This window comes from Ambystoma mexicanum, chromosome 4p (genome assembly GCF_040938575.1).
Source record: "Ambystoma mexicanum isolate Mex_15411 chromosome 4p, UKY_AmexF1_1, whole genome shotgun sequence".
NCBI classification, from domain to species: domain Eukaryota; kingdom Metazoa; phylum Chordata; class Amphibia; order Caudata; family Ambystomatidae; genus Ambystoma; species Ambystoma mexicanum.
In genome coordinates this window covers 27,422,814-27,494,560 of record NC_090927.1, presented here as the reverse complement: position 1 = coordinate 27,494,560, position 71,747 = coordinate 27,422,814, and positions in this window count along the sequence as shown.

Here is a 71,747-nt window from a genome sequence, read left to right as displayed (position 1 = left end):
ACTGTGATTTCTTGTAATGTTTTAGTACTTACTTACCCCTAGATTTATCTGGGCCTACCTGTATTTAAATAAATCCTTTATTTTTACAATACATAGTGTTTCAGTGTTTCTTTGGATCATTTGTATTACAATTTCACTTGTACTGTGTCTACTGCCCTCTATCCCTCCTAAAATAAGCCTGGCTGCTCTGTCTACGCTACCCTGAACTCAGGTGGTACAGCCTTATACTAAGAGTGGAGTCTTGTACAGCCTCAGTTGAATGGTTTTACTAAGCCCTTAGTTGGACTTCTGAAAAACTGTCCTAACACTGTTGGCATGCGCTGGGATAAAGGTGGATTGCATTACATTGATTATTGATATACTTTGTGTCCAAAGGAACCCATCCAGTAGGTTTGGTTTAGCCAAGTGTAGTATAGTAAGATGTGCTGTTCGTGAGGTAGAAGTAAGAATGATTCTAGAAGGAGAATGTGGAATGGATGCGAGGACACTAGAGCCGCCGGTTGAATAGAGTGAAGCATCCTATCTCTCTGAAAGAATCACCATTAACACATCCACCAGACCCACTAGGTCACACTTGACGAACCAGACCTATGTACCCACATTCAAAAGAAGCAAAGCCGGAGGGTCTAGCTTTCAACACTTAGCACCCAAAAACTGGAACGCACTCCCCACCGCGCTAAGGAACGAAAACTCATACCATGCCTTCCGCAGAGTACTCAAAACCACCCTGTTTAACTAACCCCACCCCTTCTTACCTATCCTACTGTATTCTCACAACTGTATGTAAATAAGCACAACTGTATGCAAATATGCAAAATGCTCTGCACTGTATCTGCATATACACCATGTATGCCTGTAACAAGTAAGATTGCTTTCAGCGCCACGATGCCCCCGGGGAGATGTGCACTATACAAATCCAAATAAATAAATAAATAAATCCTCCTTCAGAGCTCCTTTCATATCCCCTTTACATTTATCTTAATAAGTTTCTTCTTGAGAATTTGTTAGTCTAGATAAGCAGTCTGCAGCATAATTCCTTACACCAGGAATGTATTTTACTACTACATCAAATTCCTGCATTCTTTTGACCCATCTCCTTATTCTCACTGATATCTTATCTAATCCTTTACTCATGGACAATTCCACAAGGGGTTTGTGATCAGTGTGTATCTCAAACTGAGTTCCCCACACACAACTCCTGAATTTGTTAACTGCCCATACAAAAGCTAAGGCTTCTTTTTCAATAGTTGCATAGGTTTTTTCTGCTCCCTTTAATAATCGCGAAACAAATGCAATTATTTTCTCTTCTCCATCATGCACTTGCGCTAACACTGCTCCCAGTCCTACGTTACTAGCATCCGTTGTAATCATTGTACGTTGTCCTCGTACATAGTTTTTTAGAGCTGGTGCAGTTGTCAAAGCCTTCTTTATGTAGTTAAATTCTTTCTCACAATCTTCACTCCATTCATATTTCACATTCATTTTGGTGAGATCTCTTAGTACAGCTGTGTGATCGGCAAATTTTCTTATATACTTTGAATAGTATTCAGCCATTCGTAAAAATGTTCTCAGTTGTTCTTTATTGCTGGCGTTTGCCATTTTATCAATTGCTGATATTAAATCAGGTTTAGGTTCAATCCCTTCTTCTGATATTACATGACCTAAATATTCAATCTCCTTCTTATGAATCTTTGACCTTTCCGTACTTAATGTCATGCCCATTTTATGCAATTTCCTCAATTCTTTTTCTAGTCTATTATCATGTTCTGATTGATCATTGGCATATATAAGAATGTCATCTTGAAAGAAGACTATACCTTCATCACCATCAAATATGTGATGCATAGTCCTTTGAAACACAGAGGCTGCTGATATGAGACCAAATGGCATTCTCTGATATTGATATAGACCTTCAGGCATTATAAATGCTGTTAAATGTCTTGAGTCTTTATGTAACTGAATTTGATGGTATGCGGAAGTGAGGTCTAACGTTGAAAACACTTTGGCTGATCCCATAGTTGATAATAGTTCCTGAATATTAGGTAATGGGTGTCTTTCAGGAATGATGTATTTCTTCAATTCTCTAAGATCAATGCACACTCGGACTTTTCCTGAGCTTTTCCTTACTACTACTAGTGGTAACACCCATTCTGCAGCATCAATCTTTTCAATTATCCCTTGCTCCTCTAGTTTCTTCAATTCCTTCTTCACTTCTTCTCTCATGGCTAAAGGAACATTGCTCAGCTTCTGTGCCACTGGTTTACAATTTTCTTTGAGCTGTATTCTGTGTGTAACACCTTTTACACATACTTTTCCATCCCTGAACACTTCCTTCTTTATTCTTTCTGTGGTCATTTCACTTGATTCAACCACATAAATGGATTCTTCCGCACTTGCAACCAATCAAACTTTCAGCCATGCCTGATGTGTCCAGCTGAGCAAAGGTGATGTCCCCTTTTTTGATACATATACTTTGCCAACGGTAGTTCTGTCCTTGAAAGCCAATTTTGCTTCAAACCAACCTATTATGTCTATTTTCACACCTCCATGGGCACTGGTGTTGATGTCTGATTCGTTTTACCATTTTGGACCAATCTTTTTCCATATTGCTTCCGGCAGTAACGTATCTTTTGCTCCAGAATCTGTCATCATTTTTACTGGAGAACCATTTTTCATTATGATGGTCTTGGGACTTTCCAATTCTGTTTTGTTAACTCCATCACTGATGACAAAAACACATTTTCTTCTTCATATTCTTCTGAATTACCAATCCAATTCATATTTCCTTTGTCAATTCTACAGCATTTGGCTAGATGACCTCTTCCATTGCAGTTCTTGCAGATTATATGGATGGCCGGACATTCAGGACTGTTAGCCCAGTGCATGGGGCTATCACATCTAAAACAGGTTCTGACTCTTCCTCTGCCCCTTTGACTCATTTGAGGTCAACGACTAGCTATAAAACGTCCTCGATTGTATCCGTCATATCCACGTCCAAACCCTCGACTTCTCATATTTCCATTGTACTTGTATGCACTTTGCATCCTAGGTTCTTCTTTCCTCTTTAACGATGAATTGTAATTATTCCCATTATCAGCTTTCGTCGTCTGAATCGCATTGATATTGGTTTCTGGTTTCAAAGAGGTGCTTTGCACCCTATCTTCTAAAGTCTTTACACAATTTTCCATGTGTTCAACTTCCTTAGCAATGCGTAGTACTACATCCAAATTCGGGTCATCTTCAGCCCATAGTCTTTCTCTAATCTTGGCACTATTACATTCTAGCATGAATTGATCTCCTAGTCTCTCATCTAGCTGTGGCCCAAATTTAGAGTTTTTTGCAAGTTTCCTTAAAGCAGTTATATATTGTTCCACACTTTCCCCAGTTTCTTGTGATCCCTTACCAAACTTATATCTTTCCAGTATTGTGCTTAACTTTTTCTCATAATGTTTATTCAATTTGGCAATGCATTTCTCATATTCATTCATATCCCCTTCATCTGGTAAGTTTGGTAAATCTTCATGCTTCTCTTGTCCTGCTGGTCCTAAACAATGAAGTAGCAATGCCTTCTTTCTTTCTACACTGTAGTTTGTTCCGCAAACTACTGTAGCATAATGTTCAAAAGATTTTAACCACCTTTTCCATGGTTAAATTTGGTTCGCCAGCCTCAAGCCTCAAGTGGTGGAACACTGTGCATAGGCATGTTTCTGGTTTTGGATTGGTCACCTGCCCCTCTGCTGTCAATGATTATATCACTTTTGCCAGTCTGTTACAATGACATAAGCAGCCACTGTTTATTGATTTCTTCTATTCTCTTATACAGTACTGGATTGATAATATAACTGTATTTTTTTTATTTTTTTTATTTTTTAGTATTGGGACGAGTAGGAGCGGGTTAGTTGCTCTTCATTATCCTCTCCGTACATTCGTGGAGGAAGGTTTCACAATCAACATGCAGTCGCTCATTAGTTGGGTCACTCTCTCTGTACTTCCGCACATGCCATTAGATGGGCGTGGGCAAATGGAAAGAATTGGAAAGAAGTAGTTAGAATGATGGTTATAGCACACAGGTTTACCCCACACAGTACAACTGGTATATCACCTTTTGAATTGAGTAGCGGTAGGAAAGCGACCACTAAATTGTGTCCAGGATGGATGAGTGATGTGTTAAATATGAGAGTAGTTACTAGTGATGCACCAGATATGATTAGACTGAGACAGAGTAGTAACAAAACATGGCATGACAAGAAGAGATTTAAGTTTAACAAGGACCCTGAATTGGGGTGTTATGCGAGAATCAAACCAGAAGCTTTGAGAGTGAAAAGCATTAAGTGGTCGAACCCTATCAAAGTTATTGAAGTTTTTAAACGTGCTGTGAGGACAAGTGATGGGAGAGTGTGGAACAAGGGTAGAATTACGGTGATGAATGGTAAGGTTAATGGCGAGTTGGTGGATTATGTTGGTGGTGAAAATGCTTGTGAAAATATGATGAGTCAAAAATCTTCCTTACCAATGAACTCAATCCATATACCAACAATGATACAAACCTCAATATCAAATTGTGGAAGAAGGTATCGAAAACCGAAGTACTTAATGGACTATGGAGAATGAAGAAGCTGTCTAGAAAGAAGAGGGATGTGCAGTATAGTAAGATGTGCTTTTTGTGAGGTAGAAGTAAGAAGGATTCTAGAAGGAGAGTGTGGAATGGATGCGAGGACACTGGAGCCGGCGGTTGAAGAGACTGAAGCATCCTCCTTCAGAAGCTCCTTTCATAGCCCCTTTACATTTATCTTAATAAGTATATAAATGAACCAATAAATCACCTATTTTATATAATATAAATGTCCCCTCATTTATACTTCACCAAGGTAAAGTGTACTTATTGTATTTAACACAAGAACCAACACCATGGCCTGCTTTAGGCCTGAGGACTACTCTTATGCTGCAATGGAAAATGTGATCACAATGTGTATAGAGAAGGGCCTCAATTGTGAAGAAAGTAAGCTTGACTTACTACAAAGGTTATGGGACCATATGCATGGTTTCAGTGAACCTGTGTCCACTTCTTACAATATTGCTGGGAGTGAGGATGATGAGGGTTCAGACAGCTGTCCAAACTCCTCAGAGGAGGAATATGAGGGTTCTGATGAGGAGGATGTTAGTTCACCCCCCTCTCCTTCTCTTGCCTCTACCTTACTGCCTACCATGTGCTCTGAGATATCTAAGGAACTGGATATAAGAAAATACCTGTGGAAAAACAATTTGGAAATGTGGGAATATGGGAAAGAGTATAACATGTCTGTAGAAGACAGTTTTCTGCACCCCTCTTCTTTTACCAGGTCTTCTGTGTCTGCAGCTTCCAGGTTCCCAGAATTGGTGAGTCAGTATGATATGAATTCGCCATTGTTGTATGGCTGAAAACATTTGACCTCACTTGTAAAAGGTTTGGTCTGTGTGAGAGTGATAGAATACCCTGGGTTCTTTTTAGACTTCACAAGAGAGACTACCAAGTGCTCTTGGATTTACATGAAGTAGAAAGAGTTAACTGGGATAGGGTAAAAACAGCTCTCATAGATAGATATAAGAAGAAAGCTTCTCCATATCTAAACCTCTTAAAGGACTCTGAGAATAGAGGTAGGTCAAAAAGTGCTGTCTCCTCATCCCTTAAGATATCTGTTAATACTGAGTCTAACAGAAATGTTGTGGTCTTAGACTTAGCTGAGCCCCCTTGTAAAAAGGCTGATTCTCTTAACCTTCAAGTAAGAGAGGTCCCCTTAGGAGACCCCTCCTTAGAGATAAAAGGCATTAACTGCCACTCTGAAGGGCACTTGGGTGTAGCACCCATAACTTCAAATAGGGACAAAGCCCCTAGGCCCACAAAGCTAGAAGCCAGTCCTGTGACCCCACCTTTAGCTGCTGCTAAGGTGATAGAGCCCCTTGAAAAACCACATGTAGTGGAAGTGGTTCAACTAGTTCCCAGAAACTTAAAAACCTCTGTCCTAGTACCAATATGGTGTAATACCATTAACCAGGTCACTGTTGTGACCCCACCTTCAGTTAACACTGAGTTGAAAGAACCTCTTGAAAACCCACCTAGAGTGGAAGTGGTTCACCCTGTGGATAGAAACGTATATATTGCTGTCCAATCTATAACACTGTGTAAAAACTTGGTTGAACCTGACAAGAACCTTAGTGTTCATGTCACACACCCTGTGTGGTGTATGTCCTTTAGAATAAAGGCCCCTTCAGTTAAACCTGTAGTGGCTGAACCATTTGAAAACCCACTTACAGTGGAAGTGGTTCCTAAAACTCTAAACATGGATACACCTGAAAACCCACTTACAGTGGAGGTGACCCATATGGATATACAAAGTTTAGGTGTAGGAGGGTAAGGAGTTTCCTTGACCCCAAGGTAGGAATTGAGTTTTCTCCTTTAGTTCACAGTGCCCAGAATGTAACTTCCAGGCCTGAAAAACTGAAAACCAAAAAGAGTTATAAGAAACCTAAGAATAGCTTTCTTACTAGGCCTTCTAATAAAAAGCCTGTGACTCCAACTACTCCTACAGGAGAGATGGATAGGTGTTCTGACAAGGCTAGGGTCTCTGTTTCAAGAGACCACTCTAAACCTGTGGGATCCTCTATAGGGAATCCTACTGAAAGTCCTAATATTAGAAGGGAAACCTCTAAAAAAGGCACATCAAAATCTAGAATATTAGGGAAATGGGAGCCCAACCATGCTCTACCATTTCAGTTCCAATTCTAAAGTCTTTGACCCACACTGCTTCAGAGGAAGGGGTGGATAGACAAGTTGGAAACATAACTAGGCCTTTGAGGACTGGTAAACCTCAAATCTGGTGGAAATCCAGAAAAAATATGTCTAAGGCTAAACCCCTTGACATTGTGGGCTCTTCTGCTGAAGACCCCCTTGTAAATCCAAGTGTTAGAAGGGAAAACCCTAACCAAGGTAAAAGCAGATCTAAGAGGAAGTGGAAGGATGTACAATGCTTTGCCACACCCCCTCCAACTAGGACACCTGAGACCCAACCTGCTCATGTGAGAGAGGTGCTGAGGAATCATGGAGACCCCTCTAGGTCTAAGGGACACCCCTCCAACTAGGACACCTGAGACCCAACCTGCTCATGTGAGGGAGGTGCTGAGGAATCATGGAGACCCCTCTAGGTCTAAGGGACACCCCTCCAACTAGGATACCTGAGACCCAACCTGCTCATGGGAGCGAGGAGGTGAGGAATCATGGAGACCCCTCTAGGTCTAAGGGATTTCTTTATAAGAACCCTTTTAAAAAGCCTATTGTAGGTTCAGAGGTTGTCACAACTTCTGAGGCACTGTTTTATCAGATCCCCTATACCTTAGACAAGAGTAAAGTGCCCAACACTACTTGTAGGTCATATAGTTTGCAAATGATAACTAATATAAGAAAAAGTATCACAGCAAGGCTTACAAAAAGATTGCTAGTTGACTCATCAAACAGTTTAACCGACTTGAAACAAGAGATCCATCCAGATGAGGATTAGCTTCTCCTGTTCCTTAGTCTTGGGGGGACGAGTGTTAGGTAAGATTTCCACAGAGCTGGTAAATCTTCCTTTCCTGGTTCAACCCCAGAACTTTTTGGTTTTCTAGTGGGATATTTTTCATTAATACCTCAGTGAGTGGGAACCTTTTTCCACACTCACCTAATCTTTAACTCTTTTTATGGGTGTCATTTTTAAGACTCTACATAGTGTCTTTTTAAAGTTCTCATTTTTAAGAACGTATTGGCAATACGTGCCTGTTGTTGCTGGGTGGCCCTAGGGGCTCCCCTTTTAACTTTCTTGTGCTAACCTTGAGTGAACTACAGTTCCCAAGGGTAGAAAGGATCTTTGGATCCCTTTTACATTTTGTTAGGTGAAACCAGCACACCCCACCTTATGTGGAGTGCTGGGGAGATACAATGTATCCCCTTTCACACTTAAACGGTAACAATTATGTTACAGTGACAAGCTTACCTTTAATGGCTGGTGGCAGTGATACCTTTTACTAATTTGGTTCACCTTTACCGCGGGCTGTGAGCACAGTTGCAGTAAAGGCACCAAAGGGTGCTCATTTTACCAAAATGGCCCCTGTCTTCTTTTTCTGCTATTTTAGTGTTTCTTGTCATTTCTTGTTCCTTCCCCTGACATCCAGGATGGGAAATTCCTTTGTGTGAGTTTTGTCTTTGGCGGGAGTCCCCTGGACACCCACCCAGGCTTCCGTCAGTCTGTAAGCACAGGAAGTGGAGGAGGAGTCCAAAACTTCCCCATCCTTTGTCTTACGCTTTGCTTCAACTGGGACAAATCCCAGTGGGGGGCTGGCTGTCCTGATTGGACAACCAGACGCCCCTTTCTTGTAAAATGCGGGGAGAGAATGCAGAGGTTGTGCTGTAGTTCCTGATAAATACTGGAAACCTGGAAGCTGAAGTCATGTCGACCACTGGAACAGAAAACCGAAGAGGATGATGAAAGAAAAGTGGCAGAGATGATTTCCAGCGACCGGAGAGCCTGCTGTGTAACCGGAGCCTGCTGCAGCCCTGTCTTCCAATCGACCTGGGGTCTCCAAAAATGACCCAAACCTGGAACCTGGTGAAACCCAGGCTCAAGAAGACCTGCATTTTGAGCCATCCCACGGGTTGCTGCGACCTTGCGTTCTTGCAATACCCCAATAACCTGGGACCTCCAGCCACTGTGCCGTGCACGGTCTTCTGAATGCTGAATCTCGCTGAATCTTCGTGGGCAACCTGGTGTATCTCCAGAGACATGAATCAAGTCCAAAAAGTCCCCTCACAAGAGTGCTGGACCTTTTAAGCGACAAGAATTCAATCGCGATTTTCTGTCTGCTTCTGTGCTCCTTGAAAAGGTGCCAAACCCGCAGAACCGCATTCAGCCATGAGAGAAATCTTGCCTAGATCCTTCTTCATCGATCCCTGCTGCAAAGTCCCTTCTGAGGTCTTGTGTTCAGTCTCCAGGACAAGGAATTCACTGACCGGGTATTTGGCTGCAGTCCCTGAAGTTCTCCTGCTACAATCTCTTCTTCATTGCTGAGGTACTGTGTTGGCTTGGGTATATACTTACCTTAAGCCTTTTGGGATTTCTGTGTAGTCCTGGGGTGTTTTCTGTGATTGGGAGGTCCCGCATCCAGTGCACCCCGTCCCACAGCTAGAATCCTGCTGGCGTGTCTTCTGTGAAGCCCCTGGACCCTCTTCTAACTCTAAAAGTAAAGTATTCACCTGTTTGCCCAGTTTTCCTAATGAACTCTGACTTTTGCTACTAAAGAACTTATTCTAACACTGCCTGTTGGTCACTAGTCCTAGTGACCCCCCTTCTCACTGCCGTAACAGGGGTCCCCGCAGCCCCCGCGGTGCGGGGGGCTCCGCTAGCACATGTCCTAGAAGGGGGCCCCACTTGGAAAAAAAATGGAAATAAATATTTTTTCAAAATCTTTTTTTTTTTTTATTTCTTTTTGAAATCACTTTGCCTGCATAAAGAAATTATTTCTGTAACAGAAATAATGTCTTTATGAAGACGGAGTGACTACAAAAAGAAACGTTCTTTTTGAAGTCCGAGGGCTCCCTCTGCCCCATGACATGGAAGACCCCAGGCTGGAGGCCTCCATGTCATGGGGTGGGGGAGCCCTATGACTACAAAAAGAAATAGTTTATTTTTGAAGTCACTCTGCCTTAATAAAGAAATCATTTCAGTTATGGTTCGGTCCTTAACAGAAATCATTTCTTTATGAAGTCAGAGTGATTTCAAAAGAAACAATCCGCCTCATCACAAGTTTGGCCGTAGCCTTGCCGGTAAAACCGGCAGACTGCCGCCCAACTTGCGCTTTTTTCCAGCACCCGCGAATGGGCAATTACCGGGTCATTACGGCTCCACCGGACCCAGTAATTGCCCATTCACAGGCGCCAGGAAAAAATGCTCCCCATTCCCATTTGATCCCCATATTCCAATGGGAATGGGGAGCTTGGATGCACCGGCACCATTCAGAATGCTGCTGGTGCATCCAACATGCTCGGCTCGCGGGTGCTGGTACGCCCGCCAAGTCAGACCTTGCCAGTGGGAAGGCACACGCGAGCAGAACTCGTAGTTTGCCGGTCTGGTAACAACGGTACCGGCAAGCTTACCGGTACTGTTGTTACCGGACCGACAAACTTATACTGAGGCCCAATTTCTTTTTGAAGTAATAGGGCTCCCCTCAACCCCATGACGTGTGCGTGTGTGAGTGTATTGTGAAAGGGTGTACACTTAAATGTGGAGGTGGCTGCCTGTGTGAGTGTGTGGTAAAAGGGTGCACACAAATGTATGGGTAACTGGGTGTGCGTGTGTGCGTGTACAGTGAAAGGGTGCACACTTAAATGTATGAGTGGCTGTCTGGGTGTGCCTGCAGGGTGAAAGGGTGCACACTTAAATGTATGAATGGCTGCCTGGGTGTGCCTGTATGGTGAAAGAGTGCACACTTAAATGTAAGGATGGCTGGGTGTGCATGCGTGTATATGGTGAATGATGTTTGTGCTTGTGTTCAGGGGCGCAACAAAACCTACATTTCAGGGGGCTGATCCTTCAAATGTTGGGAGAGGCGCTAACTTCACGGGTGGTGGGGGAGGCAAACTTATTTGTGTGGGGGCATCTAACTTTTTTACGCATTTTAATGAGACTATTCTAGTACAGCTTCAATGTTACAAGCAGTTAACTCTCTACTTTAAGTGTGAAAGCACCCTCTTATGAACTGTTGTGAGAATGAACGATCCCCTGTTCCCTTTCTACATTTCCCTGGCATGAAAGTACTAAGCCCACATCACAATTTCAATTGTCTAAAAATGTTGGCATTTGAATGCAGGTACTAACAGTGAAATGCTTTACGTTAGTAACTGATGGGCCCTTGTTAACAGTGAAACCCAGGTGCCGTTTAAAATCTGTCTCCTGTTCTGCCCGGCAACTTCTCTGAAAGTCAGCCAGGTTGAGTCAACATAGCCCACTATTTCTGGGAGTGAGTGCTGCAGCCCAGTCAACTGAATATTGTTAAGCCGCTACTTGTGTTTAATGCCTTAATTACTTATTGGTAATCGTCATTACTCCTAGCCCTATTCTTCCTTGTCCCTGTACTTATGTATGAGGCATTACTTGTGTATGAGGCAGTATGGGATGAAGTAGAGGTACATGGAGGTAATCCCTGATTTAGCTACCTGTATCTTCATTACTCCTAATGCCACGCTTCCTCATCCCAGTACTTACCTATAAGGCAAGGAGCCTCAAACGTAAGTTCTGGGACAAGGAAGAGGGACAAGCAGCTGATTTTGGAGGTTGGGGTAGGGCATAAAAGGGAGAGGGGATCTGTGGGTGGTGGGATTGTGCGATAAATCATAATGGTTGTCCATGTCCAGGCTAAACAGGCATGATATGTGGTATTAGTGGCTAGAGAGGCATTTTGGTGCAGCCAGTCTAGTTATTCCTCAGTTTGGTATGACTTTTCTTTTTACTGCGCAGTCCTGCTAAGTGTAATTACCTGGCTAGATTGGCATTTGGGTGCTGCCAGTCTAGCCATTTCTCACTGCAGCATTGTATATTTTTTGGAGCATCTGTGATAAAATGATATGATATAAGTGTATTATAACACGCCTGTACACAAGTGTTTCTTGGCGCGACAAGCAATGGAGTGAAGATAAAGGGTGAAAAGACAAATGATCTTACTAGTTCATGTGGTGTCATTCAAATCGTGCAAGTGTGAGAATGAGAAATGCAAAGGGAAAGGGAGGGGGGAGGTGCAAGGAAGAAGGGAGGGAAAACAGGGCTGCAAGGCTCCTAGTAAGTTCAGCCAGGACAGTGCGGCTCTGGTTAGTGCAAGGAGAACAAGGGACTGTAGGGTTACAGTTACAGTCCCTAAGTGCGTGGTAGGCTGGAGGCAGTGCAAAGGTGAGTGATCAAGAAAGAGCCTGGGCTCAGTGAGACTCGCCAAGCAACTAGTCAGTACAGCAGACAGGTAGGTCAGGTAGGTCAGCCGGTAAGGGAGAGAGCGAAAGCAGAGGAGAAGAGGAATGTTTTGAGCTGCTTCCGGAACATCAGGTGGTCCGCTAATGTTTGAGAGGGGCAGGGAGGCCATTCCAGAGGGAGGCATTTGCAGAGGAGAGAGATCTAGCCCCACTCTCCACCTAAAGAAGCATCTAGTTCTTAGATAGTTGGAGGTAGCCGGGGGAAGGGCTAGAAAAAAATTGTATTTTGGAAGAGAGTGTTGGATGTAGTGTGGGCCCGACCCTAGAAAGCCTTGTGGACAATGCAAAGGGTCTTGAACTTCATTCTTGCAACCACCGGGAGCCAGTGGAGAGATTTCAGGGCTGTAGAGATATGATCCCTGGGCTTGTGGCCAAGGACAAGTCTTGCTGTCCTGTTCTGGATTAGTTGCAGAGGGCGGAGAGTAGAGGAAGGCAGCTTGAGAAAGAGGCTGTTGCAGTAGTCCATCCTAGAAAGAAACAGGGCTCTGGAGACTGTGAGCTTCTGGGGGAAAGTGAGAAAGGGAAGAGTCCCTTTGAGGAGGAGCAGCTGGTAGGTAGTGAGACTTCTTGGCGACGTCCAAGATGCGAGGAGAGAAAGAGAGAGTAGAGTCGATGATGACAAAGGGTTTTTTGCCTTGCAGGATGGCGAAGGAAGAGGGCCCAAGGTGGGCGGCCAGAGTGAGAGGGGGATCGCAGGGGCAGGGGTCCCAATGAGAAGGATCCCCATCTTAATGGCACTAAGGTAGAAATTGTTGGAGGTGCACCAATCCTGAATCACGGATAGACAGTCAGGAATGAGCAAGAGATGAAAGGAGCCTGAAGGAAAGCTGAGTGCCATCCGCTTAACACTGAAAGTAGAGGAGAAGGTAGAGATCAGGTGGGCCAAAGGGGCCTAGTAGAGGTTGAAAAACCAGGGTGAGAGGATAGAGCCCTGGGGAATGCCACAGGTAGAGAGAGAGGTGGCGGAGAGAAGGGACCAAGTTGGACCTGTTAGGGGCAGTCCAAGAGGAAGGAGGTCAGCCACTACAGGGCCTGATCCTTGATGTCCAGGTTCTCACATAGTGGATTGATCAGGATGGCGTGGTTGACCGTGTCGAAAGTAGAGAGAAGATCAAGGAGGATTAGGACAGAAGGAAGGCTGGAATCAAGGTTAGAGAGCAGATCTTCACGGGTGTTCAGGAGAGAAGTTTCTGTGCCTCTGGCAGCTCTGAAGCCAGACTGGTGGTCATGGAGAAAACCAACAGATTCAATGCGGAGAGTAAGCTGCAAGATGGACAGCTTTTTTCCAAGGGTTTGCCCAGGAAAGGGGTGGTGGAGATTGGGCGATAGTTTGCCGGACAGGTAGGATCGGCAGACGGCTTCTTGAGGAGTGGGTGCACAAGGGAGTGCTTATTGGGAGAGGGGAACGTTCCAGTGATGAAAGACTGATTACAGAAATCGGCCAAGGTGCAGCGAGGCTGTCAATATGGTCCTTGATGGTTCTGGAGGAGCAGGGGAGCACCTGTTTGGATGACACTTTCATGGATCAGACTTGTCTAGAAACCTTGTCATGTGTTGTCAGAGAGAAAGAGGAGAAAGGAGGAGGAGAGGTAGAGATGGCCAAAGGGAGGCCGAGAGAGGAAGAGGGAGAGGAAGAGGAGATAGTTGACAGGATGTCCTGAGTTTTAGCAGAGACTTGAGAGGCCAGAGCCATAGAGAGGGCCTGGGAGGGAACAGGAGGGGTGGAGACCGCAACAGGATTTACCAGTTCCATGCAGATTTTAAAGAGTTTGGCCGTGTTGTTGGAGGCAGCAGAGATCCGGGCTTCAGTATGTGCTCTCTTCTTGATGAGTGTTATTGCTTCGACTGGCATTTTTGTGCAACCAGTCTAGGTATGTCTAAATGTGGCCTGGCATGCTTTACTGTAGTGTGAGGACGTGTCTACACTGGTCTACATTGTGCAGCCAGTGGGACCTGTTTTCAATGTGCCATGACATTTTTAATAGCAAAGCATTCATGTTCCTGTGCACTGTTGGTGGCTAGCGTGTATTGGATTGGTGTTACCCTACACAACAATTGCAAACACTCTGGCTTTTTAGCCAATTTTTCTCAGAAAGTGTGCTGTATATTGCATGAAAACACATATTTATATCTTTCTCCCAGTTCAGTGTGAGGCATATCCCTTCAGCAGCACGTTTGTGCGTATTGTGCAAGCATGATAATCTAGGCCTGCCCAGTGTGTAGCACGAACCGTGATTTGTTGCTGAGTTGGAGGGGAGAGCCTCAGAATGGCTCGCAGGGGGGCCCCCATATTTTGTGTTACGCCACTGCCCCTTCTGCCACTGAGAACACTCATGCTCTAAGGGAAAAGACTTTGAAGGGATTGGGACTTCTGCCTAGAAAAGAAATCAAGTGTTTTTACTTACTTGTAAAGAGTTGGTTGGTAACTGTAATTCTAAGAGTGAACAGTTACAAAAGTTCTTACTGATCTTGGATGTGTGATGCACTATTCTTAAAAGTATGGTTAACATCTTTCCTTCCTTAGCCACTGTTTTGCCAGTCTAATAGAAAGTAGATGTGAAGCTATTTTACTCTCCTGTGATTAGGTTTTGCCTCTTTACAAAAGTAATGTGTTGGTATCACCAGGTTAGTCCTGTTAGGATAACTGTATGAGTGTCCCCCAACTGGGTCTTGCTTCCCCTGACTTGCTGCTAGCCTGTCCTTAATAAGTCTACACTAGGTTGTTGCCTACCTAGAATAACTATTCAGCAAAGTGTGACATTGGGTTTTACTTTCCCCTTCATTGTGAAGTTAAAGTGTGTGGGTTTTACTTAACTTGTGTTAGCTGTGTGCCATCGCAAATAAGTTACCAGAGTTATTGCTTACCCCAATCTGTGGTTTCCTGATTTCAAAAGCACCTGTAATTGTATATTACATCCTTAGGTTTTACTCACCTGGTATAACTGTGTGCTATGACAAAAGTAGTTATAGGTTTTTACTGCACCTAGGATAAGTGTTTCACTATTCACCAAAAGTATATTGTCCAGTTGACTGTTTATGTGATTTGTTCCAAGAGTCACTGTACAACTGGAAGGGCCTACTGTCCTTGTATTACCTAATGTAATCTGAAAGTAACCATTGGTCTTTTACTCCCAAAGAATAGGCTTGACCTATACTAAATGTGTATAACAAGGTTTTGACTTCCCTAGAACTACTGTTAGGTGTTCCAAATAAGGTCTATACTTGGGTCTGTGGATTTCAAGTATAGTGTTATGTTTTTATACTGTGATTTCTTGTAATGTTTTAGTACTTACTTACCCCTAGATTTATCTGGACCTACCTGTATTTAAATAAATCCTTTATTTTTACAATACATAGGGCCTCATTACGAGGTAGGTGGTAAGGGATTACCGGTAAGGACACTGGTGCCGGTAAGTCCCTTACCACCCTATTCCGAGGTCCCTTAGCGGGTCCCTTCCGTAACGCCTGGCCTGACCAGGTGTTAAGGATGGGACCCGTTAAGGGACTTCAGAGCTAATAACAGTACCGCAAATAGCGGTACCGTTATTGGCTCCATCCCCATTCCCATTGAGCCCTATGGGGGCTCGAATGGGAATGGGGAATGGTTACCGGAATGGGGATTTACCGGGTCCTCCAAGGTTGGAAGGACCCGGTAAGTCCCTATTTTGTGAACCCAGACCTGGAATGTGGTAAGGGGGGAGCACCATGGCTACCTCCTACCTCGTAATGAGGCCCATAGTGTTTCAGTGTTTCTTTGGATCATTTGTATTACAATTTCACTTGTACTGTGTCTACTGCCCTCTCTCCCTCCCAAGATAAGCCTGGCTGCTCTGTCTACGCTACCCTGAACTCAGGTGGTACAGCCTTATACTAAGAGTGGAGTCTTGTACTTCCTCAGTTGAATGGTTTTACTAAGCCCTTAGTTGGACTTCAGAAAAACTGTCCTAACCGTAGCCACAAGTCGTCAGAGGGTAGAAATTCCACCAGAGTTACCACAGGTAGTATCTGTTATTACACAAGTGCTGGCAAACATGGCATGAAGGCCATTGACCAGAAACCCGAAAAGCCGGCAGAGTGGAATGACACGTCCGGGGCTGGTGTTGATCCCCAGGTCTTCTTAGTGGGTCTTCTGAGGAACCACTGCGCTGGAGCAAGTATGCCAGTATTGCTGGAGCAAGTATGCCAGCATTGCTGGAGCAAGTATGCCAGCATTGCAGCTGTACAGCAACAGGCTCTTCTCTCGATGCAAGCATGTTGCCCACATGGCACCCGCAGTGACACTGAACCCAGGCGCTCCTCTGAAGATGGCGGTGCGCAAGCAGGCGGGCAGTCAAGGTGGGGTCACGTGAGTGGGTCTCTCCCATGCGCCCATCATTCCTTGCGCGGCCCTCTTTGGGAACCCCATGAGTCCATGTCCAGGCAAGCATTGCCACTTTACAGAGGGGACACTGCTGCTAAGCTGGCAGAACACTCCTTGTTTGGGGTCTGGTCCTGCAAGTACTGTACTCTGAAGGTTTCCAGTGGTCGGCCGTTCCTCATGTCTAGAGTTGGGAGTAACACTCCCTGCAGGCTTCCATTCCCTCTGGCTTCCTTTCCCTCTGGCTTCCATTCCCTGCAGGCTTCCCTTCCCTCTGGCTTCCATTCCCTCTGGCTTCCATTCCCTTTGGCTTCCCTTCCCTCTGGCTTCCATTCCCTGCAGGCTTCCCTTCCCTCTGGCTTCCCTTCCCTCTGGCTTCCATTCCCTCTGGCTTCCATTCCCTCTGGCTTCCCTTCCCTCTGGCTTCCATTCCCTGCATGCTTCCCTTCCCTCTGGCTTCCATTCCCTCTGGCTTCCATTCCCTCTGGCTTCCCTTCCCTCTGGCTTCCGTTCCCTATGGCTTCAGTTCCCTCTGGCTTCCCTTCCCTCTGGCTTCCATTCCATCTGGCTTCTATTCCCTCAGGCTTCCATTCCCTCTGGCTTCCCTTCCCTCTGGCTTCCATTCCATCTGGCTTCTATTCCCTCAGGCTTCCATTCCCTGCAGGCTTCCCTTCCCTCTGGCTTCCGTTCCCTCTGGCTTCCATTCCATCTGGCTTCTATTCCCTCAGGCTTCCATTCCCTCTGGCTTCCCTTCCCTCTGGCTTCCATTCCCTCTGGCTTCCCTTCCCTCTGGCTTCCCTTCCCTCTGGCTTCCATTCCATCTGGCTTCTATTCCCTCAGGCTTCCATTCCCTGCAGGCTTCCCTTCCCTCTGGCTTCCATTCCATCTGGCTTCTATTCCCTCAGGCTTCCATTCCCTCTGGCTTCCCTTCCCTCTGGCTTCCATTCCCTCTGGCTTCCCTTCCCTCTGGCTTCCATTCCCTCTGGCTTCCATTCCCTGCAGGCTTCCCTTCCCTCTGGCTTCCATTCCATCTGGCTTCCATTCCCTGCAGGCTTCCCTTCCCTCTGGCTTCCCTTCCCTCTGGCTTCCCTTCCCTCTGGCTTCCATTCCCTCTGGCTTCCATTCCCTCTGGCTTCCCTTCCCTCTGGCTTCCATTCCCTGCATGCTTCCCTTCCCTCTGGCTTCCATTCCCTCTGGCGTCCCTTCCCTCTGGCTTCCATTCCATCTGGCTTCTATTCCCTCAGGCTTCCATTCCATCTGGCTTCTATTCCCTCAGGCTTCCATTCCCTCTGGCTCCCCTTCCCTCTGGCTCCCCTTCAGTCTGGCTTCCGTTCCCTATGGCTTCGGTTCCCTCTGGCTTCCCTTCCCTCTGGCTTCCATTCCCTGCATGCTTCCCTTCCCTCTGGCTTCCATTCCCTCTGGCGTCCCTTCCCTCTGGCTTCCATTCCATCTGGCTTCTATTCCCTCAGGCTTCCATTCCATCTGGCTTCTATTCCCTCTGGCTTCCCTTCCCTCTGGCTTCCCTTCCCTCTGGCTCCCCTTCCGTCTGGCTTCCGTTCCCTATGGCTTCGGTTCCCTCTGGCTTCCCTTCCCTCTGGCTTCCATTCCCTGCATGCTTCCCTTCCCTCTGGCTTCCATTCCATCTGGCTTCCCTTCCCTCTGGCTTCCATTCCGTCTGGCTTCCGTTCCCTATGGCTTCGGTTCCCTCTGGCTTCCCTTCCCTCTGGCTTCCATTCCCTGCATGCTTCCCTTCCCTCTGGCTTCCATTCCATCTGGCTTCCCTTCCCTCTGGCTTCCATTCCATCTGGCTTCCATTCCCTGCAGGCTTCCCTTCCCTCTGGCTTCCCTTCCCTCTGGCTTCCCTTCCCTCTGGCTTCCATTCCCTCTGGCTTCCCTTCCCTCTGGCTTCTATTCCCTCAGGCTTCCCTTCCCTCTGGCTTCCATTCCCTCTGGCTTCCCTTCCCTCTGGCTTGGGTTTGGGGAATGAAGAGCCAGTTCTAAGCCGTCGGTGGAGATACCCGTGTCAGCCTCATAGGCGCTAGGTACTCACAGCTTGAGGGCTGCATGCCTCGTATAGCGTTGCTTTTACTACTTCGTGGCACTTAACTTCAACAAGAAGATCACTTGTAATACATAACACACGTTTTTGTTAGGTTTAGGGTCTAGATGATGGGTTGAGGGTGGACCATAGGTGTGGGACGCCCCATTAAGACAAATTCTTTTTACAAACACCCGAAATAATTTGTTGCGATGAAGGCAGGCGGAATCACGTCGTCCTTACACTGCACCGACGCTCCCTGCCCCCCCCCCCCACTCCAGAGACAAGATGTTCCAAATGGCGCGAGTTTGGAATGTATCTGATGGAAGGGTCCTGTCAAAAAGCATCAGGTTGAATTGCACTGAATGTTTCAGGTGCCGCCCCCGGAGGTCTGAGGCCTTGTGTTCTGAGGCTCACCCCTTCTCCTGGAGGGCAGCTGAGGGCACACGCGCCCCTCTGCAGAGCTTCTCTTTGGGCCTCTCTTGGGGCCCTCACAGGTCGGGGGCAGAGGGAGCTGTGTGGGCCTGATGCCCCTCGGGGGTCTGAGGCCATGTGTTCTGAGGCTCACCCCTTCTCCCGGAGGGCAGCTGAGGGCACAGGCGCCCCCGTGCAGTGCTTCTCTTCGGGTCTCTCTTGGGGCCCTCACAGGTCGGGGGGCAGAGGGAGCAGCACCGCAGCTCAGGCCTCCTCCCTGGTGACCCGGCAGCTCTCTTAAACCCAGGTGAGTGCCAGCCTTCAGGCAGGGATGAGAGCTCTCTAGGCGGTGGAGGTCTGAGGCGGTGGGTCCTTCGCCATGGAGGAGCAGTGCTGACAGCAAGAGGGGCTGCCTGCTGTGGAAAGCGGGGTCTCTCCTCAAACACAGATAGGGCGGGGAGACCCACTGGCCCACGATAGAGCATGCCACAGACCTGGAGCGCGAGGGGGCATGCAGGGAGCGACGGTGCAAAGAGTGAAAAGTGGAGGTTTAATGCCCGCCGCCATTATCAATGTCATGCCATCCACCGGGCAGGCTCGTGAAAGCGCTCGCCCAAAGGCTCTATAACCAGGTGAGTGTTGCTGGCGTAGCGTTCCGGCCCGTTCCGGCCTTTACACCGTTCCCTGTACATGGGCACAGTGACTACAAAGATGCGAGGGAAGACATGAGTGGCAGGTAATCCTGCAGCGAAAAGAAGAATCAAGCAGGTGAGTGTAAAGGGAGCATGGGGAGGAGAAAGATGAAAGGGGGGGCCAGCAAAAGTGCTGAGGCTCAGCGAGAGAAGGAAGGACAGCTTGGGTGGGCTCCTGGAAGACAACATTGAGAATACAGAAAGGTGTGCACGCCTGAAAGAGGCGGGACCGGTGGACAGGCAGCGCTAAAGGCAGACGTAAGTGATGCCCGGACAAAGCAGGAAGACCCCCCAAAACAGAGGAGAGCAGAGACAGCAGGCGGAAGGGTTAGTCCGATAGAAGAGGAGAGGAGTGCATTTCATACATAGTGTACAGTCAGCAACAACACATACAAGTGAGAGAGATGGACTGCAGGGATGAAGAGACTGCAGCAGCGCAGGAGGAATGCACAGGCTGCTGAAGGAGAGAAGGTACCTTTAGAAGGGAGAGAAGCAGGATGCCCATTTAAAGACTGCAAGAAGAAGAAGGCTGACCACATGCACTGGCAGAGATGGTGTGCGTGCTGGAGACTTTGAGATCACTTCCTGGTTCCATAGTTTTCACAGCCATTCCATGAACATTACATGAAAGGGAATACGTGAGTGTGCACTTCCATGCAGGCAGTACCCTCCATGCAGGCAGTGCCGTCCATGCAGACAGTGTACTCCATGAAGGCAGTGTACTCCATGCAGGCAGTGCACTCCATGCAGGCAGTGTACTCCATGCAGGCAGTGTACTCGCTACTCCATGCAGGCAGTGCCCTCCATGCGACAGGGTACTCCATGAAGGCAGTGTACTCCATGCAGGCAGTGCCCTCCATTCAGGCAGTGCCCTCCATGCAGACAGTGTACTCCATGAAGGCAGTGTACTCCATGCAGGCAGTGCCCTCCATTCAGACACGGTACTCCATGCAGACAGTGTACTCCTTGAAGGCAGTGTACTCCATGCAGGCAGTGCCCTCCATGCAGGCATTGCCCTCCATGCAGACAGTGAACTCCATGAAGGCAGTGTACTCCATGCAGGCAGTGCCCTCCATGCAGACAGTGTACTCCATGCAGGCAGTGTACTCCATGCAGGCAGTGCCCTCCATGCAGGCAGTGCCCTCCATGCAGACAGTGTACTCCATGAAGGCAGTGTACTCCATGTAGGCAGTGCCTTCCATGCAGACAGTGTACTCCATGAAGGCAGTGTACTCGATTCAGGCAGTGTACTCCATGCAGGCAGTTTCCTCCGTTCAGGCAGTGCACTCCATGCAGGCAGTGTCCTCCATGCATGCAGTGTACTCCATGAAGGCAGTGTACTCCATGCAGACAGTGTACTCCATGAAGGCAGTGTACTCCATGTAGGCAGTGCCTTCCATGCAGACAGTGTACTCCATGAAGGCAGTGTACTCGATTCAGGCAGTGTACTCCATGCAGGCATTGTCCCACATGCAGGGAGTGTACTCCATTCATGCAATGTCCTCCATTCAGGCAGTGCCCTTCATTCACGCAGTCTACTTCATGCTTGCAGTGTTCTCCATTCAGGCAGTGTCTTCCATTCAGGCAGTGTCCTCCATGCAGGCAGTGCCCTCCATGCAGGCAGTGTCCTCCATGCCAGCAGTGTACTCTATACAGGCAGTGTCCTCCATGCCAGCAGTGTACTCCATGAAGGCAGTGTACTCGATTCAGGCAGTGTGCTCCATGCAGGCAGTTTCCTCCATTCAGGCAGTGCTCTTCATGCAGGCAGTGTACTTGATTGAGGCAGTGTCCTCGATTCAGGCAGTGTCCTCCATAAAGGCAGTCTACTCGATTCAGGGTGTGTACTCCATTCAGGCAGTGTACTCCACAAAGGCAGTGTACTCGATTCAGGCAGTGTCCTCCATGCACACAGTGTCCTCCGTTCAGGCAGTGTACTCCATAAAGGCAGTGTACTCCATACAGGCAGTTTCCTCTATACAGGCAGTGAACTCAATAAAGGCAGTGCACTCGATTCAGGCAGTACACTCCACGCAGGCAGTGCACTCCATGCAGGCAGTGCACTCCATTCAGACAGTGTCCTCCATTTAGCCAGTGTACTCCATTCAGGCAATGTCCTCCATGCAGGAAGTGTACTCCATTCAAGCAGTGTCTACATTCAGGCTGTGCCCTCTATTCAGACAGTGCCCTCCATGCAGGGAGTGTCCTCCATGCAGGCAGTGTCCTCCATGCAGGCATTGCCCTCTATTGAGACAGTGTCCTCCATGCTTGCAGTGCCCTCTATTAAGGCAGTGTCCTCCATGCTTGCAGTGTCCTCCATGAAGGCAGTGTACTCCATGCTTGCAGTGTCCTCCATTGAGACAGTGTCCTCCATGCTTGCAGTGCCCCCATTAAGGCAGTGTACTCCATGTAGGCTGTGTACTCCATGTAGGCAGTGTCCTCCGTCCTTGCAGTGTCCTCCATTCAAGATGTGCCCTTCATTCAGGCAGTCTACTTCATGCTTGCAGTGTTCTCCATTCAGGCAGTGTCCTCCATTTAGGCACTGTCCTACATGCTTGCAGTGTCCTCCACGAAGTCAGTGTACTCCATGCTTGCAGTGTCCTCCATTGAGACAGTGTCCTCCTTGCTTGCAGTGCCCCCCATTAAGGCAGTGCACTCCATGCTGGCAGTGTACTCCATGCAGGTAGTATCCTTCATGCAGGCAGTTTACCCCATGCAGGCAGTTTACTCCATGCAGGCAGTGCCCTCCATGCAGACAGTGTACTCCATGAAGGCAGTGTACTCCATGCAGGCAGTGCCCTCCATACAGGCAGTGTACTGCATGCAGGCAGTGTACTCCATGCAGGCAGTGCCCTCCATGCAGGCAGTGTCCTCCATGCAGACAGTGTACTCCATGAAGGCAGTGTACTCCATGCAGGCAGTGCCCTCCATGCAGACAGTGTACTCCATGAAGGCAGTGTACTCGATTCAGGCAGTGTCCTCCATGCAGGCAGTGCCCTCCATTCAGGCAGTGCCCTTCATGCAGACCGTGTACTCCATGAAGTTAGTGTACTCCATGCAGGCAGTGCCCTCCATTCAGACAGTGTACTCCATGAAGGCAGTGTACTCCATGCAGGCAGTGTACTCCATGCAGGCAGTGCCCTCCATGCAGGCAGTGCCCTCCATGCAGACAGTGTACTCCATGAAGGCAGTGTACTCCATGCAGGCAGTGCCCTCCATGCAGACAGTGTACTCTATGCAGGCAGTGTACTCCATGCAGGCAGTGCCCTCCATGCAGGCAGTGCCCTCCATGCAGACAGTGTATTCCATGAAGGCAGTGTACTCCATGCAGGCAGTGCCCTCCATGCAGACAGTGTACTCCATGAAGGCAGTGTACTCGATTCAGGCAGTGTACTCCATGCAGGCAGTTTCCTCCATGCAGGCAGTGTACTCCATGAAGGCAGTGTACTCCATGCAGACAGTGTACTCCATGCAGGCATTGTCCCACATGCAGGGATTGTACTCCATTCATGCAATGTCCTCCGTACAGGCAGTGTCCTCCATGAAGGCAGCGTACTCCATGAAGGCAGTGTACTCGATTCAGGCTGTGTACTCCATGCAGGTAGTTTCCTCCGTTCAGGCAGTGCACTCCATGCAGGCAGTGTCCTCCATGCAGGCAGATTACTCCATGAAGCAGTGTACTCGATGCAGACAGTGTACTCCATGAAGGCAGTGTACTCGATTCAGGCAGTGTACTCCATGCAGACAGTGGGCCTCATTACAACCTTGGCGGAGGACCATGCCGCTAAGGTTGCAATTCCGCCGTTGTGGATGGCGGAATTACTGCCCCATTCCAAGGTGAGTGGGGCGGTAATTCCCCATTCACCAATGGCCCCTTCCCCATTCCCATTTTTGCCCCATAGTGCATAATGGGAATGGGGAAAGGCGATAATTACGGCACCGTAAATTATGGTGCCGTAATTATCGCCAAGGTCCCTTTGCGGCATGGCTTTTAACGCCTGCAAAAAGCAGGTGTTAAACAGCCATCCCGCAAAGGGAACCTTGTAATCAGGCGTTAAGGGGTTTACGGTGCCGTAAACGGAATGAGGCCAAGTGTCTTCCATGCTTGCAGTGCCCTCCATTCAGGCAGTGCCCTTCATTCAAGCAGTCTACTTCATGCTTGCAGTGTTCTCCATTCAGGCAGTGTCCTTCATGCAGGCAGTGCCCTCCATGGAAGCAGTGTCCTTCATGCAGGCAGTGTAATCCATGCAGGCAGTGCCCTCCATGCAGGCAGTGCCCTCCATGCAGACAGTGTACTCCATGAAGGCAGTGTACTCCATGCAGGCAGTGCCCTCCATGCAGATAGTGTACTCCATGCAGGCAGTGTACTCCATGCAGGCAGTGCCCTCCATGCAGGCAGTGCCTTCCATGCAGACAGTGTACTCCATGAAGGCAGTGTACTCGATTCGGGCAGTGTACTCCATGCAGGCAGTTTCCTCCGTTCAGGCAGTGCACTCCATGCTGGCAGTTTCCTCCATGCAGGCAGTGTACTCCATGAAGGCAGTGTGCTCCATGCAGACAGTGTACTCCATGAAGGCAGTGTACTCGATTCAGGCCGTGTACTCCATGCAGGCATTGTCCCACATGCAGGGAGTGTACTCCATTCATGCAATGTCCTCCGTACAGGCAGTGTCCTCCATTCAGGCAGTGTACTCCATGCAGACAGTGTCTTCCATGCTTGCAGTGCCCTCCATTCAGGCAGTGCCCTTCATTCACGCAGTCTACTTCATGCTTGCAGTGTTCTCCATTCAGGCAGTGTCTTCCATTCAGGCAGTGTCCTCCATGCAGGCAGTGCCCTCCATGCAGGCAGTGTCCTCCATGCCAGCAGTGTACTCTATACAGGCAGTGTCCTCCATGCCAGCAGTGTACTCCATGAAGGCAGTGTACTCGATTCAGGCAGTGTGCTCCATGCAGGCAGTTTCCTCCATTCAGGCAGTGCTCTTCATGCAGGCAGTGTACTCGATTGAGGCAGTGTCCTCGATTCAGGCAGTGTCCTCCATAAAGGCAGTCTACTCGATTCAGGGTGTGTACTTCATGCAGCCAGTGCTCTCCATGCAGGCAGTGTACTCGATTCAGGCAGTATACTCGATTCAGGCAGTGTACTCCATTCAGGCAGTGTACTCCACAAAGGCAGTGTACTCGATTCAGGCAGTGTCCTCCATGCACACAGTGTCCTCCATTCAGGCAGTGTACTCCATAAAGGCAGTGTACTCCATACAGGCAGTTTCCTCTATACAGGCAGTGAACTCAATAAAGGCAGTGCACTCGATTCAGGCAGCACACTCCATGCAGGCATTGCACTCCATGCAGGCAGTGCACTCCATTCAGGCAGTGTCCTCCATTTAGCCAGTGTACTCCATTCAGGCAATGTCCTCCATGCAGGAAGTGTACTCCATTCAAGCAGTGTCTACATTCAGGCTGTGCCCTCCATTCAGACAGTGCCCTCCATGCAGGCAGTGTCCTCCATGCAGGCAGTGTCCTCCATGCAGGCATTGCCCTCTATTAAGGCAGTGTACTTCATGCTTGCACTGTCCCCCATGCAGGCATTGTCCCACATGCAGGGAGTGTACTCCATTCAGGCAGTGTCCTCCTAACAGGCACTGTCCTCCATTCAGGCAGTGTACTCCATGTAGGCGATATACTCCATGTAGGCAGTGTCCTCCATGCTTGCAGTGCCCTCCATTCAAGACGTGCCCTTCATTCAGGCAGTCTACTTCATGCTTGCAGTGTTCTCCATTCAGGCAGTGCACTCCATTCAAGCAGTGTCTACATTCAAGCAGTGTCCTCCGTGCTTGCAGTGTCCTCCATTCAAGATGTGCCCTTCATTCAGGCAGTCTACTTCATGCTTGCAGTGTTCTCCATTCAGGCAGTGTCCTCCATTTAGGCACTGTCCTACATGCTTGCAGTGTCCTCCATGAAGGCAGTGTCCTCCATGCAGGCAGTTTCCTCCATGCAGGCAGTGTCCTCCATGCAGGCGTTGCCCTCTATTGAGACAGTGTCCTCCATGCTTGCAGTGCCCTCTATTAAGGCAGTGTACTCAATGCTGGCAGTATCCTTCATGCAGGCAGTGTCCTCCATGCTTGCAGTGTCCTCCATTCAAGACGTGCCCTTCATTCAGGCAGTCTACTTCATGCTTGCAGTGTTCTCCATTCAGGCAGTGCACTCCATTCAAGCAGTGTTTACATTCAGACAGTGTCCTCCATGCTTGCAGTGTCCTCCATGAAGGCAGTGTACTCCATGCTTGCAGTGTCCTCCATTGAGACAGTGTCCTCCATGCTTGCAGTGCCCCCCATTAAGGCAGTGTACTCCATGTAGGCTGTGTACTCCATGTAGGCAGTGTCCTCCGTCCTTGCAGTGTCCTCCATTCAAGATGTGCCCTTCATTCAGGCAGTCTACTTCATGCTTGCAGTGTTCTCCATTCAGGCAATGTCCTCCATTTAGGCACTGTCCTACATGCTTGCAGTGTCCTCCATGAAGGCAGTGTACTCCATGCTTGCAGTGTCCTCCATTGAGACAGTGTCCTCCATGCTTGCAGTGCCCCCCATTAAGGCAGTGCACTCCATGCTGGCAGTGTACTCCATGCAGGTAGTATCCTTCATGCAGGCAGTTTACTCCATGCAGTCAGTGCCCTCCATGCAGACAGTGTACTCCATGAAGGCAGTGTACTCCATGCAGGCAGTGCCCTCCATGCAGGCAGTGCCCTCCATGCAGGAAGTGCCCTCCATGCAGACCGTGTACTCCATGAAGGCAGTGTACTCCATGCAGGCAGTGCCCTCCATTCAGACAGTGTACTCCATGAAGGCAGTGTACTCCATGCAGGCAGTGTACTACATGCAGGCAGTGCCCTCCATGCAGGCAGTGCCCTCCATGCAGACAGTGTACTCCATGAAGGCAGTGTACTCCATGCAGGCAGTGCCCTCCATGCAGACAGTGTACTCCATGCAGGCAGTGTACTCCATGCAGGCAGTGCCCTCCATGCAGACAGTGTATTCCATGAAGGCAGTGTACTCCATGCAGGCAGTGCCCTCCATGCAGACAGTGTACTCCATGAAGGCAGTGTACTCGATTCAGGCAGTGTACTCCATGCAGGCAGTTTCCTCCATGCAGGCTGTGTACTCCATGAAGGCAGTGTACTCCATGCAGACAGTGTACTCCATGAAGGCAGTGTACTCGATTCAGGCAGTGTACTCCATGCAGGCATTGTCCCACATGCAGGGAGTGTATTCCATTCATGCAATGTCCTCCGTACAGGCAGTGTCCTCCATGAAGGCAGTGTACTCCATGAAGGCAGTGTACTCGATTCAGGCAGGGTACTCCATGCAGGTAGTTTCCTCCGTTCAGGCAGTGCACTCCATGCAGGCAGTGTCCTCCATGCAGGCAGATTACTCCATGAAGGCAGTGTACTCGATTCAGGCAGTGTCCTCCATGCAGGCAGTGCCCTCCATTCAGGCAGTGCCCTCCATGCAGACCGTGTACTCCATGAAGTTAGTGTACTCCATGCAGGCAGTGCCCTCCATTCAGACAGTGTACTCCATGAAGGCAGTGTACTCCATGCAGGCAGTGTACTCCATGCAGGCAGTGCCCTCCATGCAGGCAGTGCCCTCCATGCAGACAGTGTACTCCATGAAGGCAGTGTACTCCATGCAGGCAGTGCCCTCCATGCAGACAGTGTACTCTATGCAGGCAGTGTACTCCATGCAGGCAGTGCCCTCCATGCAGGCAGTGCCCTCCATGCAGACAGTGTATTCCATGAAGGCAGTGTACTCCATGCAGGCAGTGCCCTCCATGCAGACAGTGTACTCCATGAAGGCAGTGTACTCGATTCAGGCAGTGTACTCCATGCAGGCAGTTTCCTCCATGCAGGCAGTGTACTCCATGAAGGCAGTGTACTCCATGCAGACAGTGTACTCCATGCAGGCATTGTCCCACATGCAGGGAGTGTACTCCATTCATGCAATGTCCTCCGTACAGGCAGTGTCCTCCATGAAGGCAGCGTACTCCATGAAGGCAGTGTACTCGATTCAGGCCGTGTACTCCATGCAGGTAGTTTCCTCCGTTCAGGCAGTGCACTCCATGCAGGCAGTGTCCTCCATGCAGGCAGATTACTCCATGAAGCAGTGTACTCGATTCAGACAGTGTACTCCATGAAGGCAGTGTACTCGATTCAGGCAGTGTACTCCATGCAGACAGTGGGCCTCATTACAACCTTGGCGGAGGACCATGCCGCTAAGGTTGCAATTCCGCCGTTGTGGATGGCGGAATTACTGCCCCATTCCAAGGTGAGTGGGGCGGTAATTCCCCATTCACCAATGGCCCCTTCCCCATTCCCATTTTTGCCCCATAGTGCATAATGGGAATGGGGAAAGGCGATAATTACGGCACCGTAAATTACGGTGCCGTAATTATCGCCAAGGTCCCTTTGCGGCATGGCTTTTAACGCCTGCAAAAAGCAGGTGTTAAACAGCCATCCCGCAAAGGGAACCTTGTAATCAGGCGTTAAGGGGCTTACGGTGCCGTAAACGGAATGAGGCCAAGTGTCTTCCATGCTTGCAGTGCCCTCCATTCCGGCAGTGCCCTTCATTCAAGCAGTCTACTTCATGCTTGCAGTGTTCTCCATTCAGGCAGTGTCTTCCATTCAGGCAGTGTCCTCCATGCAGGCAGTGCCCTCTATGCAGGCAGTGTCCTCCATGCAGGCAGTGTACTCCATGGAGGCAGTGTCCTTCATGCAGGCAGTGCCCTCCATGGAAGCAGTGTCCTTCATGCAGGCAGTGTAATCCATGCAGGCAGTGCCCTCCATGCAGGCAGTGCCCTCCATGCAGACAGTGTACTCCATGAAGGCAGTGTACTCCATGCAGGCAGTGCCCTCCATTCAGACAGGGTACTCCATGCAGACAGTGTACTCCTTGAAGGCAGTGTACTCCATGCAGGCAGTGCCCTCCATGCAGACAGTGCACTCCATGCAGGCAGTGTACTCCATGCAGGCAGTGCCCTCCATGCAGGCAGTGCCCTCCATGCAGACAGTGTACTCCATGAAGGCAGTGTACTCCATGCAGGCAGTGCCCTCCATGCAGATAGTGTACTCCATGCAGGCAGTGTACTCCATGCAGGCAGTGCCCTCCATGCAGGCAGTGCCCTCCATGCAGACAGTGTACTCCATGAAGGCAGTGTACTCCATGCAGGCAGTGCCTTCCATGCAGACAGTGTACTCCATGAAGGCAGTGTACTCGATTCGGGCAGTGTACTCCATGCAGGCAGTTTCCTCCGTTCAGGCAGTGCACTCCATGCTGGCAGTTTCCTCCATGCAGGCAGTGTACTCCATGAAGGCAGTGTACTCCTTGCAGACAGTGTACTCCATGAAGGCAGTGTACTCGATTCAGGCAGTGTACTCCATGCAGGCATTGTCCCACATGCAGAGAGTGTACTCCATTCATGCAATGTCCTCCGTACAGGCAAATAAGTTACCAGAGTTATTGCTTACCCCAATCTGTGGTTTCCTGATTTCAAAAGCACCTGTAATTGTATATTACATCCTTAGGTTTTACTCACCTGGTATAACTGTGTGCTATGACAAAAGTAGTTATAGGTTTTTACTGCACCTAGGATAAGTGTTTCACTATTCACCAAAAGTATATTGTCCAGTTGACTGTTTATGTGATTTGTTCCAAGAGTCACTGTACAACTGGAAGGGCCTACTGTCCTTGTATTACCTAATGTAATCTGAAAGTAACCATTGGTCTTTTACTCCCAAAGAATAGGCTTGACCTATACTAAATGTGTATAACAAGGTTTTGACTTCCCTAGAACTACTGTTAGGTGTTCCAAATAAGGTCTATACTTGGGTCTGTGGATTTCAAGTATAGTGTTATGTTTTTATACTGTGATTTCTTGTAATGTTTTAGTACTTACTTACCCCTAGATTTATCTGGACCTACCTGTATTTAAATAAATCCTTTATTTTTACAATACATAGGGCCTCATTACGAGGTAGGTGGTAAGGGATTACCGGTAAGGACACTGGTGCCGGTAAGTCCCTTACCACCCTATTCCGAGGTCCCTTAGCGGGTCCCTTCCGTAACGCCTGGCCTGACCAGGTGTTAAGGATGGGACCCGTTAAGGGACTTCAGAGCTAATAACAGTACCGCAAATAGCGGTACCGTTATTGGCTCCATCCCCATTCCCATTGAGCCCTATGGGGGCTCGAATGGGAATGGGGAATGGTTACCGGAATGGGGACTTACCGGGTCCTCCAAGGTTGGAAGGACCCGGTAAGTCCCTATTTTGTGAACCCAGACCTGGAATGTGGTAAGGGGGGAGCACCATGGCTACCTCCTACCTCGTAATGAGGCCCATAGTGTTTCAGTGTTTCTTTGGATCATTTGTATTACAATTTCACTTGTACTGTGTCTACTGCCCTCTCTCCCTCCCAAGATAAGCCTGGCTGCTCTGTCTACGCTACCCTGAACTCAGGTGGTACAGCCTTATACTAAGAGTGGAGTCTTGTACTTCCTCAGTTGAATGGTTTTACTAAGCCCTTAGTTGGACTTCAGAAAAACTGTCCTAACCGTAGCCACAAGTCGTCAGAGGGTAGAAATTCCACCAGAGTTACCACAGGTAGTATCTGTTATTACACAAGTGCTGGCAAACATGGCATGAAGGCCATTGACCAGAAACCCGAAAAGCCGGCAGAGTGGAATGACACGTCCGGGGCTGGTGTTGATCCCCAGGTCTTCTTAGTGGGTCTTCTGAGGAACCACTTCGCTGGAGCAAGTATGCCAGTATTGCTGGAGCAAGTATGCCAGCATTGCTGGAGCAAGTATGCCAGCATTGCAGCTGTACAGCAACAGGCTCTTCTCTCGATGCAAGCATGTTGCCCACATGGCACCCGCAGTGACACTGAACCCAGGCGCTCCTCTGAAGATGGCGGTGCGCAAGCAGGCGGGCAGTCAAGGTGGGGTCACGTGAGTGGGTCTCTCCCATGCGCCCATCATTCCTTGCGCGGCCCTCTTTGGGAACCCCATGAGTCCATGTCCAGGCAAGCATTGCCACTTTACAGAGGGGACACTGCTGCTAAGCTGGCAGAACACTCCTTGTTTGGGGTCTGGTCCTGCAAGTACTGTACTCTGAAGGTTTCCAGTGGTCGGCCGTTCCTCATGTCTAGAGTTGGGAGTAACACTCCCTGCAGGCTTCCATTCCCTCTGGCTTCCTTTCCCTCTGGCTTCCATTCCCTGCAGGCTTCCCTTCCCTCTGGCTTCCATTCCCTCTGGCTTCCATTCCCTTTGGCTTCCCTTCCCTCTGGCTTCCATTCCCTGCAGGCTTCCCTTCCCTCTGGCTTCCCTTCCCTCTGGCTTCCATTCCCTCTGGCTTCCATTCCCTCTGGCTTCCCTTCCCTCTGGCTTCCATTCCCTGCATGCTTCCCTTCCCTCTGGCTTCCATTCCCTCTGGCTTCCATTCCCTCTGGCTTCCCTTCCCTCTGGCTTCCGTTCCCTATGGCTTCAGTTCCCTCTGGCTTCCCTTCCCTCTGGCTTCCATTCCATCTGGCTTCTATTCCCTCAGGCTTCCATTCCCTCTGGCTTCCCTTCCCTCTGGCTTCCATTCCATCTGGCTTCTATTCCCTCAGGCTTCCATTCCCTGCAGGCTTCCCTTCCCTCTGGCTTCCGTTCCCTCTGGCTTCCATTCCATCTGGCTTCTATTCCCTCAGGCTTCCATTCCCTCTGGCTTCCCTTCCCTCTGGCTTCCATTCCCTCTGGCTTCCCTTCCCTCTGGCTTCCCTTCCCTCTGGCTTCCATTCCATCTGGCTTCTATTCCCTCAGGCTTCCATTCCCTGCAGGCTTCCCTTCCCTCTGGCTTCCATTCCATCTGGCTTCTATTCCCTCAGGCTTCCATTCCCTCTGGCTTCCCTTCCCTCTGGCTTCCATTCCCTCTGGCTTCCCTTCCCTCTGGCTTCCATTCCCTCTGGCTTCCATTCCCTGCAGGCTTCCCTTCCCTCTGGCTTCCATTCCATCTGGCTTCCATTCCCTGCAGGCTTCCCTTCCCTCTGGCTTCCCTTCCCTCTGGCTTCCCTTCCCTCTGGCTTCCATTCCCTCTGGCTTCCATTCCCTCTGGCTTCCCTTCCCTCTGGCTTCCATTCCCTGCATGCTTCCCTTCCCTCTGGCTTCCATTCCCTCTGGCGTCCCTTCCCTCTGGCTTCCATTCCATCTGGCTTCTATTCCCTCAGGCTTCCATTCCATCTGGCTTCTATTCCCTCAGGCTTCCATTCCCTCTGGCTCCCCTTCCCTCTGGCTCCCCTTCAGTCTGGCTTCCGTTCCCTATGGCTTCGGTTCCCTCTGGCTTCCCTTCCCTCTGGCTTCCATTCCCTGCATGCTTCCCTTCCCTCTGGCTTCCATTCCCTCTGGCGTCCCTTCCCTCTGGCTTCCATTCCATCTGGCTTCTATTCCCTCAGGCTTCCATTCCATCTGGCTTCTATTCCCTCTGGCTTCCCTTCCCTCTGGCTTCCCTTCCCTCTGGCTCCCCTTCCGTCTGGCTTCCGTTCCCTATGGCTTCGGTTCCCTCTGGCTTCCCTTCCCTCTGGCTTCCATTCCCTGCATGCTTCCCTTCCCTCTGGCTTCCATTCCATCTGGCTTGCCTTCCCTCTGGCTTCCATTCCGTCTGGCTTCCGTTCCCTATGGCTTCGGTTCCCTCTGGCTTCCCTTCCCTCTGGCTTCCATTCCCTGCATGCTTCCCTTCCCTCTGGCTTCCATTCCATCTGGCTTCCCTTCCCTCTGGCTTCCATTCCATCTGGCTTCCATTCCCTGCAGGCTTCCCTTCCCTCTGGCTTCCCTTCCCTCTGGCTTCCCTTCCCTCTGGCTTCCATTCCCTCTGGCTTCCCTTCCCTCTGGCTTCTATTCCCTCAGGCTTCCCTTCCCTCTGGCTTCCATTCCCTCTGGCTTCCCTTCCCTCTGGCTTGGGTTTGGGGAATGAAGAGCCAGTTCTAAGCCGTCGGTGGAGATACCCGTGTCAGCCTCATAGGCGCTAGGTACTCACAGCTTGAGGGCTGCATGCCTCGTATAGCGTTGCTTTTACTACTTCGTGGCACTTAACTTCAACAAGAAGATCACTTGTAATACATAACACACGTTTTTGTTAGGTTTAGGGTCTAGATGATGGGCTGAGGGTGGACCATAGGTGTGGGACGCCCCATTAAGACAAATTCTTTTTACAAACACCCGAAATAATTTGTTGCGATGAAGGCAGGCGGAATCACGTCGTCCTTACACTGCACCGACGCTCCCTGCCCCCCCCCCACTCCAGAGACAAGATGTTCCAAATGGCGCGAGTTTGGAATGTATCTGATGGAAGGGTCCTGTCAAAAAGCATCAGGTTGAATTGCACTGAATGTTTCAGGTGCCGCCCCCGGAGGTCTGAGGCCTTGTGTTCTGAGGCTCACCCCTTCTCCTGGAGGGCAGCTGAGGGCACACGCGCCCCTCTGCAGAGCTTCTCTTTGGGCCTCTCTTGGGGCCCTCACAGGTCGGGGGCAGAGGGAGCTGTGTGGGCCTGATGCCCCTCGGGGGTCTGAGGCCATGTGTTCTGAGGCTCACCCCTTCTCCCGGAGGGCAGCTGAGGGCACAGGCGCCCCCGTGCAGTGCTTCTCTTCGGGTCTCTCTTGGGGCCCTCACAGGTCGGGGGGCAGAGGGAGCAGCACCGCAGCTCAGGCCTCCTCCCTGGTGACCCGGCAGCTCTCTTAAACCCAGGTGAGTGCCAGCCTTCAGGCAGGGATGAGAGCTCTCTAGGCGGTGGAGGTCTGAGGCGGTGGGTCCTTCGCCATGGAGGAGCAGTGCTGACAGCAAGAGGGGCTGCCTGCTGTGGAAAGCGGGGTCTCTCCTCAAACACAGATAGGGCGGGGAGACCCACTGGCCCACGATAGAGCATGCCACAGACCTGGAGCGCGAGGGGGCATGCAGGGAGCGACGGTGCAAAGAGTGAAAAGTGGAGGTTTAATGCCCGCCGCCATTATCAATGTCATGCCATCCACCGGGCAGGCTCGTGAAAGCGCTCGCCCAAAGGCTCTATAACCAGGTGAGTGTTGCTGGCGTAGCGTTCCGGCCCGTTCCGGCCTTTACACCGTTCCCTGTACATGGGCACAGTGACTACAAAGATGCGAGGGAAGACATGAGTGGCAGGTAATCCTGCAGCGAAAAGAAGAATCAAGCAGGTGAGTGTAAAGGGAGCATGGGGAGGAGAAAGATGAAAGGGGGGGCCAGCAAAAGTGCTGAGGCTCAGCGAGAGAAGGAAGGACAGCTTGGGTGGGCTCCTGGAAGACAACATTGAGAATACAGAAAGGTGTGCACGCCTGAAAGAGGCGGGACCGGTGGACAGGCAGCGCTAAAGGCAGACGTAAGTGATGCCCGGACAAAGCAGGAAGACCCCCCAAAACAGAGGAGAGCAGAGACAGCAGGCGGAAGGGTTAGTCCGATAGAAGAGGAGAGGAGTGCATTTCATACATAGTGTACAGTCAGCAACAACACATACAAGTGAGAGAGATGGACTGCAGGGATGAAGAGACTGCAGCAGCGCAGGAGGAATGCACAGGCTGCTGAAGGAGAGAAGGTACCTTTAGAAGGGAGAGAAGCAGGATGCCCATTTAAAGACTGCAAGAAGAAGAAGGCTGACCACATGCACTGGCAGAGATGGTGTGCGTGCTGGAGACTTTGAGATCACTTCCTGGTTCCATAGTTTTCACAGCCATTCCATGAACATTACATGAAAGGGAATACGTGAGTGTGCACTTCCATGCAGGCAGTACCCTCCATGCAGGCAGTGCCGTCCATGCAGACAGTGTACTCCATGAAGGCAGTGTACTCCATGCAGGCAGTGCACTCCATGCAGGCAGTGTACTCCATGCAGGCAGTGTACTCGCTACTCCATGCAGGCAGTGCCCTCCATGCAGACAGGGTACTCCATGAAGGCAGTGTACTCCATGCAGGCAGTGCCCTCCATTCAGGCAGTGCCCTCCATGCAGACAGTGTACTCCATGAAGGCAGTGTACTCCATGCAGGCAGTGCCCTCCATTCAGACACGGTACTCCATGCAGACAGTGTACTCCTTGAAGGCAGTGTACTCCATGCAGGCAGTGCCCTCCATGCAGGCATTGCCCTCCATGCAGACAGTGAACTCCATGAAGGCAGTGTACTCCATGCAGGCAGTGCCCTCCATGCAGACAGTGTACTCCATGCAGGCAGTGTACTCCATGCAGGCAGTGCCCTCCATGCAGGCAGTGCCCTCCATGCAGACAGTGTACTCCATGAAGGCAGTGTACTCCATGTAGGCAGTGCCTTCCATGCAGACAGTGTACTCCATGAAGGCAGTGTACTCGATTCAGGCAGTGTACTCCATGCAGGCAGTTTCCTCCGTTCAGGCAGTGCACTCCATGCAGGCAGTGTCCTCCATGCATGCAGTGTACTCCATGAAGGCAGTGTACTCCATGCAGACAGTGTACTCCATGAAGGCAGTGTACTCCATGTAGGCAGTGCCTTCCATGCAGACAGTGTACTCCATGAAGGCAGTGTACTCGATTCAGGCAGTGTACTCCATGCAGGCATTGTCCCACATGCAGGGAGTGTACTCCATTCATGCAATGTCCTCCATTCAGGCAGTGCCCTTCATTCACGCAGTCTACTTCATGCTTGCAGTGTTCTCCATTCAGGCAGTGTCTTCCATTCAGGCAGTGTCCTCCATGCAGGCAGTGCCCTCCATGCAGGCAGTGTCCTCCATGCCAGCAGTGTACTCTATACAGGCAGTGTCCTCCATGCCAGCAGTGTACTCCATGAAGGCAGTGTACTCGATTCAGGCAGTGTGCTCCATGCAGGCAGTTTCCTCCATTCAGGCAGTGCTCTTCATGCAGGCAGTGTACTTGATTGAGGCAGTGTCCTCGATTCAGGCAGTGTCCTCCATAAAGGCAGTCTACTCGATTCAGGGTGTGTACTCCATTCAGGCAGTGTACTCCACAAAGGCAGTGTACTCGATTCAGGCAGTGTCCTCCATGCACACAGTGTCCTCCGTTCAGGCAGTGTACTCCATAAAGGCAGTGTACTCCATACAGGCAGTTTCCTCTATACAGGCAGTGAACTCAATAAAGGCAGTGCACTCGATTCAGGCAGTACACTCCACGCAGGCAGTGCACTCCATGCAGGCAGTGCACTCCATTCAGACAGTGTCCTCCATTTAGCCAGTGTACTCCATTCAGGCAATGTCCTCCATGCAGGAAGTGTACTCCATTCAAGCAGTGTCTACATTCAGGCTGTGCCCTCTATTCAGACAGTGCCCTCCATGCAGGGAGTGTCCTCCATGCAGGCAGTGTCCTCCATGCAGGCATTGCCCTCTATTGAGACAGTGTCCTCCATGCTTGCAGTGCCCTCTATTAAGGCAGTGTCCTCCATGCTTGCAGTGTCCTCCATGAAGGCAGTGTACTCCATGCTTGCAGTGTCCTCCATTGAGACAGTGTCCTCCATGCTTGCAGTGCCCCCATTAAGGCAGTGTACTCCATGTAGGCTGTGTACTCCATGTAGGCAGTGTCCTCCGTCCTTGCAGTGTCCTCCATTCAAGATGTGCCCTTCATTCAGGCAGTCTACTTCATGCTTGCAGTGTTCTCCATTCAGGCAGTGTCCTCCATTTAGGCACTGTCCTACATGCTTGCAGTGTCCTCCACGAAGTCAGTGTACTCCATGCTTGCAGTGTCCTCCATTGAGACAGTGTCCTCCTTGCTTGCAGTGCCCCCCATTAAGGCAGTGCACTCCATGCTGGCAGTGTACTCCATGCAGGTAGTATCCTTCATGCAGGCAGTTTACCCCATGCAGGCAGTTTACTCCATGCAGGCAGTGCCCTCCATGCAGACAGTGTACTCCATGAAGGCAGTGTACTCCATGCAGGCAGTGCCCTCCATACAGGCAGTGTACTGCATGCAGGCAGTGTACTCCATGCAGGCAGTGCCCTCCATGCAGGCAGTGTCCTCCATGCAGACAGTGTACTCCATGAAGGCAGTGTACTCCATGCAGGCAGTGCCCTCCATGCAGACAGTGTACTCCATGAAGGCAGTGTACTCGATTCAGGCAGTGTCCTCCATGCAGGCAGTGCCCTCCATTCAGGCAGTGCCCTTCATGCAGACCGTGTACTCCATGAAGTTAGTGTACTCCATGCAGGCAGTGCCCTCCATTCAGACAGTGTACTCCATGAAGGCAGTGTACTCCATGCAGGCAGTGTACTCCATGCAGGCAGTGCCCTCCATGCAGGCAGTGCCCTCCATGCAGACAGTGTACTCCATGAAGGCAGTGTACTCCATGCAGGCAGTGCCCTCCATGCAGACAGTGTACTCTATGCAGGCAGTGTACTCCATGCAGGCAGTGCCCTCCATGCAGGCAGTGCCCTCCATGCAGACAGTGTATTCCATGAAGGCAGTGTACTCCATGCAGGCAGTGCCCTCCATGCAGACAGTGTACTCCATGAAGGCAGTGTACTCGATTCAGGCAGTGCACTCCATGCAGGCAGTTTCCTCCATGCAGGCAGTGTACTCCATGAAGGCAGTGTACTCCATGCAGACAGTGTACTCCATGCAGGCATTGTCCCACATGCAGGGAGTGTACTCCATTCATGCAATGTCCTCCGTACAGGCAGTGTCCTCCATGAAGGCAGCGTACTCCATGAAGGCAGTGTACTCGATTCAGGCTGTGTACTCCATGCAGGTAGTTTCCTCCGTTCAGGCAGTGCACTCCATGCAGGCAGTGTCCTCCATGCAGGCAGATTACTCCATGAAGCAGTGTACTCGATGCAGACAGTGTACTCCATGAAGGCAGTGTACTCGATTCAGGCAGTGTACTCCATGCAGACAGTGGGCCTCATTACAACCTTGGCGGAGGACCATGCCGCTAAGGTTGCAATTCCGCCGTTGTGGATGGCGGAATTACTGCCCCATTCCAAGGTGAGTGGGGCGGTAATTCCCCATTCACCAATGGCCCCTTCCCCATTCCCATTTTTGCCCCATAGTGCATAATGGGAATGGGGAAAGGCGATAATTACGGCACCGTAAATTATGGTGCCGTAATTATCGCCAAGGTCCCTTTGCGGCATGGCTTTTAACGCCTGCAAAAAGCAGGTGTTAAACAGCCATCCCGCAAAGGGAACCTTGTAATCAGGCGTTAAGGGGTTTACGGTGCCGTAAACGGAATGAGGCCAAGTGTCTTCCATGCTTGCAGTGCCCTCCATTCAGGCAGTGCCCTTCATTCAAGCAGTCTACTTCATGCTTGCAGTGTTCTCCATTCAGGCAGTGTCCTTCATGCAGGCAGTGCCCTCCATGGAAGCAGTGTCCTTCATGCAGGCAGTGTAATCCATGCAGGCAGTGCCCTCCATGCAGGCAGTGCCCTCCATGCAGACAGTGTACTCCATGAAGGCAGTGTACTCCATGCAGGCAGTGCCCTCCATTCAGACAGGGTACTCCATGCAGACAGTGTACTCCTTGAAGGCAGTGTACTCCATGCAGGCAGTGCCCTCCATGCAGACAGTGCACTCCATGCAGGCAGTGTACTCCATGCAGGCAGTGCCCTCCATGCAGGCAGTGCCCTCCATGCAGACAGTGTACTCCATGAAGGCAGTGTACTCCATGCAGGCAGTGCCCTCCATGCAGATAGTGTACTCCATGCAGGCAGTGTACTCCATGCAGGCAGTGCCCTCCATGCAGGCAGTGCCCTCCATGCAGACAGTGTACTCCATGAAGGCAGTGTACTCCATGCAGGCAGTGCCTTCCATGCAGACAGTGTACTCCATGAAGGCAGTGTACTCGATTCGGGCAGTGTACTCCATGCAGGCAGTTTCCTCCGTTCAGGCAGTGCACTCCATGCTGGCAGTTTCCTCCATGCAGGCAGTGTACTCCATGAAGGCAGTGTACTCCTTGCAGACAGTGTACTCCATGAAGGCAGTGTACTCGATTCAGGCAGTGTACTCCATGCAGGCATTGTCCCACATGCAGAGAGTGTACTCCATTCATGCAATGTCCTCCGTACAGGCAGTGTCCTCCATTCAGGCAGTGTACTCCATGCAGACAGTGTCTTCCATGCTTGCAGTGCCCTCCATTCAGGCAGTGCCCTTCATTCACGCAGTCTACTTCATGCTTGCAGTGTTCTCCATTCAGGCAGTGTCTTCCATTCAGGCAGTGTCCTCCATGCAGGCAGTGCCCTCCATGCAGGCAGTGTCCTCCATGCTAGCAGTGTACTCTATACAGGCAGTGTCCTCCATGCCAGCAGTGTACTCCATGAAGGCAGTGTACTCGATTCAGGCAGTGTGCTCCATGCAGGCAGTTTCCTCCATTCAGGCAGTGCTCTTCATGCAGGCAGTGTACTCGATTGAGGCAGTGTCCTCGATTCAGGCAGTGTCCTCCATAAAGGCAGTCTACTCGATTCAGGGTGTGTACTTCATGCAGCCAGTGCTCTCCATGCAGGCAGTGTACTCGATTCAGGCAGTGTCCTCCATGCACACAGTGTCCTCCATTCAGGCAGTGTACTCCACAAAGGCAGTGTACTCGATTCAGGCAGTGTCCTCCATGCACACAGTGTCCTCCATTCAGGCAGTGTACTCCATAAAGGCAGTGTACTCCATACAGGCAGTTTCCTCTATACAGGCAGTGAACTCAATAAAGGCAGTGCACTCGATTCAGGCAGCACACTCCATGCAGGCATTGCACTCCATGCAGGCAGTGCACTCCATTCAGGCAGTGTCCTCCATTTAGCCAGTGTACTCCATTCAGGCAATGTCCTCCATGCAGGAAGTGTACTCCATTCAAGCAGTGTCTACATTCAGGCTGTGCCCTCCATTCAGACAGTGCCCTCCATGCAGGCAGTGTCCTCCATGCAGGCAGTGTCCTCCATGCAGGCATTGCCCTCTATTAAGGCAGTGTACTTCATGCTTGCACTGTCCCCCATGCAGGCATTGTCCCACATGCAGGGAGTGTACTCCATTCAGGCAGTGCCCTCCTAACAGGCACTGTCCTCCATTCAGGCAGTGTACTCCATGTAGGCGATATACTCCATGTAGGCAGTGTCCTCCATGCTTGCAGTGCCCTCCATTCAAGACATGCCCTTCATTCAGGCAGTCTACTTCATGCTTGCAGTGTTCTCCATTCAGGCAGTGCACTCCATTCAAGCAGTGTCTACATTCAAGCAGTGTCCTCCGTGCTTGCAGTGTCCTCCATTCAAGATGTGCCCTTCATTCAGGCAGTCTACTTCATGCTTGCAGTGTTCTCCATTCAGGCAGTGTCCTCCATTTAGGCACTGTCCTACATGCTTGCAGTGTCCTCCATGAAGGCAGTGTCCTCCATGCAGGCAGTTTCCTCCATGCAGGCAGTGTCCTCAATGCAGGCGTTGCCCTCTATTGAGACAGTGTCCTCCATGCTTGCAGTGCCCTCTATTAAGGCAGTGTACTCAATGCTGGCAGTATCCTTCATGCAGGCAGTGTCCTCCATGCTTGCAGTGTCCTCCATTCAAGACGTGCCCTTCATTCAGGCAGTCTACTTCATGCTTGCAGTGTTCTCCATTCAGGCAGTGCACTCCATTCAAGCAGTGTTTACATTCAGACAGTGTCCTCCATGCTTGCAGTGTCCTCCATGAAGGCAGTGTACTCCATGCTTGCAGTGTCCTCCATTGAGACAGTGTCCTCCATGCTTGCAGTGCCCCCCATTAAGGCAGTGTACTCCATGTAGGCTGTGTACTCCATGTAGGCAGTGTCCTCCGTCCTTGCAGTGTCCTCCATTCAAGATGTGCCCTTCATTCAGGCAGTCTACTTCATGCTTGCAGTGTTCTCCATTCAGGCAATGTCCTCCATTTAGGCACTGTCCTACATGCTTGCAGTGTCCTCCATGAAGGCAGTGTACTCCATGCTTGCAGTGTCCTCCATTGAGACAGTGTCCTCCATGCTTGCAGTGCCCCCCATTAAGGCAGTGCACTCCATGCTGGCAGTGTACTCCATGCAGGTAGTATCCTTCATGCAGGCAGTTTACTCCATGCAGTCAGTGCCCTCCATGCAGACAGTGTACTCCATGAAGGCAGTGTACTCCATGCAGGCAGTGCCCTCCATGCAGGCAGTGCCCTCCATGCAGGAAGTGCCCTCCATGCAGACCGTGTACTCCATGAAGGCAGTGTACTCCATGCAGGCAGTGCCCTCCATTCAGACAGTGTACTCCATGAAGGCAGTGTACTCCATGCAGGCAGTGTACTACATGCAGGCAGTGCCCTCCATGCAGGCAGTGCCCTCCATGCAGACAGTGTACTCCATGAAGGCAGTGTACTCCATGCAGGCAGTGCCCTCCATGCAGACAGTGTACTCCATGCAGGCAGTGTACTCCATGCAGGCAGTGCCCTCCATGCAGACAGTGTATTCCATGAAGGCAGTGTACTCCATGCAGGCAGTGCCCTCCATGCAGACAGTGTACTCCATGAAGGCAGTGTACTCGATTCAGGCAGTGTACTCCATGCAGGCAGTTTCCTCCATGCAGGCTGTGTACTCCATGAAGGCAGTGTACTCCATGCAGACAGTGTACTCCATGAAGGCAGTGTACTCGATTCAGGCAGTGTACTCCATGCAGGCATTGTCCCACATGCAGGGAGTGTATTCCATTCATGCAATGTCCTCCGTACAGGCAGTGTCCTCCATGAAGGCAGTGTACTCCATGAAGGCAGTGTACTCGATTCAGGCAGTGTACTCCATGCAGGTAGTTTCCTCCGTTCAGGCAGTGCACTCCATGCAGGCAGTGTCCTCCATGCAGGCAGATTACTCCATGAAGGCAGTGTACTCCTATGCAGACAGTGTACTCCATGAAGGCAGTGTACTCGATTCAGACAGTGTACTCCATGCAGACAGTGGGCCTCATTACAACCTTGGCGGAGGACCATGGTGCTATTAGCACCATGGTCCATGCCGCTAAGGTTGCAATTCCGCCATGGTGGATGGCGGAATTACCGCCCCATTCCAAGGTGAGTGGGGCGGTAATTCCCCATTCACCAATGGCCCCTTCCCCATTCCCATTTTTGCCCCATAGGGCATAATGGGAATGGGGAAAGGCGATAATTACGTCACCGTAAATTACGGTGCCGTAATTATCGCCAAGGTCCCTTTGCGGCATGGCTTTTAACGCCTGCAAAAAGCAGGTGTTAAACAGCCATCCCGCAAAGGGAACCTTGTAATCAGGCGTTAAGGGTCGGCGCCGTTTACGGCGCCGTAAACCCCTTAACGCCTGAGTCGGAATGAGGCCAAGTGTCTTCCATGCTTGCAGTGCCCTCCATTCAGGCAGTGCCCTTCATTCAAGCAGTCTACTTCATGCTTGCAGTGTTCTCCATTCAGGCAGTGTCTTCCATTCAGGCAGTGTCCTCCATGCAGGCAGTGCCCTCTATGCAGGCAGTGTCCTCCATGCAGGCAGTGTACTCCATGGAGGCAGTGTCCTTTATGCAGGCAGTGCCCTTCATGGAGGCAGTGTCCTTCATGCAGGCAGTGTACTCCATGCAGGCAGTGTCCTCCATGCCAGCAGTGTACTCTATGCAGGCAGTGTCCTCCATGCCAGCAGTGTACTCCATGAAGGCAGTGTACTCGATTCAGGCAGTGTACTCCATGCAGGCAGTTCACTCGGTTTAGGCAGTGCTCTTCATGCAGGCAGTGTACTCAATTCAGGCAGTGTCCTCGATTCAGGCAGTGTCCTCCATAAAGGCAGTCTACTCGATTCAGGGTGTGTACTCCATGCAGCCAGTGCTCTCCATGCAGGCAGTGTACTCGATTCAGGCAGTATACTCGATTCAGGCAGTGTACTCCATTCAGTCAGTGTCCTCCATGCACACAGTGTCCTCCGTTCAGGCAGTGTACTCTATAAAGGCAGTGTACTCCATAAAGGAAAGGCAGTGTACTCGATTCAGGCAGTGTACTCCATGCAGGCAGTGTACTCAATGCAGACAGTGTCCTCCAACAAGGCAGTGTCCTCCATGCAGGCAGTTTCCTCTATACAGGCAGTGAACTCCATAAAGGCAGTGTACTCGATTCAGGCAGTGCACTCCATGCAGGCAGTGCACTCCATTCAGGCAGTGTCCTCCATTTAGGCAGTGTACTCCATTCAGGCAATGTCCTCCATGCAGGAAGTGTACTCCATTCAAGCAGTGTCTATATTCAGGCAGTGCCCTCCATTCAGACAGTGCCCTCCATGCAGGCAGTGTCCTCCATGCAGGCAGTGCCCTCTATTGAGACAGTGTTCTCCATGCTTGCAGTGCCCTCTATTAAGGCAGTGTACTCAATGCTGGCAGTGTACTCCATGCAGGCAGTTTACTCCATGTTTGCACTGTCCCCCATGCAGGCATTGTCCCACATGCAGGGAGTGTACTCCATTCAGGCAGTGTCCTCCTTACAGGCAGTGCACTCCATGCAGGCAGTGTCCTCCATGCAGGCAGATTACTCCATGAAGGCAGTGTACTCCTATGCAGACAGTGTTCTCCATGAAGGCAGTGTACTCGATTCAGACAGTGTACTCCATGCAGACAGTGGGCCTCATTACAACCTTGGCGGAGGACCATGGTGCTATTAGCACCATGGTCCATGCCGCTAAGGTTGCAATTCCGCCATGGTGGATGACGGAAATACCGCCCCATTCCAAGGTGAGTGGGGCGGTAATTCCCCATTCACCAATGGCCCCTTCCCCATTCCCATTTTTGCCCCATAGGGCATAATGGGAATGGGGAAAGGCGATAATTACGGCACCGTAAATTACGGTGCCGTAATTATCGCCAAGGTCCCTTTGCGGCATGGCTTTTAACGCCTGCAAAAAGCAGGTGTTAAACAGCCATCCCGCAAAGGGAACCTTGTAATCAGGCATTAAGGGTCGGCGCCGTTTACGGCGCCGTAAACCCCTTAACGCCTGAGTTGGAATGAGGCCAAGTGTCCTCCATGCTTGCAGTGCCCTCCATTCAGGCAGTGCCCTTCATTCAAGCAGTCTACTTCATGCTTGCAGTGTTCTCCATTCAGGCAGTGTCTTCCATTCAGGCAGTGTCCTCCATGCAGGCAGTGCCCTCTATGCAGGCAGTGTCCTCCATGCAGGCAGTGTACTCCATGGAGGCAGTGTCCTTCATGCAGGTAGTGCCCTCCATGGAGGCAGTGTCCTTCATGCAGGCAGTGTACTCCATGCAGGCAGTGTCCTCCATGCCAGCAGTGTACTCTATGCAGGCAGTGTCCTCCATGCCAGCAGTGTACTCCATGAAGGCAGTGTACTCGATTCAGGCAGTGTACTCCATGCAGGCAGTTCACTCCGTTCAGGCAGTGCTCTTCATGCAGGCAGTGTACTCGATTCAGGCAGTGTCCTCGATTCAGGCAGTGTCCTCCATAAAGGCAGTCTACTCGATTCAGGGTGTGTACTCCATGCAGCCAGTGCTCTCCATGCAGGCAGTGTACTCGATTCAGGCAGTATACTCGATTCAGGCAGTGTACTCCATTCAGGCAGTGTACTCCATACAGGCAGTGTACTCGATTCAGTCAGTGTTCTCCATGCACACAGTGTCCTCCGTTCAGGCAGTGTACTCTATAAAGGCAGTGTACTCCATAAAGGAAAGGCAGTGTACTCGATTCAGGCAGTGTCCTCCATGCAGGCAGTGTCCTCCGTTCAGGCAGTGTACTACATAAAGGCAGTGTACTCCATAAAGGAAAGGAAGTGTACTCCATGCAGGCAGTGTACTCAATGCAGGCAGTGTCCTCCAACAAGGCAGTGTCCTCCATGCAGACAGTTTCCTCTATACAGGCAGTGAACTCCATAAAGGCAGTGTACTCGATTCAGACAGTGCACTCCATGCAGGCAGTGTACTCCATGCTGGCAGGGCACTCCATTCAGGCAGTGTCCTCCATTTAGGCAGTGTACTCCATTCAGGCAATGTCCTCCATGCAGGAAGTGTACTCCATTCAAACAGTGTCTACATTCAGGCAGTGCCCTCCATTCAGGCAGTGTACTCCATGCAGGCAGGGCACTCCATTCAGGCAGTGTTCTCCATTCAGGCAGTGCACTCCATTCAAGCAGTGTCTACATTCAGGCAGTGCCCTCCATGCTAGCAGTGTCCTCCATGCTTGCAGAGTCCTCCATGAAGGCAGTGTACTCCATGCTTGCAGTGTCCTCAATGCAGACAGTGTCCTCCAACAAGGCAGTGTCCTCCATGCAGGCAGTTTCCTCTATACAGGCAGTGAACTCCATAAAGGCAGTGTTCTTGATTCAGGCAGTGCACTCCATGCAGGCAGTGCACTCCATTCAGGCAGTGTCCTCCATTTAAGCAGTGTACTCCATTCAGGCAATGTCCTCCATGCAGGAAGTGTACTCCATTCAAGCAGTGTCTACATTCAGGCAGTGCCCTCCATTAAGAGAGTGCCCTCCATGCAGGCAGTGTCCTCCATGCAGGCAGTGTCCTCCATGCAGGCAGTGCCCTCTATTGAGACAGTGTCCTCCATGCTTGCAGTGCCCTCTATTAAGGCAGTGTACTCAATGCTGGCAGTGTACTCCATGCAGGCAGTATCCTTCATGCAGGCAGTTTACTCCATGTTTGCACTGCCCCCCATGCAGGCATTGTCCCACATGCAGGGAGTGTACTCCATTCAGGCAGTTTCCTCCTAACAGGCACTGTCCTCCATTCAGGCAGTGTACTCCATGCAGGCAGTGCCCTCCATGCAGACAGTGTACTCCATGCAGGCAGTGCCCTCCATGCAGACAGTGTACTCCATGAAGGCAGTGTACTCCATGCAGGCATTGCTCTCCATGCAGGCAGTGCCCTCCATGCAGACAGTGTACTCCATGAAGGCAGTGTACTCCATGCAGGCAGTGCCCTCCATGCAGACAGTGTACTCCATGAAGGCAGTGTACTCCATGCAGGCAGTGTACTCCATGCAGGCAGTGCCCTCCATGCAGACAGTGCACTCCACGCAGGCAGTGTACTCCATGCAGGCAGTGCCCTCCATGCAGGCAGTGCCCTCCATGCAGACAGTGTACTCCATGAAGGCAGTGTACTCCATGCAGGCAGTGCCCTCCATGCAGACAGTGTACTCCATGAAGGCAGTGTACTCGATTCAGGCAGTGTACTCCATGCAGGCAGAGCCCTCCATGCAGGCAGTGCCCTCCATGCAGACAGTGTACTCCATGAAGGCAGTGTACTCCATGCAGGCAGTGCCCTCCATTCAGACAGGGTACTCCATGAAGGCAGTGTACTCCATGCAGGCAGTGTACTCCATGCAGGCAGTGCCCTCCATACAGACAGTGTACTCCATGAAGGCAGTGTACTCCATGCAGGCAGTGCCCTCCATGCAGACAGTGTACTCCATGCAGGCAGTGTACTCCATGCAGGCAGTGCCCTCCATGCAGGCAGTGCCCTCCATGCAGACAGTGTACTCCATGAAGGCAGTGTACTCCATGCAGGCAGTGCCTTCCATGCAGACAGTGTACTCCATGCAGGCAGTTTCCTCCATTCAGGCAGTGTCCTCCAATCAGGCAGTGTCCTCCATGCTTGCAGTGCCCTTCATTAAGACAGTGTACTCCATGCTGGCAGTGTACTCCATGCAGGCAGTATTTTTTCATGCAGGCAGTTTTCTCCGTGCAGGCAGGTTATTCCATGCTTGCACTGTACCCCATGCAGGCATTCTCCTACATGCAGGGAGATTCAGGCAGTGTCCTCCTTACAGGCAGTCCGTGTACTCCATGTAGGCAGTGTCCTCCGTGCTTGCAGTGTCCTCCATTCAGGAAGTGCCCTTCATTCAGGCAGTTTACTTCATGCTTGCAGTGTTCTCCATTCAGGCAATGTCCTCCATTCAGGCAGTGTCCTCCATGCAGGCAGTGTCCTCCATGCAGGTAGTTTCCTCCATGCAGGCAGTGTCATCCTTTCGGGCAATGTCCTCCATGCAAGCCGTGTCCTGCCTGCAGGCAATGTTCTCCATGCAGGTAGTTCGCTCCATGCAGGCAGTGTCCTCCATGAAGGCAGTGTCCTCCATGTAGGTAGTGCCCTCTATTCAGGCAGTTTAGTCCATGCAGGCTGTGTCCACAATTCAGGCAGTGCCCTCCATTCAGGCATTCTACTTCATGCTTGCAGTGTTCTCCATTCAGGCTGTGTCATCCATGCAGGCAATGTACCCCATTCAGGCAGTGTCCTCCATTCAGGCAGTGTCCTCAATGCAGGCAGTGTCCTCCATGCAGGCAGTTTCCTCCATTTATGCACTGTCCTCCGTTGAGGCAGTGCCCTTCATGCAGGCAGTGTCCTCCATGCAGGCAGTTTCCTCCATTTAGGCACTTTCCTCCATTCAGGCAGTGCCCTTCATGCAGGCAGTGTACTCCATGAAGGCAGTGTACTCGATTCAGGCAGTGTACTCCATGCAGGCAGTGTCCTCCGTTCTGGCAGTGTCCTGCAAAAAGGCAGTCTACTCGATTCAGAGTGTGTACTCCATGGAAGAAGAGCTCTCCATGCAGGGAGTGTACTCGATTCAGGCAGTGTACTCGATTCAGGCAGTGTAGTCCATTCAGAGAGTGTACTCCATAAAGGCTGTGCACTCAATTCAGGCAGTGTCCTCAATGCAGGCAGTGTCCTCCATTCAGGCAGTGTACTCCATAAAGGCATTGTACTCGATTCAGGCAGTGTACTCCATGCTGGCAGTGTACTCCATGCAGGCAGAATTTTTCATGCAGGCAGTTTACACCATGCAGGAAGTTTACTCCATGCTTGCACTGTCCCCCATGCAGGCATTGTCCCCCATGCAGGGAGATTCAGGCAGTGTCCTCCTTACAGGCACTGTCCTCCATTCAGGCAGTGTACTCCATGTAGGCCATGTACTCCATGTAGGCAGTGTCCTCCGTGCTTGCAGTGTCCTCCATGCAGGCAGTGTCCTCCATGCAGGTAGTTTTCTCCATGCAGGCAGTGTATCCCATTTAGGCAGTGTCCTCCATTCAGGCAGTGTCCTCAATGCAGGCAGTGTCCTCCATACAGGCAGTGTTCTCCATTTAGGCACTGTCCTCCGTTCAGGCAGTTCCCTTCATGCAGGCAGTGTCCTCCACGCAGGCATTGTACTCCACGCAAGCAGTGTCCTCCATTCAGGCAGTGTACTCCATGCAGGCAGTGTCCTCCATTCAGGCAGTGTCCTGCATAAAGGCAGTCTACTCGATTCAGGGTGTGTACTCCATGCAGGAAGTGCTCTCCATGCAGGCAGTGTACTCCATTCAGGCAGTGTACTCCATAAAGGCTGTGTACTCTATTCAGGCAGTGTCCTCCATGCAGGCAGTGTCCTCCATTCAGGCAGTGTACTCCATAAAGGCAGTGTACTCGATGCAGGGAGTTTCCTCCATTCAGGCAGTGTGCTCCATAAAGGCATTGTACTCGATTCAGACAGTGTACTCCATGCAGGCAGTGTCCTCAATGCAGGCAGTGTCCTCCAATCAGGCAGTGTCCTCCATGCAGGCAGTGTCATCCACCCAGGCAGTAAACTCCATGAAGGCAGTGTACTCAATTCAGGCTGTGCTCCCCATCCAGGCAGTGTACTCCATGCAGGCATTGCACTGCATTCAGGCAGTGTCTACATTCAGGCAGTGTCCTTCATTGAGACAGTGACCTCCATGCAGGCAGTATCCTCCATGCAGGCAGTGTCCTCCATGCTTGCAGTGCCCCCCATTAAGGCAGTGTACTCCATGCTGGCAGTGTACTCCATGCAGGCAGCATCCTTCATGCAGGCAGTTTACTCAATGCAGGCAGATTACTTCATGCTTGCACTCTCCCCCATGCAGACATTGGGCCTCATTCCGAGTACGGCGCTAACCAATGGCGCTATTAACGCCTTGGTTGACGCCGTACCCGGACCGGCAGCGCCTTGGTGGTTGGCGGAATTACCGCCCCATTCCAAGGTTGGCGGGGCGGTAATTCCCCAATCCCCATTTACCCTTCCCCATTCCCATTCCTGCCCCATAGGGCATAATGGGAGTGGGGAAGGCGTCAATTACGCCACCGTAAATTACGGTGGCGTAATTAACATCAAGGTCCCTTAGCGCCATGGTATTTAACGCCTGCTAAAAGCAGGTGTTAAAAGCACCATGGCGCTAAGGGAACTCGGAGTATGGCGGTAAGGGATTACCGCCACCGCTCTCGTTAGCGGTGGCCGCTATCCCTTAGCGCCATACTCGGAATGAGGCCCATTGTCCCACATGCAGGGAGTGTACTCCATTCTGGCAGTGTCTTCCTTACAGGCACTGTCCTCCATTCAGGCAGTGTACTCCATGTAGGCAGTGTCCTCCATTCAGGAAGTTCCCTTCATTCAGGCAGTTTACTTCATGCTTGCAGTGTTCTCCATTCAGGCAGTGTCCTCCATACAGGCCGTGTCCTCCATACAGGCTGTGTCCTCCATGCAGGTAGTTTCCTCCATGCAGGCAGTATCATCCTTTCGGGCAATGTCCTCCATGCAAGCCGTGTCCTGCATGCAGGCAATGTCCTCCATGCAGGCAGTTCCCTCCATTCAGGCAGTGTCCTCCATGCAGGCAGTGTCCTCCATTCAAGCAGTGTCCTCCAAAAAGGCAGTCTACTCGATTCCGGGTGTGTACTCCATGCAGGCAGTGCTCTCCATGCAAACAGTGTACTCGATTCAGGCAGTGTACTCGATACACTTTTGGCAGTGCACTCCATAAAGACATTGTACTTGATTCAGGCAGTGTCCTCCATGCAGGCAGTGTCCTCCATTCAGGAAGTGTACTCCATAAAGGCAGTGTACTCCATGCAGACAGTGTTCTCCATGCAGGCAGTGTACTCCATAAAGGCAGTGTACACCATGCATGCAGGAAGTGTACTCCATGCAGGCAGTGACCTCCAATTATGCAGTGTCCTCATGCAGGCAGTGTCCTCCATACAGGCAGTGAACTCCGTTCAGGGTGTGTACTCCATGCAGGCAGTGCTCTCCATGCAGGCAGTGTACACAATTCAGGCAGTATACTCCATAAAGGCAGTGTACTCAATTCAGGCAGTGTCCTCCATGCAGGCAGTGTCCTCTGTTCAGGCAGTGTACTCCATAAAGGCAGTGTACTCCATGCAGACAGTGTCCTCATGCAGGCAGTGTACTCCATAAAGGCAGTGTACTCCATGCAGGGAGTGTCCTCCATTCAGGCAGTGCACTCCATGCAGGCAGTGTACTCTATTCAGGCAGTGTACTCCATGCAGGCAGTGTACTCAATGCAGGCAGTGTACTCCAATCAGGCAGTGTCCTCCATGCTTGCAGTGCCCTTCATTAAGGCAGTGTACTCCATGCTGGCAGTGTACTCCATGCAGGCAGTATTTTTTATGCAGGCATTTTTCTCCATGCAGGCAGTTTATTCCATGCTTGCACTGTACCCCATGCAGGCATTCTCCTACATGCAGTGTCTACATTCAGGCAGTGCCCTCCATTCAGGCAGTGTACTCCATGCAGGCAGGGCACTCCATTCAGGCAGTGTTCTCCATTCAGGCAGTGCACTCCATTCAAGCAGTGTCTACATTCAGGCAGTGCCCTCCATGCTAGCAGTGTCCTAGCAGTGTCCTCCATGCTTGCAGTGTCATCCATGAAGGCAGTGTACTCCATGCTTGCAGTGTCCTCCTTTGAGACAGTGTCCTCCATGCTTGCAGTGCCCCCCATTAAGGCAGTGCACTCCATGCTGGCAGTGTACTCCATGCAGGCAGTATCCTTCATGCAGGCAGTTTACCCCATGCAGGTAATTTACTCCATGCAGGCATTGTTTCACATGCAGGGAGTGTACTCCATTCAGGCAGTGTCCTCCTTACAGGCACTGTCCTCCATTCAGGCAGTGTACTCCATGTAGGCCGTGTACTCCATGTATGCAGTGTCCTCTGTGCAGGCAGTGTCCTCCATCAAGGCAGTGTTCTCCATGCTGGCAGTGTACTCGATGCAGGCAGTGCACTCCATTCAGACAGTTTACTCCATGCAGGCAGTGCACTCCATTCAGGCAGTTTACTCCATGCAGGTAGTTTACTCCATGCTTGCAGTGTCCCCCATGCAGGCATTGTCCCACATGCAAGGAGTGTACTCCATTCAGGCAGTGTCCTCCTTACAGGCACTGTCCTCCATTCAGGCAGTGTACTCCTTGTAGGCCATGTACTCCATGTAGGCAGTGTCCTCCGTGCTTGCAGTGGCCTCCATTTAGGAAGTGCCCTTCATTCAGGCAGTCTACTTCATGCTTGCAGTGTTCTCCATTTAGGCAGTGTCCTACATTCAGGCAGTGTCCTCCATGCAGGTAGTTTCCTGCATGCATGTAGTGTCATCCTTTTGGGCAATGTCCTCCATGCAAACCATGTCCTGCATGCGGGCAATGTCCCCCATGCAGGTGGTGTCCTCCATGTAGGTAGTGTCCTCTATTCAGTCATTCTACTTCATACTTGCAGTGTTCTCCATTCAGGCTGTGTCCTCCATGCAGGCAGTGTACCCCATTCAGGCAGTGTCCTCCATTCAGGCAGTGTCCTCCATGAAGGCAGTGTCCTCCATGCAGGCAGTGTACTCGATTTGAGGCAGTGTACTCCATGCAGGCAGTGTACTCAATGCAGGCAGTGTCCTCCAATCATGCAGTGTCCTCCATGCAGGCAGTGTCCTCCATACAGGCAGTCAACTTCATAAAGGCAGTGTACTCGATTCAGGCAGTGCACTCCATTCAGGCAGTGTCAACATTCAGGCAGTGCCCTCCATTCAGACAGTGCCACCCATGCAGGCAGTGTCCTCCATGCAGACAGTGTCCTCCGTGCTTGCAGTGCCCTCCATTAAGGCAGTGTACTCCATGCTGGCAGTGTACTCCATGCAGGCAGAATTTTTCATGCAGGCAGTTTACTCCATGCAGAAAGTTTACTCCATGCTTGCACTGTCCCCCATGCAGGCATTGTCCCCCATGCAGGGAGATTCAGGCAGTGTCCTCCTTACAGGCACTGTCCTCCATTCAGGCAGTGTACTCCATGTAGGCCATGTACTCCATGTAGGCAGTGTCCTCCGTGCTTGCAGTGTCCTCCATGCAGGCAGTGTCCTCCATGCAGGTAGTTTTCTCCATGCTGTTTGAATGGAGTACACTTCCTGCATGGAGGACATTGCCTGAATGGAGTACACTGCCTAAATGGAGGACACTGCCTGAATGGAGTGCCCTGCCTTGTTGGTGTACCCAATGCAGGCAGTGTCCTCCAATCAGGCAGTGTCCTCCATGCAGGCAGTGTCCTCCATACAGGCAGTGAACTTCATAAAGGCAGTGTACTCGATTCAGGCAGTGCACTCCATGCAGGCAGTGTACTCCATGCAGGCAGTGCACTCAATTCAGGCAGTGTCCTCCATTTAGGCAGTGTACTCCATTCAGGCAATGTCCTGCATGCAGGAAGTGTACTCCATGCAGGAAGTGTACTCCATTCAGGAAGTGTCTACATTTAGGCAGTGCCCTCCATTCAGACACTACCCCCATGCAGGCAGTGTCCTCCATGCTTGCAGTGCCCTCCATTAAGGCAGTGCACTCCATGCTGGCAGTGTACTCCATGCAGGCAGTATTTTTTATGCAGGCAGTTTTCTCCATGCAGGCAGTTTTTTCCATGCTTGCACTGTACCCCATGCAGGCACTTTCCCCCATGCAGGCATTCTCCTACATGCAGGGAGATTCAGGCAGTGTCCTCCTTACAGGCAGGCCCTGTACTCCATGTAGGCAGTGTCCTCCGTGCTTGCAGTGTCCTCCATTCAGGAAGTGCCCTTCATGCAGGCAGTTTACTTCATGCTTGCAGTGTTCTCCATTCAGGCAATGTCCTCCATTCAGGCAGTGTCCTCCATGCAGGCAGTGTCCTCCATGCAGGTAGTTTCCTCCATGCAGGCAGTGTCATCCTTTCGGGCAATGTCCTCCATGCACGCTGTGTCCTACATGCAGGCAATGTTCTCCATGCAGGTAGTTCCCTCCATGCAGGCAGTGTCCTCCATGCTTGCAGTGCCCCCCATTAAGGCAGTGCACTCCATGCTGGCAGTGTACTCCATGCAGGTAGTATCCTTCATGCAGGCAGTTTACCCCATGCAGGCAGTTTACTCCATGTAGGCAGTGCCCTCCATGCAGACAGTGTATCCATGAAGGCAGTGTACTCCATGCAGGCAGTGCCCTCCATGCAGGCAGTGTACTCCATGCAGGCAGTGCCCTCCATGCAGGCAGTGTCCTCCATGCAGACAGTGTACTCCATGAAGGCAGTGTACTCCATGCAGGCAGTGCCCTCCATGCAGACAGTGTACTCCATGAAGGCAGTGTACTCGATTCAGGCAGTGTACTCCATGCAGGCAGTGCCCTCCATGCAGGCAGTGCCCTCCATGCAGACCGTGTACTCCATGAAGCCAGTGTACTCCATGCAGGCAGTGCCCTCCATTCAGACAGTGTACTCCATGAAGGCAGTGTACTCCATGCATGCAGTGCCCTCCATGCAGGCAGTGCCCTCCATGCAGACAGTGTATTCCATGAAGGCAGTGAACTCCATGCAGGCAGTGCGCTCCATGCAGACAGTGTACTCCATGAAGGCAGTGTACTCGATTCAGGCAGTGTGCTCCATGCAGGCAGTTTCCTCCGTTCAGGCAGTGCACTCCATGCAGGCAGTCTCCTCCATGAAGGCAGTTACTCCATGAAGGCAGTGTACTCCATGCAGACAGTGTACTCCATGAAGGCAGTGTACTCAATTCAGGCAGTGTACTCCATGCAGGCATTGTCCCACATGCAGGGAGTGTACTCCATTCATGCAATGTCCTCCGTACAGGCAGTGTCCTCCATTCAGGCAGTGTACTCCATGCAGACAGTGGCTTCCATGCAGACAGTGTACTCCATGAAGGCAGTGTACTCGATTCAGGCAGTGTACTCCATGCAGGCAGTTTCCTCCGTTCAGGCAGTGCACTCCATGCAGGCAGTGTCCTCCATGTAGGCAGATTACTCCATGAAGGCAGTTTACTCCATGAAGGCAGTGTACTCAATTCAGGCAGTGTACTCCATGCAGACAGTGTCTTCCATGCTTGCAGTTCCCTCCATTCAGGCAGTGCCCTTCATTCAAGCAGTCTACTTCATGCTTGCAGTGTTCTCCATTCAGGCAGTGTCTTCCATTCAGGCAGTGTCCTCCATGCAGGAAGTGCCCTCTATGCAGGCAGTGTCCTCCATGCAAGCAGTGTACTCCATGGAGGCAGTGTCCTTCATGCAGGCAGTGCCCTCCATGGAGGCAGTGTCCTTCATGCAGAGAGTGTCCTCCATGCAGGCAGTGTCCTCCATGCCAGCAGTGTACTCTATGCAGGCAGTGTCCTCCATGCCAGCAGTGTACTCCATGAAGGCAGTGTACTCGATTCAGGCAGTGTACTCCATGCAGGCAGTTCACTCCGTTCAGGCAGTGCTCTTCATGCAGGCAGTGTACTCGATTCAGGCAGTGTCCTCGATTCAGGCAGTGTCCTCCATAAAGGCAGTCTACTCGATTCAGGGTGTGTACTCCATGCAGCCAGTGCTCTCCATGCAGGCAGTGTACTCGATTTAGGCAGTATACTCGATTCAGGCAGTGTACTCCATTCAGGCAGTGTACTCCATACAGGCAGTGTTCTCGATTCAGTCAGTGTCCTCCATGCACACAGTGTCCTCCGTTCAGGCAGTGTACTCTATAAAGGCAGTGTACTCCATAAAGGAAAGGCAGTGTACTCGATTCAGGCAGTGTACTCCATGCAGGCAGTGCACTCAATGCAGCAGTGTCCTCCAACAAGGCAGTGTCCTCCATGCAGGCAGTTTCCTCTATACAGGCAGTGAACTCCATAAAGGCAGTGTACTCGATTCAGGCAGTGAACTCAATGCAGGCAGTGTCCTCCATGCAGGCAGTGCCCTCTATTGAGACAGTGTCCTACATGCTTGCAGTGCCCTCTATTAAGGCAGTGTACTCAATGCTGGCAGTGTACTCCATGCAGGCATTGTCCCACATGCAGTGAGTGTACACCATTCAGGCAGTGTCCTCCTTACAGGCACTGTCCTCCATTCAGGTGGTGTACTCCATGTAGGCGATATACTCCATGTAGGCAGTGTCCTCCATGCTTGCAGTGTCCTCCATTCAAGACGTGCCCTTCATTCAGGCAGTCTACTTCATGTTTGCAGTGTTCTCCATTCAGGTAGTGCACTCCATTCAAGCAGTGTCTACATTCAGGCCGTGTCCTCCATGCTTGCAGTGTCCTCCATGAATGCAGTGTACTCCATGCTTGCAGTGTCCTCCACTGAGACAGTGTCCTCCATGCTTGCAGTGCCCCCCATTAAGGCAATGCACTCCATGCTGGCAGTTTGCTCCATGCAGGCAGTTTACTCCATGCAGTCAGTGCCCTCCATGCAGACAGTTTGCTCAATGCAGGCAGTGCACTCCATTCAGGCAGTTTACTCCATGCAGGTAGTTTACTCAATGCTTGCACTGTCCCCATGCAGGCATTGTCCCACATGCAGGGAGTGTACTCCATTCAGGCAGTGTCCTCCTTACAGGCACTGTCCTCCATTCAGGCAGTGTACTCCTTGTAGGCCATGTACTCCATGTAGGCAGTGTCCTCTGTGCTTGCAGTGGCCTCCATTTAGGATGTGCCCTTCATTCAGGCAATCTACTTCATGCTTGCAGTGTTCTCCATTCAGGCAGTGTCCTCCATTCAGGCAGTGTCCTCCATGCAGGCAGTGTCCTCTATTCAGTCATTCTACTTCATCCTTGCAGTGTTCCCCATTCAGGCTGTGTCCTTTATGCAGGCAGTGTGCCCCATTCAGGCAGTGTCCTCCATTCAGGCAGTGTCCTCAATGCAGGCAGTGTCCTTCATGCAGGCAGTGTCCTCCATTTAGGCAGTGTCCTCCATTCTAACAGTGCCCACCATGCAGGCAGTGTACTCCATGCAGGCAGTGCTCTCCATGCAGACAGTGTACTCGATTTAGGAAGTATACTCGATTCAGGCAGTGTACTCGATTCAGGCAGTGTACTCCATAAAGGCAGTGTACTCAATTCAGGCAGTGTCCTCCATGCAGGCAGTGCCCTCCGTTCAGGCAGTATACTCCATAAAGGCAGTGTACTCCATGCATACAGTGTCCTTGATTCAGGCAGTCGTCCATGCAGGGAGTGTACTCAATTCAGGCAGGTCCTCCAATCAGGCAGTGTCCTCCATGCAGGCTGTGCCCTCCGTACAGGCAGTGAACTCTGTTCAGGGTGTGTACTCCATGCAGGCAGTGTACTCCATGAAGGCAGTGTACTCCATAAAGGCTGTGTACTCCATGCAGACAGCGTCCTCATGCAGGCAGGGTACTCCATGCAGGCAGTGTACTCCATGCAGGGAGTGTCCTCCATCCAGGCAGTGTACTCCATGCAGACAGTGTACTCAAGTTGAGGCAGTGTACTCCATGCAGGCCGTGTACTTAATCCAGGCAGTGTCCTCCAATCAGGCAGTATCCTCCATGCAGGCAGTGTCCTCCATACAGGCAGTGAAATTCATAAAGGCAGTGTACTGGATTCAGGCAGTGCACTCCATGCAGGCAGTGCACTCCATTCAGGCAATGTCCTTCATGCAGGAAGTGTACTCCATGCAGGAAGTGTACGCCATTCAGGCAGTGTCTACATTCAGGCAGTGCCCTCCATTCAGACAGTGTTTCCCATGCAGGCAGTGTCCTCCATGCAGACAGTCTCCTCCATGCTTGCACTGTCCCCCATGCAGGCATTGTCCCCCATGCAGGGAGATTCAGGCAGTGTCCTCATTACAGGCACTGTCCTCCATTCAGGCAGTGTACTCCATGTAGGCCATGTACTCCATGTAGGCAGTGTTCTCTGTGCTTGCAGTGTCCTCCATTCAGGCAATGTCCTCCATTCAGGCAGTGTCCTCCATGCAGGCAGTGTCCTCCATGCAGGTAGTTTTCTCCATGCAGGCAGTGTATCCCATTCAGGCAGTGTCCTCCATTCAGGCAGTGTCCTCAATGCAGGCAGTGTCCTGCATACAGGCAGTTTCCTCCATTTAGGCACTGTCCTCCATTCAGGCAGTGCCCTTCATGCAGGCAGTGTCCTCCATACAGGCAGTGTACTCCATGCAGGCAGTGTCCTCCATTCAGGCAGTGTACTCCACGTAGGCAGTGTCCTCCATTCAGGCAGTGTCCTGCATAAAGGCAGTCTACTCGATTCAGGGTGTGTACTCCATGCAGGAAGTGCTCTTCATGCAGGCAGTGTACTCGATTCAGGCAGTGTACTCCATTCAGGCAGTGTCCTCCATAAAGGCTGTGTACTTAATTCAGGCAGTGTCCTCCATGCAGGCAGTGTCCTACATTCAGGCAGTCTACTCCATAAAGGCACTGTACTCCATGCAGGCAGTGTACTCCATGCAGGCAGTGTACTCCATGCAGGGAGTTTCCTCCATTCAGGCAGTGTGCTCCATAAAGGCATTGTACTCAATTCAGGCAGTGTACTCCATGCAGGCAGTGTACTCAATGCAGGCAGTGCCCTCCAATCAGGCAGTGTCCTCCATGCAGGCAGTGTCATCCGCCCAGGCAGTGAACTCCATGAAGGCAGTGTACTCAATTCAGGCAGTGCCCCCCATGCAGGCAGTGTACTCCATGCAGGCATTGCACTCCATTCAGGCAGTGTCCTCCATTCAGGCAGTGTACTCAATTCAGGCAATGTCCTCCATGAAGGAAGTGTACTCAATGCAGGCAGTGTACTCCATTCAGGCAGTGTCTACATTCAGGCAGTGTCCTCCATTGAGACAGTGACCTCCATGCAGGCAGTATACTCCATGCAGGCAGTGTCCTCCATGCTTGCAGTGCCCTCCATTAAGGCAGTGTACTCCATGCTGGCAGTGTACTCCATGCAGGCAGTATCCTTCATGCAGGCAGTTTACTCCATGCAGGCAAATTACTTCATGATTGCACTCTCCCCCATGCAGACATTGTCCCATATGCAGGGAGTGTACTCCATTCTGGCAGTGTCTTCCTTACAGGCACTGTCCTCCATTCAGGCAGTGTACTCCATGTCGGCAGTGTCCTCCATTCAGGAAGTTCCCTTCATTCAGGCAGTTTACTTCATGCTTGCAGTGTTCTCCATTCAGGCAGTGTACTCCATAAAGGCAGTGTACTCCATGCAGGCAGTGTACTCCATGCAGGCAGTGTACTCCATAAAGGCTGTGTACTCCATGCAGGCAGTGTCCTCATGCAGGCAGGGTATTCCATGCAGGCAGTGTACTCCATGCAGGGAGTGTCCTCCATTCAGGCAGTGTACTCCATGCAGACAGTGTACTCAAGTTGAGGCAGTGTACTCCATGCAGGCCGTGTACTCAATCCAGGCAGTGTCCTCCAATCAGGCAGTGTCCTCCATGCAGGCAGTGTCCTCTATACAGGCAGTGAAATTCATAAAGGCAGTGTACTGGATTCAGGCAGTGCACTCCATGCAGGCAGTGCACTTCATTCAAGCAGTGTCCTCCATTTAGGCAATGTACTAAAGGCAATGTCCTTCATGCAGGAAGTGTACTCCATGCAGGAACTGTACTCCATTCAGGCAGTGTCTACATTCAGGCAGTGCCCTCCATTCAGACAGTGCCACCCATGCAGGCCGTGTCCTCCATGCAGACAGTCTCCTCCATGCTTGCACTGTCCCCCATGCAGGCATTGTCCCCCATGCAGGGAGATTCAGGCAGTGTCCTCCTTACATACAGGCACTGTCCTCCATTCAGGCAGTGTACTCCATGTAGGCCATGTACTCCATGAAGGCAGTGTTCTCTGTGCTTGCAGTGTCCTCCATTCAGGCAATGTCCTCCATTCAGGCAGTGTCCTCCATGCAGGCAGTGTCCTCCATGCAGGTAGTTTTCTCCATGCAGGCAGTGTATCCAATTCAGGCAGTGTCCTCCATTCAGGCAGTGTTCTCAATGCAGGCAGTGTCCTGCATACAGGCAGTTTCCTCCATTTAGGCACTGTCCTCCATTCAGGCATTGCCCTTCATGCAGGCAGTGTCCTCCATACAGGCAGTGTACTCCATGCAGGCAGTGTCCTCCATTCAGGCAGTGTACTCCATGTAGGCAGTGTCCTCCATTCAGGCAGTGTCCTGCATAAAGGCAGTCTACTCGATTCAGGGTGTGTACTCCATGCAGGAAGTGCTCTTCATGCAGGCAGTGTACTGCATGCAGGCAGTGTACTCCATGCAGGGAGTTTCCTCCATTCAGGCAGTGTGCTCCATAAAGGCATTGTACTCAATTCAGGCAGTGTACTCCATGCAGGCAGTGTACTCAATGCAGGCAGTGTCCTCCAATCAGGCAGTGTCCTCCATGCAGGCAGTGTCATCCGCCCAGGCAGTGAACTCCATGAAGGCAGTGGACTCAATTCAGGCAGTGCTCCCCATGCAGGCAGTGTACTCAATGCAGGCAGTGTCCTCCAATCAGGCAGTGTCCTCCATGCAGGCAGTGTCATCCGCCCAGTCAGTGAACTCCATGAAGGCAGTGTACTCAATTCAGGCAGTGCTCCCCATGCAGGCAGTGTACTCCATGCAGGCATTGCACTCCATTCAGGCAGTGTCCTCCATTCAGGCAGTGTACTCAATTCAGGCAATGGGCCTCATTATGACCCTGGCGGAAAGTAACTGACATGACCGCCATGGCGTAAATAGCGTTTCCGCCATTGCACGATGGAGTAAAGTGCGGCTAATTCTGACCCATCGGGCACGAGCATCACGCCATGGCGGAAGTGCAAAGTCCGCGATGGCGGAAATGACCCCAAAACGCCCCTTACCGCCGTCGTACGGCGCCCTAGGTGCAATTCCGCCACCCATCTTAGCGGTCACCGTAATGAGCGGTCAGCGCAAATTACGGTCACCGTAAATATACGGAAACGGAAGTAAAAACATGGGGCCGGAACGGGAAACAGCACGCCGAACACCTATAAAATCAGAATCCCAACACAACCATTAAAAATCAGACCCTGAGACACATCCAACCCGTTAGCCACCCCAGCCAAAAAAATAAATATGGGAAAAGTAGCTAAAAAAGCATGCGATCGCAAGCGGCAGGTCCACTTCTCCCATGAGGAACTCACCGTGCTCACAGAGACCCTCCAGGAGAATGCTGCCGTCGTCTTCTCGACGCAAATGACCAGGACGGCACTTGCGAACAAGAAGGCCATATGGGCCCTGATGGCACAGCGGGTAAGTGCGGTGGGGACCGCACCCCCCAACCCACAGCAATGCAGAAAGCGATGGGACGACTTGCGGATACGCGTCCGGAGCATACTTTCTGCCAACCGAAACATCGCCACAGCTACCGGGGGAGGATCGGAATCACCCATCAAGCTGACCCCCTGGGAAGAAATCTGTGCCTCCACCATTGGAATGGAGAGCATAGAGGGAGTCGGAGGGATGGAGAAAGGAGTGCAGACATCCGAAGAATCAGGTAGGTGGCCCAAATAAAACAATGCTAAATCCACAAAGTCCAATCATGTGTAGTACCATGTGTCCCCATAGTGCAATAGAAACCCATGTCCAGGAGAACGTCCACATACATAGCGCCCTTTAAAAGTCTGAATAAATACATAAATAAGTACAAATCCTAAAAACACCCTCTACATGTGCAGCATGCACACCCTAACTGCAGGCTGCAAAACAACTGCATCCTCAATCCACACAAAAATGAGACCACCTCCAAGGCCCTGACCCAAACCACCCTCAGGTACCACCCCAATGCATGTGATACATTGCCATTCCAATTTCCACAGACCCATGAATAACGCTCGCCCTCCTTTACTCCACCACAGGGTCCGATTCAAACGACGAGCTTCAGGACACCCCTACCAGCACACCTGCAAAGAGGGCCAAGACCAACGGCCAAAGACCCTCCACCTCAGCTGCACGGATCAAGACACGGCAGCAGCACAAATCAAGTGGCAGCACACTGGAGGGGACTTCAACAGGCACCCCAGCAGCCAGCATGTCCACAACAGCAGCACCACAGGTCCCCCCAATGGATGCCACAGAAGGCACTGCTTCTGGTGGCAGCAGCACCATAGGTGACACTTGTTTCATCCCGTACACCATGAGGAAAACACGCAGGGGCACCCACAAGACGACGACTGGCCAACCCCCACAAGGCCTGTGGCAAGGCAACATGACGTGATCAGCCCCTCTGTGACACCACCGCAAATGGGCATGGCCCAGCAGAGGCAACAGTCCCTCGAGCAGATGATTGTGCAACAGCAGCAACTGGCCACGCTCCTCAAGGAGCATACTGCTGAATGTGGGGGTTCTAAGGCAGCCATTGAAACATCTACTGAGACACTTAGGGCAGAAATGGAGCGAAGTACCGAGACACTAAGGGCACAAATGGAGGGAAGCACCGAGAGCCTGAGGGGACAAATGGAGAGAAGCACCGAGAGCCTGAGGGGACAAATGGAGAGAAGCACCGAGAGCCTGAGGGGGGAACTGCATGCGACGTCCAAAGACGTATGTGGTGAACTTGCCGCTGTGCGCCGTGTGCTCACTGAGCTCACACAAACCCTTAGGGACATGCATGGACGTGAGCAGGCAGAGACATCATCCGTTGCAAGTTCCGTCCAGGGCAGCCCCCAACGTAGATCTGGGAGGAACCTGCGCTCCACAGGCAGGGGTGCCCCTGATACCCGGAGAGGGGGCTTGCAATAGCGTCTGCCCACTGACAATGAGCATCTTTGGACACTGGTGTTCGGGGGGGGAGGTAGGAGGGTGGAGGGGGTGTGTTGGGCTTTTCTGGGTGGCGGGTCGATTGGGTGTGTAATATCATTTCACATTTGCTATACATTTCTTCATATTCATCCAATGAGATGTGTGGACATTGATCTTTGTGTACGAGGCCTTCCTTGGCATACAGTCCACATTGTGCATGTTCCAGACACACACAGTGCCACAAGTCCCGTGTCCATGTAACAGCCACCAGGCATGAGTGCTAGAAGCATGCATCTATGAGATGCTGACGAATTTCACGGGCCTCCTGTGCCTCGCGGACTCCTTGAGGTGCTGCCACATCCCCACCCTCATCATGTCCATCTTCAGGTGCTTGCAGTTCTGCGTCAGGGGGCATGGCCACATTTCTACGTACGCACATGTTGTGTAGCATGACACATGCCATGACCATCTTTGCAACCTTCTCATGGCGGTACAGGAGTGCCCCGCCAGACCTGCTGAGGCAGCGGAAACGAGCCTTCAGTAGGCCGAATGCCTGTTCTATGACTACACGGGTACGTGAGTGGGCATGGTTGTAGTGCTCCTCATGCTGGTTCTGTGGGTTCCGGATTGGTGTAAGGAGCCATCTCTTCAGTGGATACCCGGCATCACCTGTATGTGGACAATAAAGGATGTTTGTGGAATGACATTGCTACGTACGCATCCCCCCCCTTCCTGCCAGGTCATTGACGCATCACCTACCCCACATTCACATGCATTAAATGAGACTCACCGAGTAGCCAGGATCGGTGCCCTGCGTGTCGCTCCATGTAGCGTGGTATTGTAGAGTTCCTCAAGACCATAGAATCATGGGTTGATCCTGGAAATCGGGCACAACAATGTGTAAAGATCCTGTTGGAGTCACACACCATTTGTACATTGATAGAATGATATTGTTTCCGGTTGCGGTACTGGACCTCCATGGCATGTGGGACGACCAATTCCACATGGGTGCAGTCGATGGCACCAATGCAACCCGGTATGCCGGCAAGTGCATGGAATACCACTTTTGCGTTTGTAATCTCCTGCTCCAAGCGTGGCAAAGAGATGTAGTCGTCTGAGTGCTTCAGGAGGGCATCAAGCACTTGGAATAGTGTCCGTGACAATAGTGGCTGTGAAATGCCATGCAACTGTCCGACTGTGTGCTGGTAGGTGCTTGTGGCCAGGAAGTGGAGTACAGACACCACCTTCAGTAGGGGTGGGATGGCGGTTGGGCTATCTATCATGCTGACAAGGTCAGCGTGTGTCATGTTGACGATGGCGGTTATGGTGTCCCGGTCCAAACGGTAGAGGGTGTGGATCTGCTCAGCAGTGAGGTTGAACGGATTAGCTCGGAGGCGTGGGATTGCGGGCTGCCTGCGTGGTGGTAGTGGCTGTGCTGGTGGGCCTTGCTGCCCCTGCCTTGCCCTCCTCCTGCGTCTCCTCTGTGCGGCCGGTTGTTGTAGTAGTTGGTGTTCGTCTTCTTCTTGAAGTTGGAGTACTTGCAGTGCTATCAGGTCCCCCAGGCCCAACATCGCTAGTCCTGCCGGTAGCATTTTGGAGTGGGTGTGGTTGTGGGAGGGGGTTGGGTGTGCAATTTATGTGTTTTCAGGCTGTATAGCCTCCACCTGTGGTGAATCATTCCACCTGTGGCAGCTGCAGTAACTTTTGGGCGAGCACGTCCCGCACACAACGCTGCAATTTGACGCATGGCATCTTGCAATTACAATCATGTATTTAATCCCGATGGCAGTGAAACATTGGTTCATATGTTAATTCTGCTATGGTCCCATTGTTTCACATACTAGATTTGCAGTCGCGAACAAACTTGTGAAGGGTCAGTGGAATGTAGTACTCGATCAACGGTGGACCCTCATGCAGCACTGTCCCGACGTTCACCGACGGGCGGGGAGTCCCATTAGTGATTGAAGCCAGTTACCATTCTCACACACAGCCGCACTACATAGATGTATTTGTGAATCCAAGCGTTCACAGATGCCTTTTCGACGTGATGTTGCAAATGAGGAATTCGAAGGACAGCGCTTTTGGTTTTCAACTAGCGGCGAGGAGACGCCCACAGGTCTGACTGAAAGTATAACGTTCTATTGTTGAATGTCCTTGGGACAGGGCCCATGACGAGAATGCAATGATTGATATGAATTGAATGGGATGCGCAATAGCGTAGTGGACGATAAGGCAGGACGTTCCCAAATACATGTTACTTCACTACACTAGAAATCCGGGCAGGAGCACAGTGGATTTTGCAGACTGCATTACGCACAGACTCAATGGAAATTTCAAATGTAATGTGAGTATATATTCAGACGTTTTTATACCGGGATGAGGGAATGATGAATGGATGCATGGACAGATGATTTAATTGGAAGTTTGCCATGTACATGGCTTTTTGGAATCTATCCCCTTCCCCTGCGCTATGTGATGCAAAGCTGCCATAGTGGGACCATCGTCTATCTGCCCTTGTTGAACCCTCCCTGTCTCGACGCGCCTTCAAACACTTGTGTCCATGCACGTTACTAATCCCATCTAATGGATTCTGTTTTAACAGACGCATGCACACAGCCACTCGTTTGTAATGGTGCATTCACCTCGATTTATTTTGTTATGATTCGCAAGTGATTTTTGGGTGAAATTAATCCTTTGGAGTGGGCTGGCATGCATATGGTTGTAGATTTAGTGTGTTGAATGAAGTGAGTGATACATTTGAAGTTCGGATGCCCATACTATTTTTTTTTTTCATTTGGGTGACAGGTATCTCCTCCCGTTTTGCCGCTGCCATCTGTACGCCACTCCTGCAGATGGCTTTTACAGTCGACACCTGCAGCTTCGAGTTAATCAGTGGAGCACCATTACCATCTTATGGGACGATCGCCAATGGGCCACATGCCCTTACGCAGTACTAGTGGCTAGGAGCAACATATCGACCTTTCAGATGGACTAGTGCCTACTACATGGGACGGCCCTGCGGTTCTAGGCGCTTCCATGTTGCCTTTTTGGACGTAAATGTAGCCCCTGTGAACCATGAAGGAACAGGGCGTCACACAAGAAGAAGCTGGTCATTTATTGCGGATGCAGCCCACAGTACTGAAAATTATTTGGGAGTTTATGAGCAAATAGCTGTATGGGCTTGGTGATTATGATGTGCATTAAATTTATGTTCAGATATTAACCGTGTAGCGTTATTCTTTGCTAGTAATGTAGCATATTCCGATTTGTGGCGCGATGTATTGTGAGATGATCTGCATTGGGTTCCGGCTTCTGAGTAGAGTTGTGTGGTACTGTACTGGCCGCGTTTGCCTACGAAGCCCAGTTGGGTCAGGGATAGGGGCTGCCATTATGACTGTTTTTATGATGTCATGCTCAGGGGCGGGGGATTAGCTTTTGTGCAACAGATGCCGGTCAGCCAGGTGGATTGGTGGAATGATGGGTTTATCAGGAAATGGCTGGTCACAGGTGCCTGTGTTTGCGTGCATTTCTTGGAGGGAGACTGAGGTCAGGTCCATTGGAATTGCTTCTGTATTCGTGCCATCTGTGCCCTACAGCTCCTATTGGCCCCTCTTGAGATGAGCCTGGCTGCTCAGTCACTCTGCCAATTTGTGTGGTACATGCTTATGCTGATGGTTGGTTTGTCTACTGGCAAGAGTACAGGGCTGGTGCAGTCTCCCTCAGGATACTGCTTTGAATGTTGATTTACACTGGTGGCAAGCGATGGGGGACTTGTGCATTTCACTGGTTGCATAGTGTGACTACATTGCGCCTACGAGGAGTTGTGTAATGTGGGCAGGGAGTGGAGTACAGGCACTCGGTAGGGCCATTTAAGGTTGGTTCGCGATGCCGTAATTCTCACCATGGCGGAATGGTACTTTCCGCCATGCTTGATGGCGTTAAGTAAATGTCCGCTAGGGTCAGAATTCGCGTACCGTTGCGCCATGGCGGAAATTACGGTTTTGCAAGGCGCGCGTGCGCGTGCTTGGTGCAGTTAGCGTTGGCGTTCACTACGGTGTCGCTAATGGCATCGTACTTTACGGTGACGGGTCATAATCGCAACGGGCGGTATTCGATGGCGGTATTACATTTCCGCCATCGTTTTTCGAATTCCGCCAGGGTCGTAATGAGGGCCAATGTCCTCCATGAAGGAAGTGTACTCAATGCAGGCAGTGTACTCCATTCAGGCAGTGTCTACATTCAGGCAGTGTCCTCCATTGAGACAGTGACCTCCATGCAGGCAGTATACTCCATGCCGGCAGTGTCCTCCATGCTTGCAGTGCCCTCCATTAAGGCAGTGTACTCCATGCTGGCAGTGTACTCCATGCAGACAGTATCCTTCATGCAGGCAGTTTACTCCATGCAGGCAGATTACTTCATGCTTGCAGTCTCCCCCATGCAGACATTGTCCCACATGCCGGGAGTGTACTCCATTCAGGCAGTGTCTTCATTACAGGCACTGTCCTCCATTCAGGCAGTGTACTCCATGTAGGAGTGTACTTCATGTAGGCAGTGTGCTCCATTCAGGAGGTTCCCTTCATTTAGGCAGTTTACTTCATGCTTGCAGTGTTCTCCATTCAGGCAGTGTCCTCCATACAGGCCGTGTCCTCCATACAGGCCATGTCCTCCATGCAGGTAGTTTCCTCCATGCAGGCAGTATCATCCTTTCGCGAAATGTCCTCCATACAAGCTGTGTCCTGCATGCAGGCAATGTCCTCCATGCAAGCCGTGTCCTGCATGCAGGCAGTGTACTCCATGCAGGCAGTGCACTCCATTCAGGCAGTGTCCTCCATTTAGGCAGTGTACTCCATTCAGGCAATGTCCTGCATACAGGAAGTGTACTCCATGCAGGAAGTGTACTCCATTCAGGAAGTGTCTACATTTAGGCAGTGCCCTCCATTCAGACAGTGCCCCATGCAGGCAGTGTCCTCCATGCTTGCAGTGCCCTCCATTAAGGCAGTGTACTCCATGCTGGCAGTGTACTCCATGCAGGCAGTATTTTTTATGCTGTCAGTTTTCTCCATGCAGGCAGTTTTTTCCATGCTTGCACTGTACCCCATGCAGGCACTTTCCACCATGCCGGCATTCTCCTACATGCAGGGAGATTCAGGCAGTGTCCTCCTTACAGGCAAGCCGTGTACTCCATGTAGGCAGTGTCCTCCGTGCTTGCAGTGTCCTCCATTCAGGAAGTGCCCTTCATGCAGGCAGTTTACTTCATGCTTGCAGTGTTCTCCATTCAGGCAATGTCCTCCATTCAGGCAGTGTCCTCCATGCACGCCGTGTCCTGCATGCAGGCAATGTTCCACATGCAGGTAGTTCCCTCCATGCAGGCAGTGTCCTCCATGCTTGCCGTGCCCCCCATTAAGGCAGTGCACTCCATGATGGCAGTGTACTCCATGCAGGTAGTATCCTTCATGCAGGCAGTTTACCCCATGCAGGCAGTTTACTCCATGCAGGCAGTGCCCTCCATGCAGACAGTGTATCCATGAAGGCAGTGTACTCCATGCAGGCAGTGCCCTCCATGCAGGCAGTGTACTCCATGCAGCCAGTGCCCTCCATGCAGGCAGTGTCCTCCATGCAGACAGTGTACTCCATGAAGGCAGTGTACTCCATGCAGGCAGTGCCCTCCATGCAGACAGTGTACTCCATGAAGGCAGTGTACTCGATTCAGGCAGCGTACTCCATGCAGGCAGTGCCCTCCATGCAGGCAGTGCCCTCCATGCAGGCCGTGTACTCCATGAAGCCAGTGTACTCCATGCAGGCAGTGCCCTCCATTCAGACAGTGTACTCCATGAGGGCAGTTTACTCCATGCAGGCAGTGCCCTCCATGCAGGCAGTGCCCTCCATGCAGACAGTGTACTCCATGCAGGCAGTGCCCTCCATGCAGACAGAGTACTCCATGCAGGCAGTGTACTCCATGCAGGCAGTGCCCTCTATGCAGGCAGTGCCCTCCATGCAGACAGTGTATTCCATGAAGGCAGTGAACTCCATGCAGGCAGTGCCCTCCATGCAGACAGTGTACTCCATGAAGGCAGTGTACTCGATTCAGGCAGTGTACTCCATGCAGGCAGTTTCCTCCGTTCAGGCAGTGCACTCCATGCAGGCAATCTCCTCCATGCAGGCAGTTACTCCATGAAGGCAGTGTACTCCATGCAGACAGTGTACTCCATGAAGGCAGTGTACTCGATTCAGGCAGTGTACTCCATGCAGGCATTGTCCCACATGCAGGGAGTGTACTCCATTCATGCAATGTCCTCCGTACAGGCAGTGTCCTCCATTCAGGCAGTGTACTCCATGCAGACAGTGCCGTCCATGCAGACAGTGTACTCCATGAAGGCAGTGTACTCGATTCAGGCAGTGTACTCCATGCAGGCAGTTTCCTCCGTTCAGGCAGTGCACTCCATGCAGGCAGTGTCCTCCATGTAGGCAGATTACTCCATGAAGGCAGTGTACTCCATGCAGACAGTGTACTCCATGAAGGCAGTGTACTCGATTCAGGCAGTGTACTCCATGCAGACAGTGTCTTCCATGCTTGCAGTTCCCTCCATTCAGGCAGTGCCCTTCATTCAAGCAGTCTACTTCATGCTTGCAGTGTTCTCCATTCAGGCAGTGTCTTCCATTCAGGCAGTGTCCTCCATGCAGGCAGTGCCCTCTATGCAGGCAGTGTCCTCTATGCAAGCAGTGTACTCCATGGAGGCAGTGTCCTTCATGCAGGCAGTGCCCTCCATGGAGGCAGTGTCCTTCATGCAGGCAGTGTACTCCATGCAGGCAGTGTCCTCCATGCCAGCAGTGTACTCTATGCAGGCAGTGTCCTCCATGCCAGCAGTGTACTCCATGAAGGCAGTGTACTCGATTCAGGCAGTGTACTCCATGTAGGCAGTTCACTCCATTCAGGCAGTGTACTCCATGCTGGCAATGTACTCCATGCAGGCATTGTTTCACATGCAGGGAGTGTACTCCATTCAGGCAGTGTCCTCCGTACATGAACTGTCCTCCATTCAGGCAGTGTACTCCATGTAGGCCGTGCACTCCATGTAGGCAGTGTACTCCATTAAGGCAGTGTTCTCCATGCTGGTAGTGCACTCGATGCAGGCAGTGCACTTCATTCAGACAGTTTGCTCCATGCAGGCAGTGCACTCCATTCAGGCAGTTTACTCCATGCAGGTAGTTTACTCAATGCTTGCACTGTCCCCCATGCAGGCATTGTCCCACATGCAGGGAGTGTACTCCATTCAGGCAGTGTCCTCCTTACAGGCACTGTCCTCCATTCATTCAGTGTACTCCATGTAGGCTGTGTACTCCATGTAGGCAGTGTCCTCTGTGCTTGCAGTGGCCTCCATTTAGGATGTGCCCTTCATTCAGGCAATCTACTTCATGCTTGCAGTGTTCTCCATTCAGGCAGTGTCCTCCATTCAGGCAGTGTCCTCCATTCAGGCTGTGTCCTCCATGCAGGCAGTGTCCTCTATTCAGTCATTCTACTTCATGCTTGCAGTGTTCTCCATTCAGGCTGTGTCCTTTATGCAGGCAGTGTGCCCCATTCAGGCAGTGTCCTCCATTCAGGCAGTGTCCTCAATGCAGGCAGTGTCCTCCATGCAGGCAGTGTCCTCCATTTAGGCAGTGTCCTCCATTCTAACAGTGCCCACCATGCAGGCAGTGTACTCCATGCAGGCAGTGTCCTACATGCAGGCAGTGTACTCCATGAAGGCAGTGTACTCGATTCAGGCAGTTTACTCCATGCAGGAAGTGTCCTTCGTTCAAGCAGTGTCCTCAATAAAGGCAGTCTACTCGATTCCGGGTGTGTATTCCATGCAGGCAGTGCTCTCCATGCAGACAGTGTACTCAATTCAGGAAGTATACTCGATTCAGGCAGTGTACTCGATTCAGGCAGTGTACTCCATAAAGGCAGTGTACTCAATTCAGGCAGTGTCCTCCATGCAGGCAGTGCCCTCCGTTCAGGCAGTATACTCCATAAAGGCAGTGTACTCCATGCATACAGTGTCCTTGATTATTGCAGTCATCCATGCAGGGAGTGTACTCAATTCAGGCAGGTCCTCCAATCAGGCAGTGTCCTCCATGCAGGCAGTGCCTCCGTACAGGCAGTGAACTCTGTTCAGGATGTGTACTCCATGCAGGCAGTGTACTCCATGCAGGCAGTGTACTCCATAAAGGCTGTGTACTCCATGCAGGCAGTGTCCTCATGCAGGCAGGGTATTCCATGCAGGCAGTGTACTCCATGCAGGGAGTGTCCTCCATTCAGGCAGTATACTCCATGCAGACAGTGTACTCAAGTTGAGGCAGTGTACTCTATGCAGGCCGTGTACTCAATCCAGGCAGTGTCCTCCAATCAGGCAGTGTCCTCCATGCAGGCAGTGCCCTCCATACAGGCAATGAAATTCATAAAGGCAGTGTACTGGATTCAGGCAGTGCACTCCATGCAGGCAGTGCACTCCATTCAAGCAGTGTCCTCCATTTAGGCAGTGTACTCCATTCAGGCAATGTCCTCCATGCAGGAAGTGTACTCCATGCAGGAAGTGTACTCCATTCAGGCAGTGTCTACATTCAGGCAGTGCCCTCCATTCAGACAGTGCCACCCATGCAGGCCGTGTCCACCATGCAGACAGTCTCCTCCATGCGTGCACTGTCCCCCATGCAGGCATTGTCCCCCATGCAGGGAGATTCAGGCAGTGTCCTCCTTACAGGCACTGTCCTCCATTCAGGCAGTGTACTCCATGTAGGCCATGTACTCCATGTAGGCAGTGTTCTCTGTGCTTGCAGTGTCATCCATTCAGGCAATGTCCTCCATTCAGGCAGTGTCCTCCATGCAGGCAGTGTCCTCCATGCAGGTAGTTTTCTCCATGCAGGCAGTGTATCCAATTCAGGCAGTGTCCTCCATTCAGGCAGTGTCCTCAATGCAGGCAGTGTCCTGCATACAGGCAGTTTCCTCCATTTAGGCACTGTCCTCCATTCAGGCAGTGCCCTTCATGCAGGCAGTGTCCTCCATACAGGCAGTGTACTCCATGCAGGCAGTGTCCTCCATTCAGGCAGTGTACTCCATGTAGGCAGTGTCCTCCATTCAGGCAGTGTCCTGCATAAATGCAGTCTACTCGATTCAGGGTGTGTGCTCCATGCAGGAAGTGCTCTTCATGCAGGCAGTGTACTCGATTCAGGCAGTGTACTCCATTCAGGCAGTGTGCTCCATAAAGGCATTGTACTCAATTCAGGCAGTGTACTCCATGCAGGCAGTGTACTCAATGCAGGCAGTGTCCTCCAATCAGGCAGTGTCCTCCATGCAGGCAGTGTCATCCACCCAGGCAGTGAACTCCATGAAGGCAGTGTACTCAATTCAGGCAGTGCTCCCCATGCAGGCAGTGTACTCCATGCAGGCATTGCACTCCATTCAGGCAGTGTCCTCCATTCAGGCAGTGTACTCAATTCAGGCAATGTCCTCCATGAAGGAAGTGTACTCAATGCAGGCAGTGTACTCCATTCAGGCAGTGTCTACATTCAGGCAGTGTCCTCCATTGAGACAGTGACCTCCATGCAGGCAGTATACTCCATGCAGGCAGTGTCCTCCATGCTTGCAGTGCCCTCCATTAAGGCAGTGTACTCCATGCTGGCAGTGTACTCCATGCAGACAGTATCCTTCATGCAGGCAGTTTACTCCATGCAGGCAGATTACTTCATGCTTGCAGTCTCCCTCATGCAGACATTGTCCCACATGCAGGGAGTGTACTCCATTCAGGCAGTGTCTTCATTACAGGCACTGTCCTCCATTCAGGCAGTGTACTCCATGTCGGCAGTGTCCTCCATTCAGGAAGTTCCCTTCATTCAGGCAGTTTACTTCATGCTTGCAGTGTTCTCCATTCAGGCAGTGTCCTCCATACAAGCTGTGTCCTGCATGCAGGCAATGTCCTCCATGCAAGCCGTGTCCTGCATGCAGGCAATGTCCTCCATGCAGGCAGTTCCCTCCATTCAGGCAGTGTCCTCCATGCAGGCAGTGTCCTCCATGTAGGTAGTATCCTCTATTTAGGCAGTGCACTCCATGCAGGCAGTGTCCTCCGTTCAAGCAGTGTCCTCCATAAAGGCAGTCTACTCGATTCTGGGTGTGTACTCCATGCAGGCAGTGTCCTCCATTCAAGCAGTGTCCTCCATAAAGGCAGTCTACTCGATTCCGGGTGTGTACTCCATGCAGGCAGTGCTCTCCATGCAGACAGTATACTCGGTTCAGGCAGTATACTCGATACACTTTTGGCAGTGTATTCCATAAAGACATTGTATTCGATTCAGGCAGTGTCCTCCATGCAGGCAGTGTCCTCCGTTCAGGCAGTGTACTCCATAAAGGCAGTGTACTCCATGCAAACAGTGTCCTCCATTCAGGCAGTGTACTCCATGCAGTCAGTATACTCAATGCAGTCAGTGACCTCGAATTATGCAGTGTCCTTATGCAGGCAGTGTCCTTCATACAGGCAGTGAACTCCGTTCAGGGTGTGTACTCCATGCA